Genomic DNA, 72,089 nt, shown 5'->3' on the forward strand with positions numbered 1-72,089 from the left:
ATTATTCTATTTCTTGTAACACCTGTGTCTGTCTGTCTGTCTAAAACATCGTAACTTGGCATCTATGTCCCAAATTCGCGTTAGCAAATTACCAAGTATGATTCTGCTACCAGAATCACTCCAGCATGTTTTGCTGTGAATTTCACACATGCTAATTGCATTGGAATTTTTGTCATGGCAAAGATCAACATACTGGTATGACCAATTGTTATTCCTTATGATAATCTACACAGAACTCCTTTTTTTTTTTTTTTTCTGATGTAGAACTGCTCTATTATAAAAATCCTCATTTTACCAGAATTGACAAGTTCTTAGTCTTCCTGCAGGAAATCTGGAAGGTCTTTCAGGCATCTATCATGAGCTCTTCTCATCTTAATGTTGGTGATCTTCTTGCGTGTTACATGAAATTGAAATCAGAATGTATGATTTATGCTGCCTCATTGAAGTACACCTCAGAAGGAATAGCACAAATGCCACCTTGGAGTTATATTTATTAGATTTGTATCACCATTGTTGTTCTAATACATCATACCAAAAATGTTAAATCAGTAAACTTAACACATAAATAAAATAATCTGCTTTCCTGCCACTCTTTTCAGAGTAAGTGTTATTTTCTGATACGAAAAACTGCAGATAGCCAGTTGCTTTGAGAAGCTCATTAATAGGGACAAAGCTGGTTTATTTATTTATTTATTTATTTATTTGATCTTAGAGAAAGGTTAGAAATATTGTATCAAATGATAAAAAGTTATCCAAATGATTACTGAGCCACTTGAAGCCCTATCTTCTCCTTAATACTGTACAGTAGCTGTCAGTTATCTTTAGAATAAAGCTTCTATTCCAGTTTTCATAGCAAAGCAATATTACAGCAAATGTGTTACTTTTAAGAATTCTACAGATCTGTTCATTTAATCGGTCCTTTCAAAAAAATACAGATTTCTCAATTAGATGTTTAAATATATTTGAAATTAGAACAACAGAAGCCAGCCTGAAGTACAATTTAAAAAATTAAATGTCTGCTTTGAATGCATTTTTTTACTACACAAACCCACAAGATCAAATAATATCACTGTAAGCATATTTTCGGCACACTCATAAAAATAATCACATAATGCATACCCAGATGCTTAATGGTAAACTATGCTTTTGAACACTCTGAACAAGGGCTGTGATTCCAAATAGCAGATACGTTCAGCTCCAGCAGCTGCAGTCATTGCTGCCTGAGATATCTGCCAGAGGTTACCATCCTTCTGCTGCTCCTCAGCTGCCTGGTCTAATGAGCTCTCAGCTGACTCACAGACTAACTCACAGACTAACTCACCAGCTACTACACCAGCTGAGGAGAGAAACTCCATGCAGCTCTCCAACATCTGGCAGGGAAACAGACCGGGCCACTGGTACAAGGAGTAAAAACCTCTGGCAGCCAAGGCTAGTTCTGTCTAGATGGGAAATCAGAGCCCAAAGATAAAGCTCAGTCAGCTGGAATATGCCTACCTCATATTAGTGCAAACCTATGCTCTATGGCTTGCAGTGACTTAAAAGGATAAGCAAACCTTGTAACAGTAAAGTGCAGCAAAGAGGTCTATGTAGAAAATGACATAATTCTTTAAGTCGATGAGTTCCAGATTAATAAAACATGCTGACCAAGCCAGATTGTGACCCTTGTCGTGCAGGGAAAGTCCTTCCTTTCAGGAATTTCGCACTCATACTTTTTTGGGGTTGATTTCTTTCTGGCCATTTCTTGTTTTAATGGCCTTTTTGGGGCCACTGATCAGTGGGTTGGTGTTCTTGGTTTGCGGTTTCAGGGCTCCACTCTGACCACTGCGTCCCGAATTCTGGCTCTTACTGCGCGCAGTTCGCCGCTTCTGTTCTTGCAGTCTCTGTTCCCACCGCTGTAGAAACACAGAAGACAAAGAGGATGAGTTAGGGAAGGACATAATCACAAATAATTACATCCTAATCAAAGCTACCCAGAACCACTGATGCTAGTGCTACCTTTAACAGCCTCATGCTCTATATTGCAAGGCCATTGATGTCAGCATGTAATGGCTATTTGCAGGGAGTGTGTTCTAGGTTAGAGGGACACCAGTTGATGGAAATGACAATTGCCCATCTCATGTGCATGCTGCATGTGAGTGCTCTCTCAGAAATAGAGGGGAGCTGGCATCATGCCATCAAAAAGTCAGGACCAGCACATTGGTGTTTCTTCGTAAGGCTCTTCCTTGCTGTCTTGCTGGATGTGCTACTTGACTTTTCCTCAGAAAAGTCTACAGGAATCAAATCATCCATTCACAATATACATTTAAGCACACAAGGGGAGCTAGGATGTACTTTCTGCTTCTGCTTTTCCCTGGGGTGGAAAGGACTGGGCAGGAACAAGCTTATGCTATGGACAGGCAATAGCAATGATCACAGTGAAACCACAGTGTTGAGAGTTGCAATAGCATGGTTTGAATAATGCACCTGCAGCTTTGTTCAGCAGCATCCCCCAGAAATTTTGAAAAGCACTGATAACAGCTGTCAGATTTTCATATCCAATAATGCAGTAGTTACAAAATAGGTTTTTACAGTTAAGTTTGACTGGTCAACTCTCCAAAACATGGAGGGATCCATAAAACAGCAACAGAGGCTGCAGACTTTTACTTCTAGGAACAGAAATACCTACTTTAAGGAAAGCAAGGTAGGCAGTAGAACCCAGAAAGGATCTCACCTCTCTCCTCTATTATCTTTCCCTTCTGCAATTGCTAAAGGCAGCAGATTTACCCAGTGATCAGAGCAAGAGAAATGTTCTCCAGCTTGCCTATTCAATATCTCTGCACTTACTTTGTTGCAGCTCAGACTCTTGTCCTGGCTACAGAAAAAGACCAGCAATGTTGTGGTTATGTTAACAACTGTCTTCTGTGGTTGACAGACAACTCAAAACATCCATTGTAAGTGGTAACTCTACACAAAATTTGGACGCAAGTCTTCAGAGATGAATGATGGGCATTAAAATGAAGCCACTGTGATACCTAGCTTCATACCGGCTCTGTGTGGTCAGAGTTATTTTATTCATGTTTATAAAACCAAAACTATCAGCAGACATTTAGTTGTATCCCACTCAAGTATGTTTAAATGAGGATTTAGTTTCTGAAACTACTAATATGAGAGGAAATTACATGTGCTTTGAAGGACATTTTTTTTGGCAGTCGTGCATCTATGTGACAACCTGAAAACTAATTCCCAAACATGATTCAAGACACAATTAGAAATGACAAAACAGTGTGAGGAGGTGAGTAAAACACAATGTGCGCCAGCAACAGGCCATTAAGTTGACAGCTAAAGGATTTCAGGAATCCAAGTCATATGTCAATGTTCTTCTAAATCCCACATGGCATCCTCTGCAACTGCCATGTATTTATTTTTTAAAGATTTAAAGCATGTTTTCTTTTCCACACAGGTTTCAGATGAGTAAGGGAAGAGGGTAGAAGAGAAGCATTGAATGCAATTTCCTGAAAGAAGCTGGTCTGTAATCTAAAAGCTTTTTCTTATGGATTCCTACATCTCTTTTCCTCCTATCAACTGCCAATCAACTCACAATTAAAACACACATGTATGTCCTTAAATATACATGTATGTCCTTAATGCTCTGAAAACCTTTCTGAATTCCAAAAATAATTTTCTTCCATGTTTAAAACTGGGAGGAAGAATCAGACCTTCTCTCAATGCATCCTTCCTTTACATTAAAAAGAGGAGTTTACAAGCAGAGAATGATATCAAGTGTTATCCTGAAGCCACAAGAAGCAGGGGCATCTGCTGTGCCTGCCACCCATGTCTCTATACTAAAGACTTTTCCTCCCAGTGTTTCCTGAATCCAGAGAGACAATGCCCAATCCCTTGGGTGGGTCTTAGTAGGGAGTACTTGGTGAAAAGTGTGTGTCTCCAGCCTGTAATCTTTAATGCAGCAAAAAAACATTAATCCAGTGCAGAGGATTTTAACTTCCTTTCTCAACTAATGTGGGCTATGTACTCATCTGCATATCACCTTCACTTTCATATCTTCGCTCCTTGTGGTAGCAGGGAAATGAAAGAAATTCCTAGAGACATTACTGTAAGAAACCAGAGTTCATACAAAGATCCTCCCACAGGGTAAAATTAAAGAGAAAAAAAATTTTAGAGACCCTAAACCACAAGATTAAATATTCAAATTTTCACTTATACTTGGGTAACTATGAGGGCTGAAAATGTTCAAGTGAAAATAATGACACCCAGTGGAGTTACAGATATCTGAAAGTCATCAAAGTTAATCAATACTGAAGTGAAACAAAGGTGTTTAACTTTTTATCAAGAACCTCAGCATTCTTTTCTTTTTGTATTTACCTTAAATCTTCTGTTTAGTTGGTCCTTCCATTTTTCAACAAGACACCCATCAAGAAGCATCAACCTGAAATTAAGAAAAACACACAAATTATAGGTATTTCTAATTTTAATTCCTGAGATGCCATTCCAGATGATTTAATACAGATTGGGGTTGAAGTGCACCCACAGGTACTGGTACTGACAGGTTTTATGGATGGGATGATGGGATACCATATGTTTCTCTGTGTATTTGTGTGAAGAGTAGATTCAACTGATGCATTTTACTTCTGACTTTAAAAAAGAAGCTGTTTCACACGCACCAGCTAATACAGCATAGCTGAAAAACAGGAATATAATTAAATGATCACTTACAATTGTACCCCTTTCTACCTATAAATACATGAGGATGGCAGTATGTGTTTCCTATATCTAACTCCTTAATGAGTGCTTTAAGGTGAATTTGGAAGATGTATGATTAGTGATACTTGCCATACTTGCCTACCAGTGAAATCCGGCTAGCTCCTGCATGAAAACACTGAGTCTAGCTGTTATGAAATAAACAAAACAAAAATGTGACTATTAAATATATATGCCTTAAACAGCTCCTAAAGCAGCTTATTCTAAAGCAGTCTTATGTCACACCTTCCACATTCCAGCCCAGTGACAACTTTTGGGGTTTTTTAGTTGGTTGGTTGGTTGGTTGGTTGAGATACCAGGCCTTAACATGCCCTAATATAAATTCCACTAAAATTCTGGTTGTACTTAGACACCAGTGCTGGCTGGAAACATCAAGACATAGTTATAAATGCACACAACATCACACAGCACTGCTGTGGCTGGTGATGGTTAAATAGTGTAGCAGGACCTGACCTCCAATTGCTATGAACAGCATCAGTGCTCTTAGCAGCTCAAACACAGTACAAAATGCTGCCTCCTGTAGTCATTAGCCTCTGTGCATCCAGTTTGACCAAACATAAAAGGTCTAATGCGAGTGCAAACCTTGGAGAATCAGGACCAATATGCTGTAAATTTCTTTCCAAAGAGAAATTAGACAACTAACATAATAGGATTGATGCCAAGGCCATGCTGCCATGGATGAAACCACAACATGGGGTACATCTGGCACAGCTTTGTTCAGGTCAAATTATCCAGTGAAGCTCTAACCCAAACAACGGGCAATAGGTATTTTGCCATTGACTGCAGAGGAGGTACAGCTTCCACTCATTCTGCCTCTGTCATTTTAAAAAACTGCTGTAACTCAAAACCTTCTGTTTTCCTGCCACTGAGTTCAACAGGAAGCACATATAATAGTTTATGTTTCTTTTTCAAATCCACTTTAGTACACTATATGAAATTAAAAACCTCAATGACCTTTAAAAACCATCACAAGACATTTAGTGAATCACGTGTTTTTTCCATAATAATGGAGATGCTGATTGTGATCTTTGACTTATGAAATCTCCCTTTCCTAACAGCCTCCAGAGGATCCTCTGCAACCCAGAACTCCTCCACCGCCATTCTGGTCATAGTCCTTCTACATGAGTCAGAGCTTGTATCCCTAAAATCACTAACACAAAGACAAGGCTCCACATTAATATTTGTGAAATACTTCCAGACCTAGAGGGGCAAAGAGATGAGTAGTAATATAATACTCTGTCTGCTCACAAGACAAAAACAAGACAAAGCAGTAAGATACCAGATGGCAAATTTTAGAAACACCTATAAAATGCTCCCAAAATATCAACATAAAGCTCATTAAAATTATGGGCATGGCCCACCATGTCCCACATGTGGATGTTCTGTGGTCCTTACAAGTGCGTGTGGCCAATTAACAGTAACATCACAGTATGCAAAACCAGCCTGCACATTTTACAGACAGCCTTGCTTCCCAACTACAACACACAGGCCTACACAAAACCAATAACACCACAACCTGCTCTGCTGGCATCTACTGGTGCGTTTGGGGTGCTAATGTGGATGGGATGTCCCCTTCTGCCTCAAGGAACCAGGGAGAAAAGGGAGCTGTGATTCATCACTCCTTCCCATCCAAGCCAGCATGCTGGATTTCCTTCCATGCCTGGGGCTAGGCTGACTGCCAGATGAAAGGTCTGGTAAAGTTAGTTTTGTTTTGTTTTTAATTTTAATCATACAGCAGGACTGGCAAGCTGCTCTGAGAGTATTTACTTTTCATCTGCCATCCGGGAGCTGGAGCTCCAATGGCTGCAGCTTTGGCTGGTCCCGGTACGGCTGAGGGATCAGAAACATCTCGTTGATGGCACTGGTCCAAAGTATGGACAGGCCAGTGGAGAAGGCCTGGCTCTGACTCCAGCAGTTCTGCTGACAGAGGATGTGTATCATCATCTGCCCACTCCGCTGGTGAGGAAGAACAATGCCTTCCATGTGGTCCTGCCAACACAGACCATCATCTACAGCCACCACTGGGCTTGTTGCACCCAAAGCAACTCATGCCTATGGAAAGTGGTCCTGAAAAAACACTCCCAAGCTGGAGGTGACTGAACTGCTGCATGATGCTTTATCAATATGCTGTCAGCACCTAATGCCACCAGATTTTATGTTCTTTGTGTGAGTCAAATTTTGTAAACACATCATGGCACAGAGATGAGGCTGATGAAATGGAGGAAGTCAGCTGTGAAGGTAATGGAAAAATGTACATGTATGTATGAGTTATCCTAAAACAAGCCCGTGATGAGGAAGAGAGATTTACTGGTACTCCTTCCCATCCATCACAGCCAGCTCTAACACTTTTGTGCAACACATCATGACTCACCTTGAGCGCCACTCATAGCACATGATGAGAACATCCTGCTTTGGTTGAAGAGGTGGGCACTGGCAGGAGGAATTTGTAAGAAGAGGCACTTGGGACAGAGGAATTGGTGTTGAAGACTTGAGTATGTCTTTGACTTCAACCACAGTGGTTATCTCGTTGCAGTTCCCTCTTTCTACGCTTTTTACTTTAGCGTGAATGACTGCAAATAGAAAAACAGAGGAGTGAGAACAATAAACAGTCTTGGAAATTTAAGCATCTCAAAATTAAATAAAATATATTGCATTGGAAGCTGTTGTTTTTGTTGTGAAACTAGAACTACTTCTGCCTGTGTGGGCATGAACAGTGGCTTAGAATAACAGAGGCCTGATCTCAATTTGGTTTTCAGTAGGATTGTTGACAACTGTAAAATTAAACATGTGCTTAAATCTTTGCCAGATCAGGCCAACCGATCTTGCCTGGAATCACACACACAAACAGCTCCTTCAACTCAGACTTGAAGAACCCTTTGCATAAATCTAAGTCTTTCTCCAGACACATCTGACTATTTCCGATTAAGTAATGAATAATTTACCTCACAGACAGTTGCCATGAATTCAGTCTTTTCAATAATAAAATCACTTCCCGTAGATTGTAACCACGAAATATAGTCTTTTCTTGCATATAAGAAACAAGGGAAGGCTAGAAACAATAGTCAAAAAACTAAGAGGCTTAGGATTTCCATTATTTACTTGAGCAATACCTTTTTTCATCTTTTGCCTTTGGATCCTCTACCAATAGTGAGATCCTTATATAAACGAGACACTGAAAAAGGCTCTTCTGACTGTGAATGCACAATCATTTGTATTTTTACCTTTCATTGAGGAAAACTGCATGTCTGCACAGATGCAAGAAGGTGAAGCACTGTAGATTGCTCTGAAATGATCCCTGGGCTAGCTTTGTACCTACAAAACTCTGGCATCACCTACCACTCCAGCACTTCATCTCTTCTCTCTTGTGAGAAATACCAGATTTAATAAATTAAGTTGATTTTTACATAAAGGATTTTGTCTCTAGGAAATGTCAAAATAGAAAGAGTTCTACTGTCCAAAAATTCCTCAGTGAAAGAAGGATGAGATGTGTATAGATCACAGGGTGATCAGTCTGCCCCTGCCAGCCACGGGGTCAAAAGCCTCCACATGAACCTCGTAACATTCGGAATAAACTTCACACAATGAAAACAGGAGACCAGCACTGTTAATGCAGTCTGGGGTTTATGTGCTACCTTTATCACGACACGTATAACAGACAGAAAAAGTGAGGAATTTCAGTTTTGGAGACTCACAATCCATTTTCAAGTCTGTTTGGTACAATTGAAAGTACAATTTGGCTGTATGTCTTATTTTAAAGGTTTTCAGAAAAAAAAAGATTGATTTTCAACTCATTAAATCTTGTCCCTCAATTCATTTTCCATATAAATAGGTCTATTTATCTCACAGGGTGCTGAATAAAAACTTACATCTCAAAAACAAAATCTTGATTTCACAAATTCAATGGAATTAAATTTTGGACCCTGACATACAGGTTCTACTCAAGGAATACTCCTACTGAAACCACTGGAATCAGAATTTACACAGCTAATAACCGTATTTCATTTTGGAACAGACATTTGATATCATTACTTTTCATATGTTTCAGGCAACTACAGAAAATCATTGTTCCACCGAAACGTATTTCTATGTTGTACTGACAGATCAAAGAATTATATAAAAAGAATAAGTAATGTAAAAGCACCAAAATGCTATAATGAACAAAAATTGTACAATTACCTAAACTAGAGGTTCAGCTTGATTATTCCCACCAAACATGCTAACAAAGAAGCAAATAGCTGCAAACTTGCTTTAATTTGATATCAAACAAATAGGAACTGAACTATATTATAACCCTCCTGCAGAAGAACTAGATAAATGACTGGGAAAAAACCTGCCATTGAGAAAATACCCACAAAGTGCAAAATGAAGCAATACTGCATAAAAAATTAATAGTTAATAGGGGCTTTGTATTGACACTAGGTTTAATTTGGCATTTATGTAATCTTAATTAAAGTTCTTCCTGACTCACACCATCAGAAAGCTGAGGCAGGGGGAAGCCAAGGGGAAAGAGGGCTGAATACTTATTTTTGTTGCCAATATGTCACCCAACATATAATAAAACTATCAGCTATCTCCGTGGCTGGACGGTGCAAATTGTCACTGAATTCAGTTAATCTCTGACAATTCTGCACCAGCCAGAACTCAGGCTAATAAGTTAAAGCATATACAAATTTCTAAAAACTTTTTACTTTGCTGCAGCTGGTTCACATTTACGAGTTTTATTTGGGTAGAAAACCCCTGTTTATTCTACCTGCTGGATGAGAACAGGAGCTGGCCAAGTCATCACACTCACATCAGGCATAACTGCTTTTACTATTTACTAGAGTGACCTTTGCAGCAGGAACCACCCCTTCTGTGGAGCAGAAGGGCGCACATTACTGACATTTCACTGCATTTGTCAGAAACATTTGTCAGAAACCATCATCTGTGCCATTACTACTACTGCCTGCACATGGTGCGTGCTACAGCTGGATTTTGGAAGAGGACAGCTAGGTATTCCCTGGCAAACACCCACTTGGAAAGGCTGTGTTGGAGCAGTCTTCCCATGCCACACTTGCTGGATGGTGCCTCGTGTGGGTTCAGCACCCACACAGAGCTGCCTAACTTGCAGGGACACAAGGAGGATGTGGGGCAGGCAAAGTGAAGCATCTCCCCATGCACTTACTGTAGCTGTAGTTCTTGGCCAAGTAGGTTGACAGCGTAGGCTTTGTCTTTTTGCACCTGCACCGCTCTTCAAGGGAAGAGAAGGGAGAAAGGTTGAGAGGTGTCAGAGGGACCCTGTCTCCAGGGAGGTGGAGGCGGGGGATCGTCCTAGGCTCACCCTGGCCACGGCTCCTGCAGTCAGGCTCCAGGGGTCTGTCCGGCACCATAAAGCCCTGTGTGAAGTCCGTCCACTTCACATCTGCAAACAGAGGCGCGTCAGGGAGCGAACACTGTCGGTCGAGGCTCCAGGTCTGGAGCGTGGGGGTCCCGCAGCCCCCCCGTCCCAGCCCGGGGCGTCCCGCGGGGGTGGAGGGAGTCCTCCCTCCCACCTCTCGCTGCCTGCCCCCAGGGTTCTCACCCTCCGGCACGTCGGTGACGATGGCCTCGGGGGAGATGCAGACGCCGCGGTCGTAGACGGGGAGGTCGTCGCAAGCCAGGCTCTCGGGCCAGCTGTGGTTGTAGCGGCGCATGATGGGCTCGCAGCCGTCGCGGGCGCGCTGGCAGACGGAGCGGCACGGCTTGATGGGGTCGTAGAGAAACTCCAGGGTGCAGATGGGGGCGTACATGGCGCAGAGGAAGAAGGACAGGACCGGGCTGCAGCCGGTGGCCACCAGCTCCTCGTACTGTTCGATAGCGAGGACGGCGTTTTCCTGGGTGCTGTGGTGGAGGTGGTTGGGCATGCGGGTGATATTCCAGGGCATGGAGCGGCACATGGGGATGCGCACCGCCTCGCACGGCGCGCCCTGCGCCCGCGGGCTCACCCGCAGCCACAGGGACACCGCCACCAAGGCGCGCAGCATCCTCTTCCTCCTCCTTCTCCTCCTTGTCCGCCGCCGCCCGCCGCCGCCCCGCGGGTCCCGGCGGCCGAAGGGCGCGGAGCGGCGCTGCCTCCCGGAGCCCGGCTGCAGTCAAGTCGCGGGAGCCGCCGCGCCGACAGCCATGGACATCGCGGGACCGCATTTATACCAGTGGCACGAGTGACGTGGGGCCGATCGCGCTCCCTTGGCAGCCCCGCTCCTCCGGGGGGTGGGGGGTGTGCGTGTATGTGTGCGTTTTGCTGTGCAGGCACGGTGACATCACCTCCACCCCGTTTAATCCCCCGGCGACATCACTGCGTCTCTCGGCCGCCGCTCCAGCTCCGTTTCAGTTTTCATCTGTGTCATAAATTCCTTCAGGTGGAAGGGGGGCGAGGGGGAGGGAAGGAAACCCAAACCACACGGTTCTGCCGCGGGGCTCTGCGCTCCGGCGCGGGGAGAGGGAAAGCCACAGTAGGAACCGCGGCTTCTTCCCGTGCGGCTGAGCTTTACACGCCGCGTTTTCTCAAGGGAGAAGAAACTTTTTGCGGGCTTGAGGGAGTTCCGGCGGCTGTTCCCGACGCCTCCAGGGGGTTGCAGAATTCCCTCCATGAGCTCGGCACGGACGGGGAAAGGCTGTGGCCCGGTTTGCTCGGGACAGAGGAAGCGGCGGCGGCCGGGCCGAGACGGGAGCGGGCGGCGGGGCCGCTGTGGGGCTGCTGTGCGGGCAGTCACTCCGCCGCCCCGCTCCCCCAGCCGCTGTCCCACACCAATCGCATCTGCACACGAGCGGAATAAGGGTTTTCAGAGTTTTCCCAACCTGTTTTTTTATTTTCCTTTCCTTGGTATTCAACGGCCACGCGCCCCTGGTTCAGAGGAGTGGCGGGGCCAAAGGGCTCCCTCCACCGCTCACAGCCCACCTGTGTTCCCCCTTGCACGGAAAGACCTCCGGACCCGTTCTTCCCTGTGGGAAATGCCGCTCCCCAGTCTTTGAGGGACCCGCTGAGATAAAAAGATTACCCAATGTCAGGTTATCCCAGTGACCTGAGAGAGCCGCAGCGTGGCTCTGAGGTACCTGCCCCGGCCGGGTACCGTGGTGCCACCGGTGTTCCCCCTGGCAGATGCAGCAGAGCTGCAGGGACGCAGCACCTGTGGGGCACGGGCCTCCCCTTCCTTTAGTGGGTGAGGAAAGCACATCCAGGAAACAACAGCTGATACACCTAAGAGGGCAGTGGGAGATGAAGGAATGCATGTGGTGAAAGAATGCTTGGCGACACCATCTGTCCGTGGGGAGGCACTGAAATGCCCCCCTCGAGGGCAACATTAGAGCCGTTTGTCCCAGCAGGTCACTCCTGTTCGCGTATCCCCTCCCTTCCCAGGCTCACGCAGTGCCCAGCGCTTGGAGCTCGCAGCTGCCCCTCTGGGCAGCCCTGCCGGAGCAGTGGGCACGGCCAGGGCGCCCAGACCCTGTCGGCTCAGGGGAGGGAGGCCTGGGAGGGCGAGGGTCCCCGTCGCCTGTCACCACGCTGCCTCATGCCCCGCCGGCGTCCGGGCGCTGCGGCGGCGGGCGCCTCTCGCCTCTGAGGTGATGCGGGTTTGGAGGCGGGCCGCCCCCGCCCCCCGGCACAGCCTGCCCGCCCGCCCGCCTGCGCGCCGTGCGGGACGGCCGTGCGCCGAGGCAGCGCGGCGCGGAGCGGAGCATGGCGCGGCCGGCGGCCGGGCAGCAGCTGCGCCCGGGGCCGGGGCCGCCGCTGCGGCTGCTCCTGCTGCTGGGCGTCCTCCTGCTGCGCGGCGGAGCGGCGGCGGCGGCGGCGGCGGGGGCCGAGCCGTGCCAGGCGCCGCGGCAGTGGGAAGGGCGCACCGTGTTCTACGAGCACGGCTCGGGCCGCAACACGCGGGCCGCCGTCTCCTACGACGGCCCCAACCAGCGCCTCCGCATCCTGGAGGAGAGGAAGGCGCTCATCCCCTGCAAGAAGTAGGTGGCGGCGAGACCTGCGGCGGGGCCGGGCCGGGCGGGGCGGTGAGGGTCGGCACGGAGCCTGGAGGCGCCTCCCGGGGGGTGTGCGGTGATGCCAAGCCGGGAAGGGGGGTCTCCCTCGGGCCCGCCGTGCCGACGGCTCCTCCCCTGCGTGAGTCGGGGCCGGCGGGGGCGAGGCACCGGCGTGCTGGAACAGCTGGCGCTAGGAAACCTGTCACCAGCATGGCTTGGATCCTTGTAGATATGTGTATGTATTTGTATATATATATCTCCATGTAGATGTATGTGTATATATATGGAGAGATTTATGATCAACGGTGTCATCTTTTTACCTTCAGAAGTACTCTCCTCCTCCCAGCTGTTTCGTTACTCAAATGGAATTTGAAATGAATCCAAAAATTTGTGGTATAATGGGTATCATGAGATATAATGAAGAGGTTACACTCAAACATGTGAGTAACTTTATGGAATAAGGAAGGAGGCTTTAGCTCAGTAATTTGCTAACAAGTTTGACTTACAAGTTCTCTGGGCCTTCTTGGTCCTTCTCAGTGCTTGGTCCTAAGTCAGTGCCAGGGTGTCAGGATGAATCCATTACCTGTGGTACAGTGTACTCATTCCCATTGCACAGCCCTGCAAGACCTTCCTGTTCTTCATTTATACAGGATGTATCTGTTAAGCCCATAACTAATCCCAAAAAAATCCCCGTGTCATTGTCTGTTTCTTGATTTGCTGAAAAACAAACAGAGAAAAAAACTGACTGAAGAAGAGCCTCTTTTTCCTTCCTCAGCCTGCCAAGCTCAGTTTGGGTGGAAGAACTGATGGGCCTAGAGAGGCCTTCCTGAGTGAGACATTTCTGGCTACTGAGTGTCAGTCACTTTCAGACAACATGACAAAACATTCCTGCCAGTGTGAGAGTAGCAGGTCTGTGCATACCTCTGCTCTCCCACCTATGAATTGTTCAAATAATAGTGCATCCGTCCTGGGGATGTGTGAGACAAGGTAATGACCAGCCTACAAATGCTGTGTCATCCAAACTAATGGTCTCTCCTGTTAAAAGATCAATATTCCTTTTTCCTGCTGTTTTTTTTTCCCTGACAGTCAATTTCATACCAACATCGCACAGTAATTGTTTTAATCTTTCCAAAGCATGTGCCCTTCTGTGATTCTTTTCTCTCCAAATCCCCTGACACTTGTAGAACTGTTTTGTGTGTTTCATTTTCAGGCTTAACTGTCCCTCATTGTCAGCTTTTTTCATTACTGTTTTTGCATAGGAGCCATGTGAAGAATGTTTAAAGCAACACAGAGGTGTTTGCTGGTGGTCTGCTGACATACAGCATGGAGTCTGACACTCGCCATGGGGTGCTCATGTTGCCTTATTCTGCAAGTCCTAGGTTAACTTTAATGTTTGACAAGCATAAAACTCTGCTGCAAAGCCTGACACAAGTCTTTTTCTGGCTTCTAAGTTGTACTACGCTCATTTTTTCAAGCTTATGTTTTACTTTATTTGAAAACTTTAAGATTGAATAATTACTCTACATTTTAGACTGTGGGCCAGATTTTGTCTTTTTCCAAGATCTTATCTTTTTACATTTTTGATAAATACCTGCTGTGGCTGCAGTTTTGTCTGGGTTGGTAGCACTAGAAAGAGGCAGAGTGCACATAGGTGTGCTTGTTGATTTCTCCTATATTAGATTTTTGTTGTAGACAAATTTCTGACCTCTGAGGTCTTTAATTTTCCTCCCATCCAAAGTTGGAGAGGGATTGATTTTGTTATATGGGCAGTAGTGTCTGCTCAGGGCATGACCCAAGCTTCCATTTAAGTCTACAGAAGGTCTCCCTTTGGTTTCAGTATGTGTTGGATCAGGTCTAGAATTGTGATCACAACTTCATTTCAGTGTGAACACAGTGACTTGTAAACCAAAGTTTTCAAAAGTTAGAGGCAAAGGGATTTATCCTGTCTTTTGAAAAATAACCTCTCCTCCACCCTGTTTTGACATTGACAAGAAAGGGGTAATTATGCTGAGGCAGTGAGTACAAAATCAACAAGAAAATCAACAAGAAAAATAGTGCTGCCCTGGTCTGTGAGGAAATTTCAGTCTAAATTCTCACATTTTGCTCCTATCAGATGTAACTTATGTGCAGCGATCAGGGTTGGCCAACAACCACATTTTCCTACAGAGCATTTTCTGAAGCTTGCAAATGTGGACCTTAATCAGACACAGCCCTGTTTGAGTTATTGGCTGAGGTTAATCAAGGACACAAAGATTTGCCTGTGTGGAATGGCTTGCAGGCTCATAACCGCAGGAAAACATGAAACTTTCAGGTTTTATTGTAGATCTATGTTTCAAAATCATGTGTTCTGCCATGTGGCATTTTCATACCTACATCAGCCCAGTAAAACATACCTACCTCAACTCCAGACCAGTAGCCATAAGGTAAACACCCAGTTGCTGCTTCATTAACATCACTTCTTTGTCCATCAGTTGTTTTGAGATCACCTGAGATGGAGTGACCACATTGGTAAAGACTGCCCATTCCCCATTGTCCAGCTGCACTGTGTCACCTGCCACCTGGGCACACACCTCGCTTGCCAGACAACCAACAGAGCCAGTTCATTAGGGAAGTCATAGCTGTGGTTTCAGAAAACCAGCTTGTTGGGTGGGTGTTTCTCTAGGTCACATAATTGGCTCCTGCACTCTGGCTCAGAGTGTAAAAACCACCAGCAGTGATCCTAGGCTGAGATTTTTCAAGGAGAACCTATTCCAGTTGGATTCATTTCTGGGCTTTCTTTTTCACTTTTACAGACCCAGCCTTAGCTACACTCTGCTTCTTTTGTTTTCTCCAGCATGCCTTGCCCTGCTGCTTATTGACCCTTCAGGATCAAATTTTTGGGGATAGACAGGGTGGGCAGAGACAATCTTAAAGTTTTGTGTGGTGCTCAGCTGATACTGATAACAGAAGAGAAAAGAAAACAAACATTGAGTATGTTGTGCTGTTTCCTGTTTGGACTAGGTCATTCCTGGTATAATGTGAAAGGGGAGCACTTGAAGCAGCTCCTTAGACCTCTTGAGGCAAAGCTGAGTTCCTGCTGTTAAAAACAGAACATGTTTTTTAGTCCTTTATGGCCTACTATATGAAGTTACTTCCTCTTGTGCTCTCTGGATGTTAAACCTTCCTCACTCTTGTTCAACCCTCTGTTGGCTTTTATCCCAGGACACTTACAAAATAGGTAGCAGTCACCAGCATGGTTTTCAGATGGAGCAGGACCTTCTTTTTGAGGTAACTTCAAATGCTGTAGGTTTGAGTGTGTCATCTCTGCAATCTGGTGCGAAATCCTGGCACAAAGAAGTCCAGACAAAAAAATCCTACTGACTGCACTGTGGCCAGAACTTCATGTCGTCCATCACCTTTCATTTTCTTGGAGAAATAGAGCAAGGGTTGTGCTCTTCAGCACTACTGAAGCCACTCAACAGGTGTTAGTGCTCAGTTATGAAGAAAGAAAAGCATGAAGTGAGGAGCAGAGCAGAAATAGTACAGGTGGTGTTTGAGAGCTGGAGTGTTACTTGCCATATGCTGTGTTCACAGAGTTTCACACTTATCATCCATACTGTTTTCCACAGAGTGATTTTCAGGGAAGGCCCAATAACATACTGTCTTATGAGAAATATGATGGTGGGAAGAAAAAAATTTCCACGTGGTCAAGAAAGTGAGTAGGAGGAAGAAAATGCTTTTTGTTTTTTCTTCTATGCATGTATTTTAACATTAACCTCCTTGGCCTGTTGTACAGTACTCAGCACATTGAGATGCCTGTATATTTGCAACTGTCAGGGTTAGTGTCTCAAAAACTGTAGCTGCACAGCAAAAAAACAATCAGGAGATGTCCTGTGATTCAGTGTTAATTTAAAAACCGAACTGCATGTTGTTAATTTCTTTAGTTCCATTATATTTGCAAAATATAGACACAGTTAACTGGATAAACTCCTCACCTGGCCACACAAACTGCTGGGGTGACAGAGGAGTGACAAAGCTATGTTTAGAGAAATAAGTCTCTTATTCTGGCAGGCTCTTTGCCTGTGTGTGTCAATCCCTGTCCTTGACTGAGGAAAGGCAGCATAAGGTCAGGTGCAAATATAACAACATTCATCTGGAGAAGAGGTGATGACTTTTCAAAATAAACAGAGTGTGGGCACACGTGTCTGACTTATCTCAACTACTTTTTAGTTGTTTTAGGATGTGTGATTGTAAAGGAAAAAACAGCGGTGTCTGACCTATTAAAATCGTATAATCCATCCGTTCTGTGGTCATTGTGGTGACTCAATAGGCTAAGTATTGAGCTACACTGAGCAACTGCAAATTTGTTTCCCAGACTTGGTTTTGGGAGTGGTTTCTGCAGTTTAATGTTTTGGGGAATAAAAGACTGTCACGGGTAAAATTTTCAGAATTGGCCAAGTTGCCCAGGAACCCAAATTCCATTTTTTAAAGATTATGTAGAATGTGCAGACTTGTGAGACCCTTAATTGCAGTGAAACAGAAATGAATTTTCAGCAGTTTCTCTAAAAGTAATCTGAGTTCTTGGGACCTAAAATTCTTCATAATCTGCTGTATATATAACTCACTTCTGAGAACAAGAACTGAAGGAAGGTACTTAGACCTCCTGCATTTATTTCCTCCTGTAGGTGTCAAATGTTCTTTCAAGTGTCTCCTGCTGCTAGTGATTGTGAGTTTGGAAAGGTGGCTTTGGAAAGCTGCTGTGCTGGATGCACACTGACTGTCACATGCCAGGCAATACCCTGAAGCAAGCCTCAGTTGTTCTAATGAGAATTTTGTGGTGAGGTATGGAGGGCTGGCTGTAAAAACCTTAACTCTTGCTTTTCCATCAAAGCGCAATAAACAAGTCAGTTTACTGAGTCCCTCAGTGATGCTCCCTGCCAAGGCAGCTGGTTCCTTGGAGAGGAGCACTGTACAAGGAGGGAACTGTGATCTGTGATGGCTGCATGGGCGAACGTCTCGTCTCACTCCAGCTGCTCATTCTGTTTGTTTCTGCCCCCAGGCAGCAGCAATCATTCCCTTTTCCAAGTTCTTGGTCTTGTTGGAAGTCAGCCAGGCTATACAGCTCAGGAAGGCACTGGAGTGAATTGCTGTTGTTGTTACAGGTGGGTTGGTTGGGGAGCTGAAAACACTGCTCCGGGGAGGCAGTTGAAATTCTTCAGCTGTTGAACTGCATCAGTAACAAACAAGTGGACTCTGTTAGAGGAAGTTGGGAACTGTTAGCTTAGCAAAGCTTTTTCTGTCTTGTGTGCTATGCTTCCTTGGACAACAACATCTTTGTTAGTTAAAAAAAAAACAAAAACATAAAACCACCTGAGTATGAATAAAGCAAATCCATTGCGTTGAGATGGCTGTTCTGTTTAGTGTAGTGTTCTTGAAACCATTGTTTATGCTAAGTGCTCTGGAGCCATTTCATACAATACCAAAACACAGCATATATCCAAACTGAACAGAATAAACTGGCTTTTAAATTCAAAATAGCAGATCCACAAACCTTTTAAAGCTAGAGAAAAAATGTAGATGAAATGTCCAGTAACCTCAAATTGATAATTTGCTAGAGCACTGGTTGGTGTACTTAAAAACCAGCCAGACACTCACTGGGGTCATTACTACCACATGAGTTCTAGATATCGTTTCCTGGATGTTGTTAAAAAACAGAGGTTCTCATTAAAAAGTTTTGTTTTTCTGAAAGATGTTAAATGGTAGTCACTAACACCATGTTGTACTTGGTACTAGTGGATTGGCTTAAGCATTTTATCCATCTGTACCCTTTACATTTAGGGAATTACTTCTTTCTTCCCTCTTATCATCTCTTGCTTGTCTGTTTGAACTTTTTGAAGTAATGTGTTTTTGCACTGAAACTTATGGCTCATTTTGTACTGTTGGACATTATGGCGAAAACTTAAGGCAAGACCAGGACTGCACAGAAAATACAATATGCCCATATATCTATAACTTGTACCAATGTTTTCAGAAGATAAATTACTGTAAATTTGATTTATTTTATTTTTTTGTTTGTTTGTTTTTTGTTTGTTTTTTGTTTGGTTGGTTTTGGGTTTTTTTCTTTTTTGGTAGAGATTTAAAGTGGACATGAAAAGAAAGAGATTCAGTGTTCTGTGGTCACAGACAGCTGATGGTGACATGACTGTACAGCTAAACAGACACAATGAAAGACATCTTTATATTCATGACCCTAATTTGGACTCCATTCAGCTTGAGGTCTGACGCAATTCAGATGTCACAACTGACAACATCACACCTATTCTCACAGGACCAAAGGCCATTCATCTGAAGAAGTATCTCCTCTGAAGGTTAAACTAGAATTTTCTAATATAGGGCTTCTGTGAGGTTAAAAATAATTTTCTTTTCCAGATACAGATCTGATTTGTATTGCATATCAACAGGCTTATCCATTTATTATCTTCATGGGACAGGTTTTCAACTGGATGACATTTTCCCAGACAAGTGAAGTCAGTGAAATGGTACCTTATTAAGCCTTTTTTGGTATGCCAAGTCATTGGTTGATTCAAAATTGAAAGGTATGGTTCAGGTATCCTTCTGTCCTCTCTATTTTGCTTTAAACTGACTGGTGGCTAACCTTGGCATGGCATAATAAGTAATACTGAGCTATTCAGACTTGAGGTCATCCAGCTGTGAATCTGTGTAGCTGCAGCAGCAACAATCCAACTCCTGAACATCGTCTTTATCAGCTTCATCCCTGTCTTCAGATGACTTTCATTTTGACCTTACCCGTAGATTTGCAAGGAATCACATGCTTAGCAACTTGAGGAGTTCTCTCTCATGAGGTATTTTTACCTGTTGCTCTTCTTTACTCAAAGGGGAAATTATTTTCTCCTCCAGAGTGTTTTCAAGGCATGGTACAGTGTCTGATGTGCTGGGGAGGGGATGATGTCTGGGTAAAACAGGGCCACTTTGTGCAATATTTTGGCTCTTCTAGAATAAGGAGCATTATGCCCGGCGTGGCATTGCATAACGTGAAGGTACCAGTGGCCAGTGAAACTTCTCCTCACCACTGCCAAGCAGCCCTGCTTCTTTCAGTTGTTTTTGTTCACTGCCTCGCTTTCATGGCCCCAGGGGAGATATATGTATGTTGACTTGAGATCTGAGATTCCACAGGGAAATTTTGTGTTGTCCTGAGGCTCCAGAGGATGCTTCCTTGCCTGTATCATGGTCACTCTCTCATACCTGACTGTCATGGGCCAGGGACAGGATTTTCTGCCAACCCATTTGTGAAAGGGTTGAAGGTTCAACATGAGAGACACTCTTTGTTTTAAGTAGTGTATTAATTTCTGGAGCTGGTACCTCTTATACATTCATACTCAGGAGTAAATTGGGGGTTTCCAACAGCAGCCTAAATGTCCTTGTCCAAAATCAATTTATGGTTTTCTTACTACAGGTGGTAGTAAGAAAGAAGGAATGATTTGTTTTCATGTGAACTCACACTTTTTTTTTTCATCTTTCATTAATAAAGATCCCTGGCTAACATTTATTTGAGAATCAGTTCAGCCATTGTTTTGAGTATTATGTGCAGACATTTGGATTTGTGTCCCACTCAATTATTAAAAGATGCTTCCCATGTATTACAAAAAGTCAGAAAGGTGCAGTAACTTCTGCAGTTCTTGTTTTTGCTGTGAGAATTTTACTAGCAACGTTCCTACAGTCAATAGGGTTGTTCCCATAACTTAGCAATGACCATATTTATGCTTTTACAGATTTGTGTTTATGTGTTTTCATGATTTTAAAAATTTCTGGCATCAGAACGTGAATTTGGCAGGCATTTTCTTCTTGTACAGTGCTCACACTGTAGTTACTACAATTTTTCAGTCTTTGGCTACTAAGAGTTCATATGTCTGGGGAGCTACTTTGCTATTCATTCCATGAAAGCTTATTTTATCCCTTTCATTCCTTATGAAATTTACCCTTCCATTCTGGCATCATCCAGACTATGTTTTGTGGGCTAAATCCAGCCCAGAGGGAACTTCATCCAGCCTTCTGCCTTCCCCCACTGAATAGCTCCTTGTTGGTTTAATGATTGTCTGAAATTTGGATCCCTCTGAATTGCTGCCCTTCTGGAACAGAAGAGACTGGATGCATAGGTTGGAAATCACCTCAATCAACCCTGTGGCTGTGGGTCAGTGCACTGCCATACTGAAGGAGTGATTGAAAAATTCATGGTAACGTGTGCAGATGCCACACTGCCTGTGTATAGCTTATTTCTTTGGCATACGAGGGTCAGCAATCTTGGGATTATTCATTTCTTGTCTGAAAAAAAAAATAACCTGTAAGATTCCAGCAGTGAAGAAGATGTAGATTATCAAATATCATTGAGAGATACCAAATCATGTTGATTCTGGAGCTCTGTCTGCATTTTTTTAAATTTCTGTTTTATTTTGTAACTAAAAAATGAATATGTTTCAAAGCTTAATAGAAATACATGTAGGACTGTATAACTGTCTGATTCAACCCAACTGTCCCCAAAAAGTGATCTAAGAGTGATAACAGCACATCACATTTATGGAGTTCTAAAAGAGTAGTAAAAATCTCGATTGCTGCCTTCTTTTAGATACCAGAAGACTGAAACTTTCTTTGCTCTAGCTTCTCCCAAAATCATAAACAAAAGCAATCTCTTCATTGCTGCTCAAATTATTTTTTAATATGAAACATCTAAGAAGTGGCTTGTCCTCAAGTTCATTAAACTCATTTGCCCTTCTCAAATGGAAGGAGATATTGTCTACATACTAGTTATCTTATTTTCTATATGTATTATTTTTCCTGAGGATGGTTCATAACGGAATGTGATGATATGATAGATAGCAAACAAGGCAGAAGACCAGTATTACCACATGTATTGCAACATCTCTTCTTAAGGTTGCTTACTTCTTCACTTAATTTAAAATATAACATTGTAATAATACCCTGCATATTTACCTTTAGGTCAGTTGAATATTTCACAAGTAAATCATTCCAAAAACGGCTTCACTGACCCTTAATGATTGACTTCTAGTTGCAGTAATGTGCTCTTCAGAATCTGTTCCTTTATAGCTGTTGCCAAATATTATTTCATACTTCAGAGTGTATGTTCAAAACATACGGTCAGCTGTCTTAGCAGGAAAAGTTTTGTGATGTCTGTAACTAATTTTTCAAGTTGTCTGTTTGGAACAAACCATTTTCTAATGTACATTTTCTTAAAGCTTTAATGGAGTAACATGAAGTGATGAGAGAGTTGGCGAGTGAGATTGCAAAGCCACTCTCTATCATTTACCAACAGTCGTGGATTACTGGTGAGATTCCGGATGACTGGAAGCTGGCCAATGTGATACCTATTCACAAAAAGGGCGCAAAGGATGACCCTGGCAATTATAGACCAGTCAGTCTGACATCTATACCTGGCAAAATAATGGAACAGTTCATATTACGTGCCATCATGCAAGACTTGCAGGATGGCCAGGGTATCAGACCTAGCCAGCACGGATTTAGGAGGGGTAGATCATGTCTGACTAACCTGATCACTTTTTATGATCAGGTAACCCGGCTAGTGGATGCAGGGAAGGCTGTAGATGTTGTTTTTCTGGATTTCAGAAAGGCCTTCGACACTGTTTCCCATAGCATACTCCTACACAAGCTAGCTGGCCGTGGTCTGGATAGGAATACCCTTTGCTGGGTTCAAAACTGGCTGGATGGCCGGGCCCAAAGAGTGCTGGTGAATGGTGTCACATCTAGCTGGCGACCAGTCACAAGTGGTGTCCCTCAGGGTTCTGTGTTGGGACCAGTTTTGTTCAATATTTTTATTGACGATATGGATGAGGGCTTAGAGTCTTTTATTAGTAGTTTCGCTGATGATACCAAATTGGGTATGAGTGTAGATCAACTAGAGGGGTGTAGGGCTCTCCAGAGAGACTTGGAACGGCTGGACAAATGGACAGAATCAAGTGGGATGAACTTCAATAAGTCCAAGTGCCGAGTATTGCACTTCGGCCATAATAATCCCCTGTACCGATACAAGCTGGGGATGGAGTGGCTGGATAGTGCCCAGGTGGAAAGGGACCTGGGGGTGCTGGTTGACAGTCGATTGAATATGAGCCAGCAATGTGCCCAGGTAGCCAAGAGGGCCAATGCCATCCTGGCCAGTATCAGAAATGGTATGGCCAGCAGGAGCAGAGAGGTCATTCTTCCCCTGTACTCGGCACTGGTGAGGCCTCACTTGGAGTACTGTATCCAGTTCTGGGCCCCTCACTTTAAGAGGGACGTTGAGTTACTTGAGCGTGTCCAGAGGAGAGCAACGAAACTAATAAGGGGCTTGGAACACAAGCCATATGAAGAGCGACTGAGGGAGCTGGGGTTGTTCAGCCTGGAGAAAAGGAGACTCAGGGGTGACCTCATCACTCTCTACAACTTCCTGAAGGGTGGCTGTAGTGAGCTGGGGGTCGGCCTCTTTCTCCGGGCGACAACGGATAGAACAAGAGGACACAGTCTCAAGTTGCGTCAAGCTAGATGTAAGTTAGAAGTAAGAAGGAAATACTTCACAGAAAGAGTGGTCAGAAACTGGAATCATTTACCCAGTGAGGTGGTAGAGGCATCATCCCTTGAAGAATTTAAAAAAAGACTGGATGTGGCACTTGCTGCCATGATCTAGCTGAACAGTTAGAACATCGGCTGGACTAGATGATCTTATAGGTCTCTTCCAGTCTTGAAAATTCTGTGATTCTGTGATTCTGTGAAATACCTCCAAATAATGTAATCCTTACCAGCAAGAAAGTGAACAAAAACTTCTGTCTTCATTCTGCTCTGTTCTTATTTGGAGGTTGGGACCAACTGCAATAAAAAATTTTAAAAAAAGATAGCAAGGAAGATAAACCACTAATAAGACTTTGCACTGAGGTTTTGGTCTCTGATGTTACCCGTCCCTTACTCTGTCAGTTCTGGTGCTTTCATACTTAGCAAGCCTTAATTTGCTGTCCTTCTGCCAGTTCTTTGTGGGAATTCACGGCTGCTACTTCATCTGAAAATGAGACGGCTCAGTAGATACTGGGGCTTCTGAAAATGTGTCTTGCTTGCCATTTATTTTGGTGAAACCGTACACAGGAAAGCTGGTATGAGACCTGTATAGCTGCTAAACAGCTGGAAATTTCTTAAGTAGTCTGTCTGCATGGAGACCTACTGTTTGTATGGATACCTGTCTTTTCAGAAATTAATGTTTCTCAGGGGGAATGGCCAGATTTTCCCCAGAATTTTCCAAGGGCAGTTTTGTGCATGGCAGTGCTAAAGGTTTTTAAACATTCATAGAGACCAGAGTCCACCCAGTGAACACAATGAAGAAAGATTTCATTTTTCATTCTTTCAGTATCTCCTAATACTATTTGCAACTGTGGTTTTATCATATTTAGATACTTTTCTTGCCAGGAAACTTAGGATTCTGCCATACTTTTAGGCAGCCAGCACTGGAAAGTTTACTCATGCTGTGCAGTTATGGTAATTCTCAGAGGATGCTAACTTGCAGAGCAGAATTCTGTACAGATTGAGGAATTCTTAGTAGAATTAGTTTCCAAATTAATGTATCACTATTTTATTAGATCCATATTTGTTAACTTACATCTTCTGTACAAGAAATTAATTTCTTCTTCTTATCTGTGAGAGTACCTGGGGACTTTGAGTAATCTGGTCTAGTGGAAGATGTCCTTGCCCATGGCAGGGGGCTGGAACTAGATGATCTTTAAGGTCTCCTCCACCCCAAGGCATTCTGTTATTCTGTGATTATCTGGACACTTCCTTGTATCATTTTAAGTACCTGTGCCCAAAACCACACAGGATTTACAAAGCCAGACTGGTTTGTTATCCTGTTTCTTCCAGAGAATAGAGGAATGCACAAACTCAGATAACATTTTGATAAAGTGTGAGGTATTTCCTGTGCTTTTTTATAGATGAAAAAAAATAATTAGGGAGAGTGAGAGGAGATAAGGGTATGAGATCAGAGACACCCTATTGCATTAAGTTTATCCCTTTGCTATTGAAGAGGGAAAATGTGACAGACCGCCTAATTGCTTCAACACAGCAGAAGATAAAAAGTTCCTAATTTTTTTAACTTCTGCTCTGCCTATCCCTAAACCAAATGTAAGCATGAAGATATTGAGTCTCAATACATTTATGTGTATTCTTTGTTTATTGACATACACATTTTTTGTTAGTTTCACTGAGTGTTAAGAGTAGGTCACTTCACAAGGTATATACCTCATAGCCAGGTTATTGTAAGTTCCTAAATTCCTAAAGTAAGTCATCTAGTCCTCTGAAGAAGAAAACAATTGGTCACTAGAGATGTTCAGAGTACCCAGTCTGTCACTTAAGTTGTGCTAGCATAGTCAAGCCAAGTCAAAGTGACATACAGTCAGATGATATTCCAGGCACTGCCTCAAAAATGTAGGTACCACAGCTGCTTAGCTGGAGCCAGGTAGAGGGATCCATGGTGGGTCAAGTGGGACCCATGTCTTGTTGTGTTTTGGAAGTCTTAACACGTCTGAAACACAGTTTGGTTCTTTGGATTTCCTTCCTCTGAAAGAATGGAAAAAAATCAGCCTTACAAGCTTGATTCATGCCCCCAAATATGTGAATGCACTTCCAGGCTGCAAAACTCCATAGATTATTTTTGTAGATAGTTTTTGAGTTTTTTTTTTAATGTCCCTTAAAATATGAAAAGCAAAAGAACATCTCATCATTACAATATGTATATGATATTTACCAGGATCTTAGTACAGTGTATGAACAAGCATTAAGCATAAGGCATGAAGTCAGCTCAAATCATTAGCCCAAGCTGTCTGTAGTGAAGTAGCACATGTAGAAATCAAGTTTTAATCATAGCAGCCTCCAGGTACAATGCCATTGAGATACACCTGCAGTGCAGAGCACTGGGGCAGGCAGTAACAACATGAGCTTGGCTGGTGCAGAAGATTTTTCCATTCTCTCTCCCCCTGGTTGCTTCAGTAGCACCTCCCTCCCTCAGAAACCACTTTCCTATTCCCTGGATGAGTCCAACTACATGGTTAATGCAATGCAGGAAATGTGGGAGATCAAGTACTCCACACAATACAGCAGACCAGAAAACAAAGGGATAAATGAAAATGCTCCCAAGTTTTCTCATAAGCAAATTAATTTTTCTGAGTCTCCATACTCTCAGAGTTGTAGAATTTTTGTCCACTTAGCTGTAGCAAGAGAGTACATAAAAAGCCTTCCCAAAGGAGAGTTTTTATGACAAAAAGATGTTTCATATAATTTAGGTATTTCCAATTAAGGATATAAAGATATTCATTACTTTGCCTAAAAACAAGGCCCAGAACACTATAAGGGAGAAGAAAAATAAATATCACAAAGCACAGAATATGAAAAAGTTGTGTAAAACTTGTGGAAATATATTTTTGTGTAGGTGAGATTGCATAAAATGTTATGTTTACTTTTCAGCATCTCCTTTTGTTGCCCATTTGAGATAAGTTGATAGCCATGCTGGGTTTTAAACTTTTTTCAACTTATTTTTTCTTGTAAATGGAACACCTGGTGTAGCATCTGTAAAAATCAGTGAAACTTTTCTGGCTGATTTCACAAGACTTTGGGTCAGGTTCATGTATAATTTTGGAGAAGGAGTTATTGAGCCATATTTTTCTCTAATTACATAGCTGATGGATGGAAATTTCAAACAGCAGCAGTTACATGAGGATCTGCTCCTATGATGTGGAAAGAGCAATTGTCTCTTGACAGTTGGAAACATGAGGGATGAGGGAGAAAATCTGATGGGCAGAAAGTGATTTCTGCTCATATGCTTCTCTGGAGAGAGAATTCAGGAGTTTCTTATGCAGTCTTTGAATACAAAAAAAAGTGTCTAGTAATATTGGTCACCTCCATTTTGCAATGTTTACTCTGACAGACTGAATTTTAGAAAATAATAAATGCTATCCCTCTGAAAATTTTCCCTTTTTAGGTATCTTCATGTTGAATGCCCAAAATAGGAAGCTTTGGTCAGTTTTGAAAATTCTGCCCATTAAGTATATAAAATAATGCAATTAGAACAGCAAAAAACTGTAATATGCAAATATGATAGTGTGTAATTTTGAAATAATTTTAAAGTCATTTTCTCTTTTTAAAACGAGTTATGTTAATGTCTGTTATGATTATAGGAATGGTAAAGGAAAAGACTTTTAGCATGCACAAAAGTTCTAAATTCATATGATTAGGCAAAGATCAAAGAAAACTGTGGCTCCCTGTGTTGTGTGCATGTAGGACACTGGGCTCCATGTCAGGAAAACACCCCAAAATTAGGTAAACATACCAGCCTGCTAAAGACTTCAGTTTGTATTTGTGTCAGATTCTAAATGGTAAAGCTATTTTTGTCATGTTTTAAGCAGCATGGGTAGTCTAAACATGTTCAATAGGTCTAGTGACCTTTTCCCGAGTAATGGAAAACTTTCAGCTGTGCCAATGTAGTATATTTATACCAATATTATTTACAGGTCTTGCCCTCCTTGCTGCTGCTTCTTAGAACTGTCCTTGAATGAAAAATAAATGTGTCAGGGGTTTAATAAAATTGAAATAGCTATAAACATTCTTAAAAATAGAAATGTGTGCTTAACCATGATTCCTTTAGCTGATTGCAGTGTCTTCAGCAACTGTTGTTTCTGTGATGGACTAACAGATAACCTGGGAAATAGTTCTGTATCAAACACACTGATGTGGTCCTAATAACTTGAAGAGAAAGGTTTTGAAATGAATTTTCATCTTCTAATTACTTAGGTATTTTCAGCTCAGCTGATTTTTAAGGACATGCCAGTTTCTTGTGCTGCATCATGGCTATTGCTTACGGAGGTTTCCTACGAGCAGTAGGCTTGTGGTGACTGCTGAAAGCCACTCCCCACCCCCCCGAAGGTGGAAAAGTTGTTGCCATAACAAAAAGCACAATAACTCAATAGAGGACCAAAGAAAAACAGTTCTGTGAAGAGCAAGTTTAACAGATAGTTCAATCTTCTAATTATTCCCGTGAATGCTGGATGTGTTTCATTTGACACCTATCTCACCAGTCCTGATTTTAGGCACTATTTGTCTTTAATTCATTCAGGCACTGAAAACAGTGTGATGGTGTAATTAGAGATAATTGTGCAGGAAGACAGAGCTGAAGGTCACCAATGTGCAGGAGTGGCACCATCTCTGAAATCCCTGTGTGAAATAAGATGGAGCCCTCTGCTGAGACTCCTCAGAGAGTGCCACTATTGCATTTGAGAGGTCTCAGGAAGTCTTCCCCAAAGGTTGTTCACCATCTTTATGAAGGTAACAGTGTCAAGAATTCAGGTCTTATAATATCAGGATTTATTGATTGAGCTGGTCTGTTACAAAAAAAAAGACCAGCAGCCATCAGTATTCTCCAATCACTTACATGTAAGGCTGGGAAGGTCCCCAAGTTACCATATGACCTGTTCCTCCATCCTGGAGAAAAGCTTTACATCGGTTGTCCCTGATCCCTGATATTTTTACCAGCTCTTATAAAAGCTGGAGTATAAGAAGACAGACATTTTCAGAGTATTTCCTAAGTAAGCCCTTCTTGCTTCAGGTGACATGGAAAAAAGTTGGTATTAATTTTTACCTTTGATATACTGACCATCTTATCATCATACCTCAGTCTTGCTGTTGCAGACCAGACATGCTCAATTTCTTCATAGGTCCTGTTTCTTAAACATCCCACTGCCCTTGCTGTTCTCTGAACTATGTCCTATCTGTTTATCTGTTCCTTTAAGTGAGGCATCCAAAACCAGGAGCAACATCAGAATTCTGGTCTCATGAGGACTAAGCAGAGCAGAATAAATGACCTCCTAATGGACCCAGAACTGTAAACTTCCCTTTCTAAATCATCACTGCACCACTTCGCAGTGGGTATCTATGGAAGGATGGCAATATGCCATTTCCTTTACAACGATATAGCAATTAACATCTTCCCTAACTATATGTTTTCTTTCACACAGGCATTCCCTTCTTTTTCTTCTATTTTGCACACTTTCAGTCAGTTCCACCTGGAATTTTAACACACTGACACACTGTACTTGAATCCAGTCATTAATTTGTGCACTCACCTAACAGTATGACTTTTGATTGATAGCTGCTGAAGGAAGAAGAAAAAGATCTGCGCAAAGACTTCTGGTTGAAATGAAGTTATTTTTACCTTGGAGGTGGGGAGGATGAGTGTAGTTCCGTGCTATGATTTCATGTTGCGTGTATTTCCAGTGAAATGAATCTCCATCTTTCACAAAGTTTATTTAACAATAAGCCATACTCAGATCTTTGGATGGAGGTTGGAAAGTTGAAAAGTACTTAGCTTTCAAACTGTTGCATCTGATTATCTGGCCTGACTTCCAGACTCCCTTGAAAACAGTCACAGTCTTTTTATTTTTTTATATTGGATAGATATCAGAAAGACCTGAATCATCCCTCTTAAGGAAAGCATTGCAGATGGAAGGTGGAAATCATTATGTCTTGGGATAGCAATCTGGTACAAGTACATATCCTCACAAATTTTCCAGAGAATATTCCATTATGAAATAAAAGTTTGATCTATCAGAATAAGGACCTCATCCCCATCTGTTCCAAAGGGCAATCTGTTCCTCAGACTGCTTCATGATTACTTTTACTGCAGGAATGCATACTGAAAAGCAACTAACTGGCCAAGTGTATGCCTGATGGGATTTACAATCTCGATGAAGATCATTATAGGGCTCCTGAAATGCATGTAATCCCTGTTCATGGTATATGAAGATCCTTCTCTGTTTTTAAACAGAAGTTGACATGTAAGAAGCTGCAGTACCCAGTTCTAGTTGAAAAAATATTTTTTCTCTTTTATTATTATTTTATTCTTAAATATGTATGTGAAAAAGGGAGAGTATTTTAATTTAGTTAAGGAACTTCATTCTTCTATGCCTTTCTGATATGAAAATAGATACTTTCATAGGGGGCAGAGTTAACATCCAGTTTAATATTCTGTCTCACACCCTGGTTAAGAGAAAGATGTGAAAACCAAATAAATCTGACAAGTAGAATCATTAAGTTATTTGTGTTGTAAATTACTTTTAGGATCATTGAGTCCAAGAGTTAAATTAACAACAAAGCCACCACTAAATCAAGCACCACATCCTCAGGTCTTTTAAATACCCCCTGGGATGGTGACTCAGCCACCCTGCTGAGTTTGTTATGATGCTGGAAGAAATTTTTCCAAATACCCAATCTAAACCTCCTCTGGCACAACTTCAAGCCAATTTATCTTGTCTTCTCACTTGTTCCTTGCGAGAAGACACTGGCACCTACCTGGCTGCAACCCCGTTTCTGGAAGTTGTAAAGAGCAATAAGGTCCCTCCTGAGCCTCCTTTTCTCCAGATGCCTAAGCTGCCCCCCCATAAGCTTTGTGCTCTAGACCTTTCAGCAGCTCCATTTCCCTTCTCTGGACACCCTCCAGCCCCTCAATGTCCTTGTAGCGAGGGACCCAGAACTGAACACTGTTTTAAGTGCAGCCTCACCCGGGCTGGGTGCAGCGGGGCTGTCCCTGCCTTGATCACCCTTGCTGATCCAAACCAGGATGCCACTGGCCTTCTTGGGCACACTCCTGGCTCATGTTCAGTTTGCTGACAACCAGCACACCCTTGGCCGATTTCCAGCCGCTCCTCCCCCAGCCTGAAGTGCTCCCTATGGTTGTTGTGACCCAAGTGCAGGAGCCAGCTCTTGCCCTTGTTGCCCTTATACCATTAGCTTCAGCCCATTGATGCAGCCTGTCCAGATCCCTCTGTAGAGCAATTGTACCCTCCAACAGATCAACAGCACTCCTGCCCAGCTTGATGTCATTTACAGATTTATTGAGGGTGCACTTGATCTAGTTCATGGATAAAGATACTAAACAGGACTAGCCTCAGTTATGAGCCCTTGGGAACACCACTCATCACTGGTCACCAGCTGGATTTAACTCCGTTCACCACCACCCTTAGATCCACGCTTTTCAGACAGTGTTGAACCCAGCGAACAGTGCACCCATACAAACTACAGGTAGCCAGTTCCTTCAGGGTAATGCTGTGGATAATGGTGTCAAACACTTTACTAAAACCCAGGAATGCATCAATATCCTTTCCCTCATCCCCTGAACGGATCACCTTATCCTAGGAGGTTGGGTTGGCCGAGGAAGATCTGCCTTTCATAAACCCCTGAGGGCTGGACCCAATTTTGCTCATATTGCATAATGCACCTCAAGGTGATCGGCTCCATGACCTTTCATGGCACTGACATCAGGCTGACAGGCCTGTAGTTCCCTCTATCCTCCTCCTTGCCCTTCTTGCAGATGAAATCACATTTGCTAACTTCCAGTCAACTGTGACCTCCTGAGTGAGCCAGGACTGCTGGGAAATGATGGAAAGTGTCTCGGTGAGCAATTGTGTGCACTCCCTCAATACTCTTGGGTGGATCCCATCCAGTACACCCTGTTGGCCTGCCCTGGCCTCTACTGCTCCCTGTGGGGCATTTATACATGCTAGGGGCGCTTGGCCGCCATTGCTCCTGGCCTTGCCCATGTTCCGCCAGCCCTTGTGGCATAAGCTGCGGGCTCCTGGCTGGCCTACAAATGTAAAATTAAAAACAGGAAGACAGGTACGTCTTTTATGTTTGAGTATGTTTTTTTCCTTTTTTGAGATACTCTCAGTCATTGTAACCATGCTTTTTCTGGCTCTTTACATGCTAAATTTCTGTTTCCTATTTCTCACGTCTTTACAACCTCACAGAGAGCCTTAAAATAATTGCACTCTCAAAAGAGCGTTTCCAAGTCTCCGTTTTGAGCATCAGCTCTTCCAATTATTTACTTCCCTTCTTCATATAGCACAAAGAGGGTGAGAAATGTAATAAATAAATTCTAATGTACCTCTGTCATTTCCCTCTTTATTATTTCATCTTTCCTAAGGTTGTTTGTATATACTGAGAGGTGAGTCCTGGCCTTCCTCAGTCTTTTTGGTCTCTTCTAAGCCCTGCTGTGATTTTCCAGTAACCTTTATTAACTTACTCATGGAAGAGTCATTGTACTAGACTTTTTTACAAACCCATAACAGGAAAATAATCTCTGACCTCAAGTATATTTTGATATTGTGTGGTTCTGCTATTATATACCATATTCCCTAGGAGGAGATTCCATTGATTCACTGGAAAGCATTATGGTATGCTGGCCACATCTTCCATTCCTTTCCTTTTGAGCTGCATTGTTGCCTACTGAGGGCTCCAGTTACGAATATACTGTTACTTATGGAAACAGACAGATGCTGTCTATTAAGGGCAATGCATCTTGTAGCCTCTTGCTTTATTGTTTTTCTGAATTTCAACTTCAATTGTAGTGCATTGTTCTCAGGGCTTTGACTTTGTGGATTATTTAGAAGTGTCAAATAGCCAAAAAGGGACAGCAAAGAAAACAGGCTTCTTGCTGAAGAGCTGATTTTCCCTTAGTGTTTGCCAAAATAACTAATCTAATTTATGGGAAAACAAAATAATAAGAAATTGCATAATTTTTTATTGAGTTTCATAATTAAAGTCACAAAAGTATCTCATTCTTTAGCTGGTGTAGCTTTGACTTTGCAGCTCTTGATTCCTGTATTTAAGGTTCTCTTTCTACACAAACTGCATTATTAACAGGACTTAAATTGGCTAATTCTCTGTGCTTCAGAAACTAGTAGTGTGGTCAAAGTTCCTCATATACCTTGTTAATTAGATACCTGGTACAGGGAGCTTGATCTCCTTGAAAGTTTTTTTGAAAATGAGCCTTTACAATCTGTGAGTGATTTAAGTCAGACTAAAAGATGCTGCTTTTACACAATATCACATTACATTTACTGTCACATGTATTGGCACAGTCCTGTATTTGTACAATATACCATAGTCCTGCACCACTGCCAAACATGTGAGATCAAATATGGTAAATGACTGTTGTTCTTGAGGTCTGATATACCAGAAGAAAAACACAAGTCTGAAATTACCGAAAACTTAATGGGAAAGAGGAAAGGAGTTCCCAGAAATATACTAAAAAACGAATGCTTGTCCCTTTTGAAATGAGCTTGCCAGATCCTTCCAAAAGCAGATGAGTGTTCTTGACCTGATGGGTGTTTATCAACTGTCTGCATGTCTGCTTGGCAGCGTTGTTCCCTTGAACGATTCTTGATCTGAGGACCTGAGAAGATGGGGTTATGTAGTCACACTTCTAGTAAAGGTTCCCATTCTCCCACTCTATTTTCAGAAAAAAATTTGTAATAAAGAGTGGTAACATTGTGAGGTACTTTATCAAGAGGATACAAGATGCCTCAAGAATTAAATATATGGATGTACCTATCTGTGCACACTAGACCAGACAGTTTGGGATATCTGTAGGGCAATTTCTTCTAGTCAGATGTGGGGTTAGCTCCTTTTGAAATGTTTAACAGTGTCTTTTTACAAAGAGAACTGGCAAAGAATTAAGTAGTACCACAAAGGCAGACACATGCTTCAAGTGTTCATTTAATCACCAAAGTAAAGTTAACTTGCAAATAATTGTAGTGACCTCTGTTTGACATATCAAATAGCAAATACTGTTTCTTGCTGAGTAATACAGAATCTCAGATACAAATAATGCATAAAATTTTGCTTCCATTTTTCAGTAGCTTTATACTACTAGGTAATATAAGTCCTGGATTACATGAATGAGAGTTTTAAGGTTACAATAGCTACAGCTGGGAAATCTGAATCAACAGGTTAAAGCCCTAGGTTCATGAAACCCCAGTACACCTTTTCAGTAAGGTTTGTTTTACCATTTTTTCAGCGTTTTTTTGGGGCAGGATTAGTGGTTTGGTTCTTTGTTAACACAATGCCTCACACAACTGGTTTGTGATCACAGATTTGTGTCTCTCCAATACTACAGCAGTCAAAGGAGAATAATAAACAGCATTTTAAGGCTCTGGTACTGTAGGTTGATTGTCCAAAGCCACAGAGCCAAATTATGCAGAGGCAGATTTAGCACAGAAAGAGTTTTTATTACCCAGTCTCAATCTCAGACCATTATTTTGCTTCTCTCTAGCAAATGACCTTGTCTGATATTATTGAATACATCACATGGGTCTGGCCAGGCCACTAACAGCACCTCTGCTCCTCTGAGTCACTACAAAGGCAGTTGGACAGCAAGCAGCTGCTTTCTTCTTGGTTTGGCTCTCACAGGGAAGCCCTTGGAAGTGCAGAAGTAAACCTTGGGAGTCAGGCAGATGTGTTAGGTGATGGGCAGGCTAGCAGGCTTCAGGGCTGGGAAGGACCCAGCATAGGATGCAGACTGAGCACCTGAAAAAGATCTGGTAGCATGATCTTAACATTAATGACTTTTTTTTCTGAGAAATGTTGAAAAATAGTTCACTGTTATGAATTACATTATTAACATGCAAAAAATCACCTATTCAGAAGACAAGTTTATTAGTTCAGGCCTTTGTGAGGGTCCAGGACCCTTTATGTTACCTGGGCTATGTCCTGAGAGGGACCTCTGCCTATGTCCCCAGATTTCATGAGGAGTCTTAGAGCTGGGACAATATTTGGATGACAGCAGTACATCTTTAACACCTTGTGATTGTGTGATTCTGTGGGTTTCTGGCTTTGTATTTAACTCACTTGGTCTCTTATTCAGAAAAATGCTTTCCTTAGCTTGGGAGAAGAAAGTACTGAACCCAGCTTGTATCCCACCTATCTGACATGATTGCTTCCAGCAAAATCAATGGAATTATTTGTGCAGGATATAGTCCAGAGTTAAGAAATTCTTCAAAGCATGGGAGCAAAAACATGTGTGTCTTTATATGCTGGAATTCATCCATTTTCAGACAGAGACAAAGGGAGTATTAAGGATCATGAGAGAGTCCCATAGTGTACAATGGGGTGAGGCATAGGGCAGGGTAGGGTGGAATAGGATAGGAAAGGAAGAGAAACAATCTCAGTCAGGCAAGTAGGATAATTGTCCAAGTGACTTCTTCAAATCTGTTTCAAGGTGCCTGTTTGAGGCCTAGTTGGGGCACTTCCTTTTAGGTTGGGACTTTTTTGAAATTACAATTTAATTCAATTATTATAAAAATAATATTAGAAGTGAGTGCAGGCTGCAAATACATTACATTTTTCTGAAAAAACAAACTAATTAAAAATAATTTCCTCTCCTGTTTCTTTGCCAAGACCTATTTTCAGGACTCTGTGCTTCCCCTCAAGAAGCCAATAAAATATCAGGCACCTAAAACAAATAGAGGCAGTACACTCAGGACTTGGCTGGTTAAAAACAAGAAGAGAAAATATTTCTTATTTTAATTTTTTTTTATTATCATTTTTATATTCGTGTACATTTTGCTATTAATTTTGGCTGGTAAGTACTTCTCTTTATAAAACAACAACTTAACCATTCACTTTTCATGTGCTGTTAAACTCAGATCCTGTGTAATCTTAGGTTTCTGTGCTGGCTATTTCCAGGACACAGAGCAATTCTCTATGAAGCTGGGATGTGAGGCACATCTGGGTTGATCAAGGACAGTTAAATCTTGCCCCTGCTTACCCAGGGCTGTCATGCACAGTCAGCAGAACGATGTTTTCTGCCGATCTCCTCTCGTGTGCCTGCCCCCACAGAGGCAGAGTTCTTCCCAGCAGCACATCAAGGTGTAGGACTGGTGTCTCCTACACATATGATCAATCCACCTCTCCCAGAACCAAAAATCTCAGTGGTGGAGCCTCTTACTCTCCAGAATGGCTGTCAGAGAGATTATTAGTGCTGAGTTTGATTTGTTTGGATTTTCCTCATTTTTGTTTACTTCGGTGTTTCATAATGGCCCTTTTGCTGTCTGCGGGATTGTTAAATATGCAAGTAAAATTTCTGTGTGAATTAAGGTTTAAGTGAGGATTTAAAATAAAAATGTAACAGTTTTATTTTTATTCCTATTAGTTTTTAATGCTTTTCTAATACATTGGGGTTTTGTGTTCTTTTACAAAATCACTGTTTTATCACTCAGATGCCTCAAACATGGTGATAGATTCCTCTGTAAGGCATCTCCCATCCCACTTTTATGGGAGCTGCTGGGCAGCCAGCTGAAGAGTAGTTGGGTCAGTAGGCTCTCTTTGAAAACACATAAATAAATGTATTTTAGTGTTCTTGTATGTTCTCTGGACCAAATGTGATCTAAAAGTTTTGTGTGTCCATATGTGATCTCAGGTTGGGTTTATGTAAGAAACGAGTTTAAAAAGATATTGAATTCTTCATTAGCACATCATGACTGTGCAAACCTTGCCTTTGACTAAGAAAATGACAGGCAAGTTTAGGTTGGTGAAAGTCATGGCAAAAGCAGGAATATTATAAGATATGGGCAGGAGAATGATTTACCATGGGGAAGGTCATATGTAGCGTTGCAGTTTGTCAGTTTCTTTACACGAGTCTTGTCAGTGTGGGGGAGGTTCCCAGTTTCAGGACAAGCTACCTTCCATGTTTTGCAGGGTTTTGGGTGAGAGCTGGGCCCCAATTTACATCATGTCAGCTTCCTTGTCCCATTTTATATTCTCCTTCACTGTTCAATTTGGCTAAGGCCATTTAGCCTTACTGTGTTTACATGCATGCAGAATAAATGATGCTCTCAAGAAGTGGTGGGAATGTTGCTCAGATGCTTTTAACCATGCTGAGACACTTCTTATTATGCAACCTTTAAATGCCACAGTGTCAGTGGTGGGTGAAGTTATTGCTGTCTGGTACAATTGTGCATTGCAAAAATTAAAATTGTAAATTGTTTTGGTTTCGACCCTATTTTATGTAAACTTTGCATCCTCCCCAAAGAATGTGAAGACTGCAAAGAGAAACATGCAGGAGTTGGGAAATAGAGAAGGATCTGGTCTTGCTTTTGTGCATCTCTTCAATTGCATTAATTATGCAGTGTTTTCTACCAGCTTCCCATCTTTCTGATGGCACAGGATGAGCAGTGTTAGGGACTAGAATCAGATTTTTGAAGCAGAAGATACCTGTGTCCAAAGACACCTAATCCTTCTTTTTTTGCAGGAAATGGAGGCAGCATCATGAATGAAAAAAGGAAATACAGATGGGGAAAGATGAAGCTGTTCCCTTCCTTTTCTCTAGAGTCACTGCATAACAGTAACCTGTAGCCAAGTATTTGCGCTGAGATATTCAAGGGAAGTCTCTGATAATGAATGCAGAGTTTTGGAGGGTTTAGAAAGTGACCCCGTTAAGTCCTTTGCAAAAGATGCAGAGCGCGCATGATGATGATTTCAGATATGCTTTGAACAACTTCTCATCTGATTGGTAGTGTAAAGTACCCTGGAGAAGTTAAATTTCTGCTATTTCCAGCTAAGTGTTCAAGATCAGCTGATACTTCTGATAATTTTGATATTCTGTTTCTGTCTGGCTTTGTGCACAGTTAAAAGGTAAGGACCATACCACCTCCTTTTTGAGGGTATGGAAGCAATGTCACAGTACTGGTGGTAGACAAGACCACTGTAAAAAGAAACTAGATGAAAGTGTGTCACAGACATCTTTTCATTAAAATCCTTTCGTTAGGATTTTTTCCTGCTGAAGCTGAGAAGTTTCAACAACAAATGTAAACAATGGTTATCTGTTGCTGTGGAATGCAACAGGTGCACCTGTGATTGGCCCATGTTGGATGTGTATAATTAGTGGCCAATCAAGGACCGAGCTCTCTCTGGGACAGAGTCGGAGAGAGCTCCTTTGTTATTCATTCTTTTCTGTTAGCTTAGCTAACCTTCTGAGAACTTTTCCTTTTATTTCCTTTTAGTATAGTCATAATGTAATATATATATGTATCATAAAATAATAAATCAAGCCTTCTGACCATGGAATCAACATTCTCATCTCTCTCTTCACCTCAAAACCCTTGTGACCACCATCACAAAAGTGTCCATATAAATGTTTATCATCTCTCCTCAGAGCTTGGCTTGGTCACTTCATACTCATTAGAAGATTGGTATTAAATCCTTATTAACTATCCATGCTGGTGACTTCACCTTCTCGCCTCTCAAGCTCATTGAGCTCCACACCTCTCCTTATCTCTGCCTTGCTGTTTTGCTCTCTGCTTTTTCTTTTCACTCCGTCGTGGGAGAAACTGTGCCTTATGGAGGGTGACCCTCTCAGTTCTGCACTTGGGACCATGTACTTCCCCCTTCACTCCCATGCCCCACTTAAGCTGTCTGTGCCATGGAGAAACATCTGTGAGGATGGCAGATACTACATCTAACCAGTACACAGGAAGGCTCTACCGTATTCGTGCAGAAGTGAATCTATACCACCTATGCAAACAGATTTTTTTAAAAGGCTTATAACTTAGCCAAATCTGGGCAACTTTTAATAAAAACTTTTCCACTGCCAAAGTTTTAAGTCCTTTCTCCAAAACATGGAGGCACTGGAGCTTTTTAATGAAACAGTTATTTAAAAAAAAAAACCAAAACAAAACTAGGAATAATAACATGTTTTTCTCTCAGTTGTTCTCAGAAAAGTTGTTCTGTTGTTCTCAGAAATGGCTGAACCAGTTCAGCCTGATTTATTTATTTTGGAAAGAATCAGCTGAGACAAACTTTTAGCATGGGAAATTTCAGCCCAACTGGTTAGCATTTCTCAAAGTTTGGCAAGGTTAAATGCAAGTGGAAATGTTCTTACGCTGACAAGTCAAAGGCAAGCTTACATATCAGCAATGTTCCTTGCTTGGGATAGAAAAAGACTATATGTATTTATTAATTGCTTTTTCTTAATGTTTCAGGTTCTTTGAGTATATATTGCTCTACAAAGATGCAGTGATGTTTCAGATTGAACAAGTTACAAAGCTTTGCTCAAAGATTGCTCTGACAGAGCCCTGGGATCCATATGATATTCCTGCCAATTCAACTTACGAAGATCAGTACTACATTGGGGGACCTGGAGATGAAGTTATGGTACAGGAATGGTCTGACAGAAAACCAGCCAGGAAATGTATGTGCATGCTTTTGTTTTATTTAATAATAATCAATGTCTCTGCTGCACAGGGAAAAATAAAATTATTCATGCTTCATCCCAGGTTTCCATATTTCCATAGAGTTCTCTGGAAGAAGTAATGAAAGTGCCCTGTGCACAGAATATCATTTTAATAGCAATAGTTTTTTAGGAAAATTTCATATTTCAGCAGGATTAAATATATTCAGAGGACTTGATTGTGTTGTATTTGGTATCATACAGAGTTTGGCATGGAACAGCATCATTTTGTGTCTGAATCTGGCAGCCTGTATGCAAAATTTACCTAGAGAAGAATTGGTACTCTAATTAGGGGCACACTCAAGCTAGAGTCTATAACAGAAACAGAGCAGGTGTCAGTGTTTGTCCTACACATGGTTCTGCAGCCATTGAAATCCTTAATATATGATTAAATTTTGTTGTCCTCTGTACTGGTCAGAAATATCTTCTCACAAGGCTTAGTCCTGCACTTGGCAGCTGAGCACTTGCATCATAAAAGAAAGGAGGCTGAATTTTCCAAGGTACAGTATGCTAGATTTTGAACGCACAGAAATTTATTAGCACTTTGGCTTCAATTTCGTCTATGGTTTATTGATGACCTAGACAACTATAAAAATAATTTTAAAACCTCCATGAAATTTATGAGAGTATTCAGCTAGTACAATACTTATGGTTATGGACATCTAATATATAGGCTGGTTACGAACTTGAACATTTAGCTGGAGGAAAATATTTCTTTCTTGAATAAAAGTAGAACAAATGAAGTGGAGAATGAAGGATAAGATCATTAGACCTCTGTAACTAGGTTGATATATCCTCTGGTATTCTGCAAGAGGCAAATTATCACTCACTCCAATAACTTTTTTTTTCCCCATATCTGATATTTTGAATTTTTGTGGAATTTTATATCCAGATACATTGAATTAATGTGTGGTTTTTATCCTGTATTATTTTGTTTCTCCTGTGCTTTTCTGTATGATCATTCATAAACATAATGTCTGAAAGTTACTTATCTACCTTTCAGCTAGTATTGGTTTGAATTGTAAAAATTATATTTCTTTTGCAATTAAAAAAGTTTTAGGGGAGATACAGGCTACTTTGGTAGCATCATATTTAACCATGATTTTTTATTCTAAATTCTGAGAGAAGGCTTGTTTAGTAAAAGGTTGCCTCCATTTCTGTGTACTCAAAACCATATTAATTAAGGTCAGAATGTTTTTGGTATATTAGCATCCTCAAAAGAGGTATATTCAAATATTGCTTAGCTTGGCATCCTTTCTTTGAATACAGTATAAGTGTGTTTCATGTCACCATTTATTTATTTCTGGTAATGTGGTTGTGCTACAGCCTATGACACAAAACTGAAAGCACTGAAAATAAGTGTGTGTGATTGCTACTATGTGGGAGAAAATAAGTGTTCTTGGGACTAGAAAAATTTGTTACAGACATTCCTCAGAGGAACTGATTTATGATCAGTAGGTAATTTTAACATTGTGAGTTTCTGCTATCAAGAGATCTAAGATGTGTAAAACAATGGGATGGACTATGATTGAAGGGGTAATGAATGATCACAGAAATAAAATAATAAAAAGGGAGATAAATAATAAAAGAGAGATAAAAGCAAAAGGCATTCAAAGGACACCACTTGAGTGGTATTACTGCCACTGCCTAAACAGCATAGTGGAAAAGGTAGAGGTGATGACGGAGAACAGAAGGGAAATAGAGCAAGGGAACACCTCTGAGGTTAGCGCACTGTGGAATTAAACTGAAGTTAAAAAAGGTACACAGATTTGCTGCATCACATTCTGGAAGAGATCAGCATTGAGTGTAGTCTCGAGATAATGAACCGCTAGAAGTGTTTGAAAATAATAGGAATTTTTAAAAAAATTAAATTATAATGGGAATCTGAATACACAATGTTAAACAGAAGCAATGAGTTAAAAGAGACGGACATCATCATGACCCATTCATCTTGTCTGGTCACCTAAAGCAGTCACATTTCTGGTTGTTTGCAGTGGAATCCTGGGTCGGCGTTTACACCGTCAAGGACTGTTACCCAGTACAGGAAACCTACACCAAGAACTACAGCGTGACAACCTCCACTCGCTTCTTCGACATCCACCCGGGCATTGCAGACCCCTCCGTGTTCACCCCACCCAGCACCTGCCAGACAGCCCAGCTGACGAGGATGAGAGAGGAATGCTGATTATGGACACTGGCTGCCCTGGGCAAACACGTGTTAGCCAAGAGGATGGTTATTGGTAGTCAGTTGTTGACATCTAAGCTGATTTTTCAAACCTAACTGCTCTCTGTGGAATTTGTAAGTTTTCGCTTGAGAGAGAACATAAGCATATAACTGAGTAAAATGTATAAAACAAAAGATACCTTTCGATCACATTAATCTTCTCAGTGATGCACTTGCAGTATTATGTAGTTACCATTAAGATAATATTTCTAGATACTATGTATTTAATGTTGATTTTCCTTTTGCAAAGATTTCATTATTTTTTCAAGAAGACAAAGCATAGGCAGACAGCAGAAATGGTACTGTCTAGAAGAAAAAGCTAAATTTTGCTGTCATTCTTCTTGTTACTTCTAGAGACTTGAAGGGAAAGATCACCTGTGTAAAACCTCATCCCTAAGTGAAAAATATAATTTTAAATTATACGCATCAAAATTGTGTAAATTTGTTCTTTTGGTTTTATTTTGCTTTGTGTTCTGTTTTGGTTGTTTTTTTGGGGTTTTTTTTCTGCTCTTCAGGAAGCTGGTAGTCAATTTTTGAACTAAGTTTTGTTCTTTCTGAAAAGAAACTGGAGTACCTTTATTCATTTGCTGACATGCAAAAAATACTTTTCTGTTTCTTGGGAGAATGGTGTGAATGGAAGGGAAGGAGGGAGAGGTATACCTTCAAAAAGAAGTAAGCCAATGTTTTTTGTGCATCTCCCTTTTGGAGAAGGCTTTCCAGTAGGGTGTGGTGAGACAATTTTCAGTCAAATTTTACTTCAGCACTCACTTTTCAAGGCAACACCAGTTTTAACCTATGGAAAGGGATTAAACGGTTCTGCACTCTAAACGGCTTTAATGTTTTGTAACTACTTTCAACAGTCTTCACTCAGGGTGTGGAAACACCTTCATAATTCCAGGGAGGTTTGAAAAGAGAAAAGCTGTTCTTTGTGCATAGTTAGTGAAGGCTGAATTAGCGTTCACACAGCGCCTGGTAGTTGGGATGGAGAGAAAGACAGAGCCTGTGACCTGTGTGGAGAGATGGGAGGGAGGAATGGGAGGCACAGATTTCAGATGTCCTCTTGCGGTGTGGCAGCGAGACACTACAATCTGAGCAGATCCATTGATGCCTGTTTTATTTGCTGTTTCATCAGCATCTCAATCTTATTTTTTCCACATAACCAAAAAAGTGCAGGGTGTGCACAGATTTTGCATTAGAAAATTCAAACCAATCCCTTATGCACCTTTGATACTCTCACACACACATATTGGGTAGTTTGCTCCAGAAGTCATCTGGCTGTAAACTGATGTAAACACTGGGGAGTTTGGTGTCTCCAGAGGAGAGATGTTGGGCAGGCTTTTAGTGCTTTATATACTCATAGCTTTTTGTACGTAAGCAAGTGGGACAGTGGTTGTTTTTCTTTCACAGTTGTGGTCAAAATGGCATTTTACTTTGCCCCATGCCTAATGAAAGCACATATATATACTGGTTAAAATTTAGCTAGTTCATTAAAACTTTCTCTTGGAACAAGCCATTTCACTGAAACACGCTAGTGGAGAGAAGGATTGGGTTTCCTTGAATTTAGAGTGCATTCATTCTGCACTCGCCTTCTGTATTTTTTGTGTGACACTCTAAATGCTAACTGCATATTGTTCTCATTAGGACAATGATTAGCATGCATTTCTTAATATGTGTCCTGTTAGAATCTGGAAAATATAATAAATCTGGCTAGCAAGCATGAAGCTGTGGTACTGAATCGTTTGGGATGGCTTTGTTGCGGTCGAGCAGATAGCTGGGTAATCAGGGTGTCTGTATTATGTTTTGCTGACAGTGATACAGTTTCTAGCAATAGCATTAAGTGTTCCTTTAAATATGAATTTGCAAATTTGCAAAAGTCTGGTACACAAAAGTGCTTTAAAATTTTTGCCCTGACTTGCAGGGCAATTTTATATGGCTAAATATGTTCCTCTAAAACAATGCTGTTGTCTTCATATTTATGCTCTACAAATCTAACACAGAGAGTTGTCAAAGAGATATCAAGCAGCAAAATTTAGGATTGCGTATTTTGAATTAGCCACAAAACCAAATATGAAGCACAACATGTGTATGCCTCGTTTGTTATCTTTGTTATGATGTGCTTTGGTTGCTTGTCATGTACCACAAGAGACATCTTGTCTTCAAACAACTATGCTAGTGACTCAATGAGAAGGAGCATAGAAGGAATATAAGGTAGCTGTATAGTATGCTGCCACAATTGAATAAAAATGGGGGGTTCATATATCTGATAGTCTGGGAAACTTGTTTATCACAGTAATTTGGTGAAAAATTAATAATAAAACGGTATGTACATGAGTTCTATTGTATTCTCTGGGCTTACAGCAACAGAACCTGGTAGCTGGATAGTGTGTGAGGCAAAGCTGATTTTGTGAGATTTCCAGTGTTTCCTGGTTTCAGCTGGGCCAGAAATAGTGCAAACATAGATGTGCCTGCCATATTTTTGTGTTTCTGCTTGGAGTCTTCTCTGAAAGCAGGATGTGTAGAAGAACAACATTGTTTAATTTAAAGTTAACCAAACATTCCTGAACCTCAAAGAAAGGTTTAGTTTGAGTTTGGGGAGGAGATCTGAGCATTTGGTTCAGTTCCTATTTTAACAGTTTGCTTAACTCTAGTATTAGGGACAGATTTTGCTGCCTCAAGCCATGCTGCACGCCATGGAAGTGCTGCCATTTACCAGGGAATGCCAACTTTCATGAAGAACATAGGAAGAAATACAATGATCCATTGTCAAAGTCAATTTTAGTCAAGAAATCTCTAAACAGTATGACATTCTTATTTTGGGACATTAACAAAATCAATGTATTTCTCACCTTGAAGTTAGTTACGTTTTAGTACTTACAGTTACTCCTTGCAAACTCATACCTCTTTGCCCACCACCCTTTACTTCCTAACATCAGTGAAGTCCACTTCCAAACAGTGTTTGCAACCTTCACTTGCATTTATTTCAGTAGGAATTGAGCATCTACATACCTGATGGATCTGAGCTGGACTTGACCTATTTATTTTGCCAGCAGTTCTATCTTAGGGGCAAGAGCAGTGCCAGCCATATGTGAGCAGCATACACTGAACTACATCAGGGTGTCCAACAGAGAGACCAGAGTTGGCTCATGTGCAATTGCTGCTGTCACAAAATACCAGTAGATGAGAGGTCTTTGTATCACATCCTGCATCTTCTGCATCCTTGGCCACAAACTGATGCTGGAGGCAAACTGCAGGATATTCCCACATGACAGAAAGGCACATCACAGGATCATCAGTAGCTTAGTCCCTAACTATAATGAATAAAGCTTTCAAAAGAGCATCCAATGCAAATAGACAGAGGTCCCTGACTATAAAGATCTGGGGATCACAGTCTTTCCAGGAGTCTGCATGTATGGTATGGACTCAGACACTTACAGATTTAGTTATCACATCTGCACTTAGGCATAGGAACAAATGGAGCAAGCTTGGAAAACTTTTTAAACAATCCTGAGCACTTACTGCTTTATAAGGAGAGAGGGAAAAAACTTATGATCCAATTAGTAGGCCTGGAAAACTGTTAGAAATGTAGGACAAAATGCTGCTCTGAAGATGGTAGTGGAAATTTCCAAACACTGCTTTGATTCACCATGCTCCAGGGTAAAGACCCGTGTGGTTTGGTATGGCTATTTCAGCACAGAGCCTGAAACTGCATCCTGAATGATGATGCACATAGCTGCAGTATGATACTTTGTTTGAAACAAAGACAAATAGCTCCCATTGCAAGTGTGAATGCATGACTGATGACCTGCATGTCTATCTACAAGAATGTGTGTGCCTTTAAAAGAGAGCTGCCTGCTATCTTTGAAGACTGAAGAATAATCTTCTCACCACTACATCCATAGGAATCTACTTCAGACTCCTTTCTTTCCCACTCTGCAAGGTGAGAACAGTAATTCTGCTTTCCACCCGCTCTTGCCTTTCTGATTGTGATAGCTCTGGGCCGACATCACTGCCTCCACCACTGGGGCCCTCAGAGGCCTGGAGGCAGTGGGGCAGTAGCACCAATGTCATGGAGGGTTCCCAGCCCCTGCCTTACAACGTGGAATAAAATTACGTGTGTGTGTTACCTGTCTGGGCTCACCTTTGTGCCCTGCGCGCTCACTCCGTGCACGGGGGTGTTGCTCACGCCCTCAGCACCCGGCTGTCACCATTAATTGGGCTCAGCTCAGCCTTCCATGACGCCAGGCTAAGGGGCTCATGAGCAAAAGGGAAGGAGAGGAAATGAAAGGAAAACCTGCTGGGCTCACCCTGCTCCCCGCCAAGGTTTTTCCCACGCTTGCCCAGAGCTGATAAACAGCTTTGACGTTCCTGAAACAGCAGCAGCTGAGTTGCCAGCTCTACATCACGGCGCATATCATGCTGAAGGAGAGGGTTGGGTTTCACCCTCTGCACTAAAATTATCCTTCAGGCCAGGCCAGTGACTCAGTTTTGTTTTCCATGGAGATTGCGTGCCCGCTCCCATCACCTCTGCCACTGCCATCCTGGCCTGTCTGGCAGGGTTTGCCTCCTGCCCCAGTCCAGCAGTCTGTGACAGCCCCGGTGTGGCCAGAGAGTGCCCTTCAGCCTGTCCCACTGTCCCATCTTCCGATCTATCAGGGACCTCACTGTCCCCACACACAGGCCAGGTCTTCTCCGCTTTCCTACAGGACTTTTGAAGTTGTGGGAGAAGTCCTTCCTATCTTTCCATTGCTGTGCCATTTTGAAATTATTTATGTGGTTTCTCCTTCTTCTCCTTTTTTTTGTATGTGAGCTGCATTTGTTAATTTGATGGGATGATTTTTCATAAGAATGTTGGGTTTGGGTTTTTTTTACCACAGACTTGGTGCCATGTAGCAGCTCTTGTTTATTGCTGCAATACCTCATAATCAGTGACTTGTATAAAGAAGGACATTCTTGATATTGGCAGCAGTTTGCACTGGCAAGAGCACAGGAGGTGGAAATGCTGAGAGTAATGACAAAGTGACACCAGGGATACCCTTACTGGTGGCCCAAATGATTACCAGCTATGATGACTGTTAAAACTCTGGGCTCTGCAGAGTCTGTAGACACTTAACCCTAGGAAATAGACCACATCTCTCCAAAGGAGATGGGCAACTATGCTGGGCAGCCCACATTGCTTTTGCTTTATTAAAGTGAGATGCTGTACTAAATCCTGTATGCATGACCATAATTCATTCTTGAGAAGTTGCTTCATAGAGAGACAGAAAACAAGATGTCTTCTCCTAGCATTCTACAGAAATGATGTAAAAGTTATTTTCAGAAAATGTTGACTTTTGAAATTTTATTTAGAAAGCTCCAAAGATTTGTCGTGGAACAAACACTGTATCTATAAAGCAATATATAGTTTTAATATAAATTTTGTAGCCTTAGAACTTTTGCTTAAAGTAAATAAATAAATAAGCTTGTCAGAAGAACTAAACTCTGAATAAACCCTCTCAGCTGGCATTCAGCTTTGAAAGAAGCTGCTTCTGTTGTAGACTTGAAGAGGAGCTCTTGCCTAAAGCTGACTACTTTTGCAATCATACAAATTCAGCTAATTAAAGACATTGTCTCTTCCTGCAGACCCAGTCCTGTCAAAAGAATCGGGTTTCTTTTCTTGTGTGTTGGCTCAGTACTCTGCAGATTTCCAAAGAAATATGATGTTTTACTCCAGCACAGGACCTGTTCTGGATCTTTTGTCAAAAGCACTTGCTTGAACACAGAGGAGGCTATGAGCAACAGACAATGTCTCTTACCATGGGAGAAAGCTTACCCAAACTGAAGACGTTTTTCCCTATTTCCAGCCTGCTGGGACATCCTAGATGGGGAATCTCATTCAGGAATCTCTAAAGTTCATGCTTCATGTAGGTGAGCAGGTAGAAAAACAGCAACAATAGAGCAAGGTGAAAAAAAGAAATTATGAAAATAAAGTATACCAAGAGAGTGGTAGCCCAAAAAAAGCAGTCAGCCACACTCCAAAGAAAAGTGGAGGAGAGAGAGAAGAAAGGAAGATGGAGAACCATGTTTGCCTGCCCCTTCTCAGCCTGTTTTATGAATTTACAGAAAGGATATTAATTATGGGGGACCAAATCCATATTCAAAGGTTACTAAACATCAGCATTTCTTTTTGGGCAATACAAATCCCTGGCAGACCTCACCAATCTGACAGAGCACTCATGGGGTTTGCTCACACAGATGCTGCTCACTCAGGGGCTGATGGCCCTGTAGGGACCAGGGCATGCCTTTTGGGTGCCCTGCAAAAGGAAGGAGGCCTTGGATGGATTTGACCTTTCACACTTGCTTCAGGGAAGTATGAAACATTTACACCTCCTACTGAAGTGAATAGATTAGGCATGAAATAATCTCTAGCTGGTGGAAATAAACAGTCGGCGCTTATGATTCTGTTCTTTCAATTCCAAGAAAAGTTTTCTTAACAGAGTTGCTGAATTTGGACATTGAAAGTGCCCAACTCCCATTTAATTTCCACCTTGTGCTAGCTCACGCTGCCAAGATGATATTGCCCTTATTTGTTCCAACAGTCTCACTCTTACAGATGTGGATGAAAATGTCTGATAGTCCCCGTGGGAAACATTAGGAGTAATAATCAGAGGGTGAAGTCCAGGATGAAGTGATGTAAGACAAGTTCCCATACACCTGCTGCCTCTCCCATCACTGAGCTGCCTGAGCTGGACTCGTGAAACACGCAATGGCAAAAGCTAAGCCACAAGAAGCAAAGCATTATTGTGCTTCAAAGACTGGGGGTCAATGTTGCCCATATTAGAGCAGCTCTAGCATGATGTCAGATGTGTTGCTCACTAACAAAATCTGTTCCTCCAGAAGATCTTTTAAAACAGCAGAATAAAATATTGGGTATTGCCTCAATGGTGAAACATGTCCCTGTGAGCCAAAAGCACCAGGCAAGGGCAGCCAAGCACAATACAGCATTTGAACTTTCTCCTTTATTTCTAGAGCAGCTCCCTGAAACATGGCTGGCAAAGGGCTGTAGAGGAGGGAGACATAAGTGGTGTGTGTTTGGTCAGGTGCCTTGAGAACTGCACTGAACTTTGGGCACCTGAACCCGAGGGTGTGAGCAGGATCACAGCACTCCAGTGCTGTAAACAGCACTTGCTTTGTACTGAAAACCCTCACACTAAATGCCCTGCTATTTAACAGCAGCCCATAGGAAAATGTTTGGGATGAGATCTAAACCTCACATCAGGCCATCAATGGCCATAGTTAAAAAATAAAGTAAAAGAAAAAAGCCAAGTCTCACTTGCACTTCTGAAAAAAATTCCACCTATGGCAGCCAAAAGATGTGAATATTTTTGTATTTTGATGTGGAACTCAGTGCCAATTATATAGGAAGTTGTTACTTCCAGTCTGAATTATTGCTAGATACAGCACAGGATGGCAATGCAAATGGTACAGCCAGAGCTTATTGGGTCAGGATGTGCTAGTTCAGCATCCATTTGAGTGTGGCCACTTTCACAACACCCTGAGACAGCTCCAGGCTAAGGGATAACAGGTTTTAGACATCTTCTGGGAGTTGTTGACCAACCTGTGAGTTAACAATACAGATCTTGGACACATACCTACCTGCCTAGAGAACAGCCTGTACTGGTGCTGAGATCAGGAAGGAATTTTCCTGTGGGACAGATTGGCACACTTTTCCATGCCTTTTTGGCCTTCCTCTGCAGCATCAAGCATGACCATTGGTCAGGGCTTCTAGAGTTCCTCTTGGCCACATTGCTGCCTGCTGCTCATGCTCCATGAAGGTGACCCTCATGCCCCACATCTGGGGAAAACAAATTTTCCAGGCTCTGAGGGTGGCCCCCAGGGGTTGCTTCTTGTCCTGTGTGTAATTGAGCAAAGCCCCTTGCCAGGGCTCCTCTGGGCCTTTCCAATTCTGTTCTTTCCTGCTGCACTTGTGCTTCCAAGGAACCACACATGCCCTGGACTCTCTTTAGCCCACTGTAAACCTGGAGTGGGAGTGAGCTCTGCTCTTCCCTTGGCTCCATTTCTCCAGGGGCTCTTGCTTGTGCAGAACAGCCTTTGCTTGGAAGGGTTCCAGGCTTGCAGCCCCATGGGGAGCTGCCACTTTTCAGCATTCCATGTGGGGAACACAAGCACCAGGCAGGCACAGGAGTGCTTTTCATGCATCACTACTCAACAACCACAGCAGAGAAAGTTTTGAAAGGCAAACAGTGTGGTTTGTGTCTTATCAAGGTGTGTCATAATTTGGAAAATACCAAGCATTTTGGAAAATATCAAGGTGTCCTATCAAGGTGTTTCATCATTTGGGAAATACCAATACCACACTTTTCTGTGCGACTGTCACCAATCCTTATTCTCCCTTTTCAGGAAACAGGAACTGCTTGGCCTAAATTCATAAACTCAAATTATTTCAACTTTTACTCCCAAAGTAATACATGACATTGTTATTGTTCTTCCTCCTCAAAGGCAAAAAATCAAAATAATTTTAAAACAGAGTAAAAAATAAAAATAAAATAGGAATGTTTGGAGGTTGGATTTTTTAAATGCCAAAATAAAAAATACAAATTCATACATAAAAAACACATTACCAAACAGAGAAAATCACATTCTTAAAACTTCTGGTTTTTTGTTTTTTTTTCCTAGAAAGAGTCTTCTTTGTGCATCAGTCAGTTATCAACTTTCCTGTTTCTGGTAAAGGTTAGCAATTTCAGATAATTTTCAGCATTTTTTTCAATATCAGCTACATATTTTCAAGACTTGTATTATCTGTGGTTTGACCCAGTGTCTGGGTCTCTGATTTGAAGGAAACTGGGTTCACCTGGCACCACTTCTTTTGGTTCCAGGCAGTTCCATTGTTTGGGTTATTTTATATGGCAGGGTTCAGGAAGGATGTGTGGTCAAACAAAATATGTCCTGTGACGGAATGGTGTGTATAGACCGTCTTGTTCACTCTCTCCAGAGAGAGCTTGGGTGAAGGGCACTCACCAGGAAGATAAACAGCCCATAATTCAGAATATTCCAAGAAACTCTGTGGGCAAATTTGCCTGGAGAGGTGGAGATCATAGCAACTGTGTTGGATACAAACTGTGCCATTAACTCCTTGCCACGAGAGACAAGTGAGTGAGACAGAAATCTGTTCTCTCCACACAGTCCCACCATCAAATGGCTCTCCACAAGATGTAGTGGATTTACAAAATTCTGTCTTCAGTTTTGCCAGACTTCAAGTGATATTTTTTCAAGCTAAACTGAGGATTGCATTAACCTGCTTCTGGCTACACCTGCACATTGTGATAATGCTTGTGAACATCTGCCCTGAAAGAGAGTCAGAAACTTAACTTAAAATTCTTTATATCCTTTCTGTTGGAAGCAGCTTTTTAGCCATTCCCACACATGACCTTCACATCCTTGTTAAATTTTGGGACTCACAGTAGTCAAGATGACTCTGCACCAGTGCTAAATACAGCAGGGCAATCATCCCTTTTGACCAGCTGGTTGTGGTGTATTTGGTGCATCCCAAGATGGGTTTGCCACTGCTGACTTGTATTGAGCCTGCTGTCAGCCTGCAGGCCAAGATCCTTTCCTGTGGGGCTGCTCTCCAGCCATGACACTCCCAGTTCATACTTGTGGAAAGTATTTCTTCATGCCATCATTTGTTCTTGTTGTTTCCTGCCACTGATGATTGCTCAGTGCTCCAATCTATCCAGATCCCTGTGCAAGGCCTCTTGTCCCTTAAGAGAGTCAACAGCACATTCCAGTTTAGCACCATCAGCAAACTTCCAACTCCAGTCTCCAGATCACTGGTAAATATATTGAACAGAACTGTCCCTAGAATTGAGCCCTGAGGAACAATGCTGGTGACTGACCTACAGCCTTCTGTGAAGGACACTGCATCATCTAATCTTTTAGAAAGCTGAAAGCCTAAACTTTCTGTGAGTTTATGCAAGTATGTAGTCAAGATCAGTGGGAGATAAACTCAGAGAGTCCACTTCTTAGTTTGCTGACAGACAATGAAAGATTAGTCTCACCCTTTGCACAGTGTCAGATAACAGAAATAAAGCATTCAGCTTCAGATCAGACTTTCAGCCACATTATTCTGGCAAGTATGACAGGAAAGCAGACATCCCAGTGCACAGTTCAAGATTGATATTGCAATGTTCTGTAGCACGGATATCAACAGCTCTGTAATCTGCAGCTGGGCATGAGGGAGCATCATGACAGAGTCTAACAAATATCTTTGGTTCCAGTCTGGTATGACAATGATTTGGACTCCATATTTGTTCATTGTTCATTGCATTTTTTTAATCCTTCTCGTGAAATTTTTTAATGAAAGACTGGAAAACTCGATAAAGGAAAATTAGTGTCTGTAATTGATTCAGCTCTCGGAAGAGCAGAGGCCAGTTCACTCTATTGCTCCTAGTATTTTATCTGCAGTAGCTGCAGGGCTCAGCTGCCACTCAGTGAAGTTTAAGCTTATACTTTTCTGCCAAAAGTCTTTCCTCCTCTATCCACCCTATGGCTGGCCTCTGCTCCAAGCTCTCTCACGCCACTTTGTTTTTCCAATTACTTCATCATGATGCTTCCATTTTTTGAACTTACTGATATATTATAAATATTTCCTCTTTGGTACTAAGATGCTTGATCTCTTTTCAGATGTAAATTGAGAACACTTCAGCCCTCACTCTTAATGGCATATTATATTCAGTTTTATGTCATGTATTTATGTATAATAGAAGGATAACATATAAAATTGCCAAGTCATAAAAACACTGGTTACTGTTGCTGTGGTTATTTATTCTTCATTTTACACGCAATGGTTATAACACCATCTTTGGAACTTTCCATCACTTCTATAATCATCATATTAAGCTTTTTCAGTCTTATTAATCTTCCCCTGTTCCTATACCTCAAACCCTTTGTTTCAGTCTAACATTAAAAAAGGTTGATGTCTACTCATGAAACTCATTGATATTTTGATGTTCCTTTGTGGCAAACCCTGACAAGTTTATCTGAAAGTGTGATGCTCTTTACCACTGCATAAACCGTTAAAATCCATTTATTACAAAAAGCTTTTCATTTGAACTCCTGCTATCCTGGTAGGGGCCTTCCTAAGTTAAACATGGCCTCTCCAAGAAAGAAGCTTTTCCAGATGGTGTGAACTCATTTTTGTTCTGCATTTAGCTTTAGTGTTATTTCCACAGGATCTAAAGATGGGCTGAAGTTAAAAAGCAAGTGGAAGGCTAAATCTCCAGGGAGATGGAAAAGAGTGCTTTCATGAGATCTATAAATCTTCTCAACATATTCTAAAATTACAGATAGCTGTCTTGGCCAGATTTGATGCTAGCAGTCAAGAAACTAAGCACTAATTTTATATTTTTAAACTGTCTTAGAATAGGTTTACGTTTGAATTGGAATCTGGGTGGCTCATTGCAATCAGGAGGCTCAAAAGACCTTCCTCCAGATCTTTGTGCAGTGCAAAACTGTGTCAGCCTACAGCGTCCAGTGGAGCTACTCTGGCTGGCATCAAGCAAGTCAGTGACTCTTGCATGCTACTTTCTGTATGTGAAATCCAGGAAAGCAACCCTCCTGGAGCTGGGCAGCTCCAAGGGCCGTATCAGAGAACTCCATGGCTCAGCCTGGCTCAGTCTTGTTTCCATTTCCACTGACCTCAGCAGCAGAGTGATGGTGAACTACCTGTGAAACAAAATATGAATCCGTCAGCTTTGCTGCTCTGTCCGTGCAAGTCCCCCAGGAGACAGGTGACATGATATGAGGGAAGTGACCTCACGGTTCTGAGTGTGACACTGGCTCCTCTCTGGCATGATGAAGGCAGGATATTTTCACGTCAGCGACTCACGAGCACACCCCTGAATTGACTGTCATTTCCCTGTCACCCTGCGAGGCGCAGCGGACACCAGCCAGCGTGGTCTGCGCTTGCATAAACACACACCGTCAAAGGCCTGGAAGTCACACGCTGGCACGGCGCACAGGCAGCGCTCCTGCTCTTGTAATTAATGAACTCCTGGCAGGAGGCTGCTGGGATCTCAGCAGCCCCCAAAGAGCACAGGCCAGACTGCTCAGGGGTGGCACTGGCTGAGATTAAAGACTTGGCCCCAGCGAAAAAGAAAGCGGAAGCAAACAGCAGCCTTCTGCCAGTAAGTGCATTTCGTAAGGCCAAGGCTCAGTGTTGGTGCTCAGTGCAAATTGGATTTTCTTCACTCCTGCTCTGCTCAGTGTTTGTCAGCATTGCTCACGGGCTCTGTGATGTTGCCTGGGTGTCCTGTTTGGTGCACAGGGCCCGTGGGTCAAACCTCAGTGCACCTCGAGCACCACAAAAGGTCATCCGGACATGGTGAACAGAAAAGCTTTGGCCTCCCAAGCTGTAATGCATGTACAGGCATGTGTGAAACTCCAAAAGGTCCCTGTTGCTTGAGGTTTCCATACAGTGTAGATGGTGGCATCCTCTGCTAATAATCTGGATAAGCCAGTTCCATTTGGATGAAATACCTTGAGAGGACTCAAATTTAGGCCACACAGAGTTTTCCAAGGATTCCAAGAGGAGATGTGAACACAGCTGGGCAAAACTGAAATAATCTACTTGAAATTCTGGATTTTAATGCTGTGCTAACTCTAGGACATTATGACACCAAGTTCCTCATCTATTCAAGGCAAATGAACTCAAAACAAGACCCAAACCGTCACTGGATGATTGCAAATGGGCATTTTCAAAGTCATGCCCAAAGGTTAACCCAAGGCCATCAAGGTAACTCCTTATCAAGCTTTACCTTCCGAGGCAGTGACTGTCCATTTTTTTGCCATTGTGGCACCCAACATCCAACATCTCAGTCTGAAATGCTCAGCACCAGACTGCATGAGTGAGCAGGAAAATGTCCCACTGCGATGCCTGGCCTTTGTGAAAGCTGCTGGAACACAGACAAGGTACAGTGGATTTTGTGGAATGTTTTGTTCAAATGAGAATTTCTCTGGCATAAGCTCAATGAGTCTTGCTCCTAACCCTTACTTCTTCAGAGCCAGCACAGCTTTGGCCTGCTTTATGCCCCAATTTCTAAGTTCTGTTTGATACTCATTACCCTTAATAATCTTCAATTTTCCAGCACTGGAGATTCCTTACTACTCATTTTAAAGTCACAGTAAACATTAAGAAACCAATTCACCTTGCTGTTTATGCTTGGGTGGATTTATAGTGTTAGAAGTTATGGTTAACCTCTTATTTTCTGACCTTCTTTTCTTATATTTTGAATTTAGGAAGAAACTTTGGACAGGCGTGAATCTTATTTTGATGTGAAAAATGGACATATGAAAGAGGGCAAAGTGGCACTAGGTAATGAGCATATATAACCAAGCAGAAATGTTTTTTATTTAATTTTGAAAGTAACCCACAGATTGAAAAATAACCTATAGCCCAATAACATTTTTTTCTGTCTTTTGGAGATAACATACGCAAACAAACAGGCATTTAGGTCAAAGACTTAGTGACTCATTTCATATCTCTCTAATGGAAATAAACAAAATACTTCGGTTTATCAGGAATTTTTAAGCTCAGTATCTGTAAAACAAAAAAAAAAACCCCAAAGTCATAGATTCAGGTTTGTAAAGTTTTGTTGTTGTTGTTGCAAGTATTATAGCCTTATACTGCAAATTTTAACAAAAGTTGCTATGAATTTTCCTGTAGATAGAAATATCATGAAGTGATTAATTTCCTGGATTTTTTAATCCTCCTTTATCACATAACTGATTTCTTGGAGTATTATTATTGTTATCAACTGATCTGAAATTCAGACCTGTAAGTCTGTAGCCATGCTTTTCATTTACTTAAATATGGATCAATTACTCCCACAGCAGATGATAAAATGGGACATATATTGCTTTGATGAGAAAACAAATATTTTCTCTTCTTCCAAAATCTGAGGAAGCAAATAACATGTTCTGCTAATCTCTGCAGTGTATTGTCTTTAAGTGAGAGGAGAAAAATGGCTCTGTTTGTTCAAACCACTTTATGAAATTGAACCTTGTCAATGTACAGGAAACAATCTTTTTAAAAAATTGGTGAATGAAAGCAACTCAGCTTTCATAATTCAGTTTCTTAAATTCACATTTAAGCACTTTAAAGATATTATTAAGGACTGGTTTATTCAACTGGTTCAACACCTGGAAAAAAATCCAAAATAGTAAATATTTCAATTGCCTGTAAATTCTCTTCAAACATAACTTCTGACATTCACTTTCAAAAATTAAAGTCAAGACTTTGATAACATTAATTAAAGGAAATAAATTGCTTTCTACAGATAATCTGGGGAGATCCAGATTCAATGATATATATGCTTTCTGTATGTGAAAGTCACTGTAGAGTATGTTTTGGACCCTCATTTTTGTTATTCTTCAGAAATGTATACAGATAATACAGAGAAAAAAAATCTCTAAGTTGTAATTGCAGATATAAACAATTAAAAAATCATGTTAAAGGATACACTTACTAAACTTCTTAATAGATTCAGAGAAATTTTTAGGCTGGAAAAACCTTTTCGATTATTGCATCCAGCCATTAGCATACCACCATCAGTGGTTTTGTCTACTATAATATACCTTGAAAATGAAATTTTCAATTTTCAATTTTTATTGTGTCCTTTTTTTCATACTACAGTACCATATATTTTAACTTATAAGATGCTGAAAAGAGCTGCAAAGCTAAAAAATGGAGAAAGGTCAAATTAGAGGTGCCTTAAAAAGAAGAAACTCAGCTTGGAGTTCATGTTCTGTACACTGAGTATTGCCTCACTAAAGTGAAGACTGTAGGATAAATCAAAGAAAGGGGAAGCTGAAACTAAGGAAATGAGCAACAAATAAAGAAAGAAGAAAATGTAGGGGCTCCTGAAAGCAACAGCTTATGCACTGCAGATTTCAATTCGTATCTCCTTGAAATGTTCCAAAACCACGTTATCTCCCAGTGTTGTTAGAGAGCTAGCAAGCGATGTTTTGACTCCCAAATATGAGTTATGTCTCTGTCACACTGAAACTTATTGCTAGTCTAAGGTGATGGAAGGTTTATCTGCCTAAATAATGATCCCCACTTGTTCTACTGCAGCTAGGTTATGTGCTGAAACCTAATGAAAGCATTGGAAAGGTGCCCATTGATTTTCAAGAGATTTGGATCTGGTCCTGAAGTGCTAAAGAGAAAAAAGCTATTCTTCCTCTCCTTTCCCAATTCTAAAATAAATTGTGAATGTGATTGCATGGTCATGCTGGAACACAGATATTGTGATAACAGAATAACAGATAGCAGGCATCTTTATGCCTCAGTGCCTTTGGTGTGTGTATCGTACCCTAACAAACACAGACACACAGAGCACAGTTCTTGCTCACTTAAATGATTTCATTATTCCTATGTCTCTCATAGCTGACTCATCGTCCTCCTGCATTAGGGTAAGGATAGACTTAGATCAGATATTTGGAAGAAATTATTTTCTGTGAGGGTGGTGGGACACTGGAACCTGTTGCCAGAGAACCTGTGGACACTGGAAGTGTTGAAGGCCAGGTTGGATGGGACTTTGAGCAACCTGGTCTAATGGAAGGTGTCCCCACCCAAGGTAGGGGGGTTGGAATGAGATGATCTTTTATGTCCCCTCCTACCTAAAACCATTCTATGATTCTGTGATTGCTTGGCATCAGCATCCTACTGCATCTCTCCCTGACAGTTTGATGTCCTGAGGGTGGCCTGTGGGGTGAAGAGAGTCTGTGGCAGCCCTGTTTAGCAACATCCCACTGACAACATGGCAGAAATAGTCTTTACCACAGATGGATCTGTGTTGCTGTTTGCAATTTGTCTGAAACAAATGACTTCATAGAGGTAAAACTCTTGAACCTCTTTTCCATCCCCTGGTCAGTGCAGGTCACAGACTGGGTTACACGCACACTGCACAGAGACAAAGGAAAATTTTGTCTGGGTGCTCAGAACCTTTTTTAATCTCACCCACACTATAATAACTTGTCCCTGTCGGACAGCAGTGCAGGGGCTGGACAGGCTCCCTGCATTGTGCTCCCAATGTCTCCTGGCTCGGGAAGTGACAACATCTTGAACTAATTTTTTTAAATGGGGGTTGATTTTAAGCAACATATTTTCCAAACTGTTTTTTTAAGTGTAAGTCTAATTATTTTTTTTCCTTCTTTTTTCCCTTTTTTTTTTTTTAAACCACTTGGCAGAGAAAGGAATTCCATGCAGGACCTTGAATGAGGGGCACTCAGGGCAGCCAAAGACATCAGCAACTTCTGCCAGCCGCCTCTGGAAGGCAGGAGCATCGCTAAGGGCTGGATGTAGGCTCCTCCATCAGCGAGCCCTCAGCCGCAGACAGGATCGGTAACCACAACCCAATCTGCTGCTCTTTCCACAGCAGACAGTTGTCCTTTTCCACATGGCCAGGTACAACACTTCTGGGACAAATCTGGGGGTATTCATCACCAGCGGTGAGGGTGTGGGAGACAAGTTTCATCCAAATAAAGGACCACCATGTGTTGGGGCTTCAGTAGAAATGTCTCATGTTTACTGTCCTGCACATTCAGGGAGAGATTTTCACTGTATTTTCTCCTTCTGGATGTTCAGAGTCATTTGAAGTGAAGTGAAATAATGGGTAACCAAAGTTTCGTCTCCCCCCACTGTCTTCTCACCTTTGAGCCTCCGCTTGTGGAGCTTCCTTGGCACATCATGAATCTGCACAACAGGGAAGAGGAGTTGGCCAGCCCCAGCTGCTTCAGGCTTGTTGGCTTACCTTGTCTGGAAAATCCAAGAAGCACCAAATATCATCCACTGAGACTGGTTCGCCAGCCCCAAGCATCCAAATGTCAAGAAAAATGCTCCCAAATATAATTAGAGTGGGTTAAAGCCCTAAAATTAGTGTGTTAGACTGTCAGTAGATGTACAGTTGTTTCTTTGCAACTCATGGTCAGACACTCCTGCATGCCCAAGAGGACAAGTTTCCCAAAGGGACTTTCCTTTCCTTAGGCTTGCCTAGGGAAGTGGGGTGGTGAAGGTGCTTCAAGACACCCCATGGTCACACCAGTGGGAGGAGACGAGGTCCCATGCCATGCTCAGGGCTATCACCTACTGCAGAACTTGGGAGGGTGAACCCAGATTCTTCTCAAAGGTTCAAGTTTTTCTCACTTTGTGAAATTTTCCACCTCCCTCACAGACAAGGTTCTCTGGCTTTAGGCTGCTTTCCATGAGGCTGGATGGGAAAGCTTCACAGCAGCAGGACATTTATTGCTGCCTTTTGTATTTTGCCCAGACAGCATTCCTCTGACCATGTGCCCACTGTCAATGAGTGTAGATTTTTCTTCGGTGCTTTGGGTGCTTTTATCTTCCTGAAAAGCCAGCTTCTAAGAGGATGACTGGCAGGTAGCTAAAACTGAAGCTAATATTTAATCCAGGACTCAGTGCCAAGGGCTGATCTGTACACAGAGAGGTCTGAATCCTGCCCTGCAGCAGAAGAGCCTTTGCCACGTGGCTCCCTCGAGTAAAGTGAGCGGCTGGGCGTAGGTCCTGACACCCAGCCTAATCTCTCTGGCTGTCTTCCTGAAGCAAGGGGGAGCTTTTAATCTAGATTTGGTGTTTTATCCAAGGATAGGAAACTCATATGAGGTATAGCCCAGGGAGCATCTTGACTATGGCCAGCTTTTTGGTTCCAGTAAAGTTACAGCCCCACTTTTCCACATAAGTCTTGCGTCTGTCTCATGTCTTGACCTCTTACAAGGGGCAAAACTAGGCAGTAATTAGTTTTAGCACCTCCACCTCTCCAACAGAAAATAATTGTTTTAAGCAACATAAATTTAGTTTCAGGCTGTAAATTACGTATTTTTCATTGTATAGGTTGCTTTACACTGATAGTTTTTGTCCAGGTCTGCACAAAAGCATTAGTCTGTAGGGGTCTGGGCTTTTTAGGAGTGAGTAAATTAGGAAACTGGGGAGGGGAAGTTTACCATAAACATCCTTTCATTGCAGCTGAGGTACCAAGCTCAGGTTTCCTACAGTGAAATGTTAACTACCATAACAAAACAATAAACCTTAGATTGAGCTAAGAATTGTATTCAATATTTAGAGATCATGCATAACAATCAAATGGTATTATACCAAAATTTTGCTCTGAGGGACCCTTGGTTTAAACTTCAGAACAAAGTTGATGAAGCCAAACCATCAATTTTGTATTAAGAAAGAGGGGAGAAGTTTTTCAGAGGGGCCAAGAAGCAGCTAGCTCAGCAGCAGGTGGCAGGGAGGGCTCAGGCCTTGCTGCACGAGTGTTTCTTGTGAAAGAAGCAGATCAGGAGTGTGTTTCAGTGCCTTAGCTAGTCAGTTCACAGCAGAGGTTTTCAAAAATCATTGAACTTCATTACAGCATCTATTACAAAGGCTGCCACTAAATTTGATCAAAATCCTCAGAAATCTATAGGGAAACTGTCACTGTTAAAGGAGCAGACAGGAGCACAGTTTTAAACTTTCAGTTTTGCTATTAAAGGACTCAGATGCCTGGCATGGGGTCTGGTAGCCTCCAGTCCTGCAAAAATATTTAACAATTTAATGCACTTTTCAACACTATGAAGTTCTAGTGATCAGAAAATGTGGAAGTTTTGGCAGGACTTGATGCAAATTCTTCACCAAGTTCTGACCCTGCCACCCAAAGTACACTCAACCCTGCTCCACACTGATGTGAAATGCTATGGAAAGGCAAAGTGCTGACCGAGAGGTGAGGGTTGCAGTGCCTGGGCTGTGGATGGAGAGGACATTCCCCAGGAGCAATGAACCCCACTCCTGCCTGTCTTTCCTGCTCCCAGCAGCAGCATCTGGCTTTATGCTTTGGGATTTTGCCTAAGTAAAACTGATCTGTGTTGATGCAAAAAGAAAAGAATTGGAAATCTGGCTCATAGTCACGTGACACCAGTACGTACAAGACTGGTGAGCACCAAAATTCTTAATTTCATGTAGCCTTTTGACTTCAAAGCACATTGCAGATGGCTGAATGAGATGGAGCTAAAACTATTATGCTCCATGGTAAGATATAAGACTATACTTCAATGACTTGGAAATGTTTGGATCAGGCTTAGCAGTGCAAATATGCCAAGCAAAGGGGTGAAACTCAGCACACAGATACCTAGAGGTATCAGTAAGACAAAGTTAACCCTGGCCACATCACAGGTATCTCCTACAGGTATGTTAATTGTGGGAGTGAGGGGGCTGCAGGAGGGTTGGGGCAGACCCAAGGAAGGGCTTTGCCCTTGCAAAGGATGACCCAATGGCCCTGTAAGATCTCCAGCCTGAAAGGGTGGGCTGTGCATACAGCAGCAGAGGTGGCTGGCCATGCTTGTCTGCTGATTTTGTGAACTTTGCTTGCCAGAGCCTTGAAATGGAATATTTACCACTGCCTCTCAGACACAGCACTCAGAAGCTTTTATCCAATTCTTAGTTTCCCATTTTGTTTGCATATCCTGCATGGGAGCAGAAGGTGATTATAAAGGCAAAAGTGTTTACATAATGTTTCTCTTCCAAGGCCCAAAGTGGATTCACTTGAAAGATTCCAGTTAACTTCAGCAGGCTTTGGATCAGTGTCTCAAGGAAAAGATGCAAACTTTGATTTGCAATCTCCTGTACCATCCAGTTGATTTAGTTTGGAAAGCTAACTTGTAATTTAGCACTTAAAACATTTTAACCACTGTTTCTGAGGAATTTTAAACCTAAGCAGTATAAAAAATCATTACTCATGGACACTTAAATACAGTCAAGTTTTTAGTTTGCATTTAAGCCATGATTTTACCAAACATTTTCTTTCTTTCTAGGAGGGACTTTAAATTCAGAAAACTGATAAAACTGATAATTTATGTTTCCAGATCTAGTAGAGGACTAGAAAACTTCCACTGATATTCATAAAGCCTAGCCTTGTGTTAGATTTGAAGACTGTGGCAGCCTTGTTTATACTATAGTTTGGTAGAGGATTGCCTGTCTTTTCAAAATATTTTCAGCCTTAAAATGTTAATCACTGGAGTTAAAAATAGATTTATGTCTTCCTATTTAACTGCAATGACTTTTTTTTCTCTGTGAGACAACATGCAAAGTAAAAGTAACAACAAACCTACTTTTGGAAAAAAAATTTCAGAGAAAAAAAGGTAGTACATTTTTGAGGATTTAAAAAAATGGCACTCATTTGAACTTATTATAGTATCATTGTTACAGACACAGTGAATGTTTTCTAACAAGAACTATTCTCTTAAATGAAAATGAAATCCACAAAATAATAATGAACTGGAAGAGGATAACCTTCCAGAATAGCCAACAGTTTTCAGCTGCTCAGTACTAAATGTTGTTAGTTAGCTGCTGACTTAAGGATTTGAATTAAATCCTTTCAGAAGACAACCGGTTTTTCATTGTATGTTGGAAAATGTGCATTCTTGAGAGAACTTTACAGACTGTTTTCTATAACTGGAGTATCTTAACAAGATTTCTACTCTAAACCATTCTTCTGAAGCCATTTCTCTTCTTTCACCTTATCTCTCTGAAGTGTGAGAATGTTTTTTCAGTCTTTGCACACCTCCCTGGGTGTCTTACATGAAAGCCATTTTCCCAGGGGATAGCTGAGGCTAGAAGTGACTGCTGGTGCCCCCCAAGTCAAGCTTTGCTCAGTTCAGGGCTAACTCCAAAAGGAATGCAAGGTGCCCTGGGCCATGTCCAGCTGTGTCTTGAGCTTCTCCAAAGAAAGCATCTCCAAGGATGAAGTTTTCTCTCTCTCAGGGCTGCACCACTCACCCAGTGGATTTTTTCCCCCCTTACATCCAGCTAGCATCTACCTTGCTGCAAATCTCAGCTGTTGCTTTCTGACTTTTCCCTGAGCGCTGTGGAGATCCTGGCTGAAATGTGATCTATAACCAGACTTCAGGGAGTGAAGGACAGCCACCATGCTTCTTTGCCTGTGTGTGTGCCAGCTCAGACAGTATATCACCACTTTGGTGGGTCAGTGATGCCAGTTGCCCTCAGTCTCAGACACTCAAGGAGACTCCTGGTTCTGGTGTGCTCCTACAGCTCAAAATCCTGGGAAGCACCTTCCTCCTCCTGACTTCAAGGGTATTTGGATATCAAAATGTTAGTCTCTGCCACTCCTGCTGTCTCACCTGCAGATGTTTACAAAGTCTGGGCTATTGACTCCTACACCTTAGTCCCTTTCTAAGTGTCCCTCAAATATGTTCAAAGAAGTAGTAGAAAGAATGGAGAATATGGCAAATTAATTACCAAATAACCTGAAGGTTTGAAGACTTTTTTGTGTTTTCATCAGAATTTTACAATATTTGTCATTTCCCTTTGAAACAAAGCTGTCTAATTTTCAAGCGAATTTGGGAATGAAATGTTGACCTATTACAGAAGGGAACCTTATTTTGTCACATAAAAGAATGAAGAGGCATCTGCAATAGATGAAGTCCCCAGACATAGTGTGGTAAACCAGTAGACAGACTTTGTGAAATGAGGAGTAATTTATGGTCTCTTATTGGAGGATCTTTATGAATAATTCTATCCTGGAAACAACTTAAACAGCACCAGCTACATTTTTAGAAACATTGGTAAAAAGTCAGGTCTTTTAAATTCAAATGACATTTTCAAAATATCACAAAACACAAATGCAGTCATCAGAGTTGATCACCTCCAGAAAACATAGGAAATAATTTCAATTTACTTCACTTGTTTTCACCGTCATTTGGACTGAGCAACATCCTCTGGAACTGAAATTTCAACTTTCTGCAGCAAATACTCCACTTCTGGATGCAGCAAGGCAGAAAAGTTTGTGGTTTAGGCTTTTGCTTCTAAAGTGACAGACACAGAAACACAACACCAAGGTTGGTATACAGGTGTGAGCTGCTTCACTTCTCAATGTCTCTACAGATTTTCCTCAATCACCTGAGAGTGCTGGCTAAGTCAAAGCTGTAAAAGCTGCAATTAGTTTTTTATTAAAATACTCAAAATTGATGGATAACTTTAAAAAGAAAAAAAAGTGGTATAAATCTTGGAAGTATAGAGAACAGAAGCATGGAAAAGTCAGGCAAATTTTAATTTTAAACCTAAAGTTTTAAGCCTAAACTTAAAGTTTTAAGTTTAGGTTTGGCTAATTTTAAACCTAAACCTAAAGTTTTAAACCTTAGTTTTGGCTTTTCCAAACATAACCTCAGTGGCTGATGTGAATTCCCATTCTGAATTCATAACTAATAATTATAATGGAAATGTTTTCCTCTACCTGAAGTAAAGCATTCACCTACCTCTGAACTAAATAAAGCACCTGGATATATAATTAGGTAAATCAAGAATTCTCTTCAGATTTAATTTACATTTCCTCCAACAACCTAAGAAGTTTCCATGTGCAAGTTGCCATACTGTACAATACAAGGCAATAACCTCTAGCCCTAACTTTTCTGGCCAGGGTAGATCAGTCATCCTCAGGCAGGCAAGAAACCAAGAGCAACTTTAGTCTCATGTCTGTTAATTCTTGTCCCTGTGTACAAAACAGACACATTTTCTAACACACATTTCTAACATTGGTTGCAGACAGCAATAAAAAGAATTGCAAAGAAGCCTTTTGGTGTTTATCATCCCAGATTCAGAAAGCCTGTACCAGATGGGAAGAATGATACAGGTCCTTGCAGGAAGTGTCTCCAGTGTCAGCACCACCACTAATACACCTTTAAAATAAAAGTTAGGTGCTGAGCATCCCTGACAAATATGCACTTTCCAATGACCCTGTGAAGGGCTGCTTTTCTTTCTCCTCTGATGGTCTGTAACCTGGCCACAAAGGGCTGGCGATGACATGCGTGTCCCCATGGCTGGGGATGCCTCCAAGCACGGCACCTGTCAGCAGGATTATAAGGAGATTTATGGACTGATAAAATACTGAATTAGAAGTTCTTTTAATGGCCCACTTGGATGGAAAAATAGCTGCAGGTCAGCTGACAGCAAAAGTTAGGTGTAGCTGAATGTCTTTTCCTAAAATCCATTTCCTTCTGCACTGAAGACAGAGCATTTACTGCAATATTATTGTTGCCCCAGAAGGTGCCCTAGATTAGACTGCATTTGAAGGAATAATTGGACAAGAACTAAAAAAACTTATTATTTACCAAAAGGCCTCCAACCCAAACCACGACAGAGACAAAGCCACTACATTTCACAAGACCAGTCTGAAAGGAAATTCTTGTGCATCATTTAAAAGGCCATTTATTTTTATAATATAAGACCCTCTAATGGAATAAGTGTTTTACCTTCATCATTCTTATATAATTTTTGGCATATTAAAATATTGCCTTCCTTTATGAAGGCTTATGGTCATTCTTAAGAATTACAAGAGGGAAAATCCAACAGGACAGTCTAAGGGGATGGCTAATTATAGGGTATCTTTGTTTGTAGTACTGAAAAGACTCTGCTAAGAAAGTTAAAGAATAAGAACTTTAAATATTGACCTTGCCATCAGCTTCTAAATGTATTTTTTTTGGCAGGAGTATTTTTAAATTCCTCTCAAATAACCTTTTGATAATATTTAAACTTTATTTTTACATACTCTTTGAAAACAAACCAATTTGTTGAATCTTTTTGTTCTGCAAATTTAGCAATCATATGAGATCTGCTTTAACAAAACCAATATTTTAACACTGAGACATCCAAAATTTCCTGCAATTTAATTATCACATAGTAAAACCTGAGAGAACAGCAATTACAACACTGACAAAGCTACCTTAAAGGTTAAAATAACTTTTCCCAAAGTTCTAGCTTAGTGTGCTCCAATCTTTTTCTCTCAAAGCTCTAGAAGAGTAGAGAAATGGGAGGGTGGGCTTGAAGAAGTACAAGAATCCCAGACTGCAGTACAGGAACAATTTTTTTTTTTTTTTTAATTGACCTCAATTTTTCTTGTAAGACCATGCTTTGGTAAAGATTTAACCTTTTAAAGTAAGAATTCCAGGAGATTATAAAGAGAATTTAAGTCAAGAGTGTTAAATCTGCAAGTGGTGAGCAGACAAAATGGAATTCATTCTTATACCTATTTTTTAAATAACAATGCATGCGTCATTTTTAGAAATTTTTTTGAGTTGGTGACTGAAAGAGAGCATGACTGTGGGAACTGATGTACCTTTCCCTCATTTTTTAAGACATGATGGAAGTTCAAGGGCAATGTAAACTCAGGCAGGGCAGGATGTGCTCAATGTCAGCCTTCAAGATTGTAAATTTTGAAGTCAATTAAAAACAAAAAAGAAAAAGAAAAATTCTTTACATAAGCTTTTCAAAAACATGGGGGGTTTGTGCTGATTTTTTAAAAATAAATAATCTGTTCTCGAGACACGGTTTTTGTTCAGTCAATAATGACTCAAAGAAACAGCAGCTAAAGCATTTCAGTATAGCCTGGAGTCAGATGCAACAGTTACTCTGTACATTCAGGAAAGCCAGAAAGCCAAACGCCAGTGGATTTTTTCCCTGTCTCCACAAGAAAACTGTATCCTCTATCAGTGAACAGGAACGCAGTTCTGACCATGACTATAAAATGAAGAGCCACAGGAAGAGCCAGAGACCAAGATAAATAATTACAGCCCTGCTGCAGGCTTCACAAACAAAGCCCAATGGGACAAAACTGTACAGAACTTTCAGCAGATGAGTGTTTTGGTTCCCAGCAGATGCATGTGATGTACCATGGAAAGATGCTGCCTTCTGTACCCTGAATCCTGTGCTGTCTCCCACTTAGGAAAAGCATCAGGTGTGGAGGAGGTGCATCACAGAAAATCAGTCCAAAGTAAACAGCTGAGAAACAAAACCATTCCTCTGCACTAGAAACTTGTGATCACCAACAGCAATGGTTTTATGTGATTGACATGGATGTTAACTAACCCCTCAACCGTTGCTTTTGCAGGTGATATCACTGCCAGATATTGCTTACTCAGACCAACTGGCATGGAAAAACTTCTCACAAGATTTTGCAAAGTGAAAATTTTAGGAGATAATCTTTCCTTTGAAGAGTTTTGGTGAGTTCTTTAAGCATCTGCCAAATGTCTCCTAAACAGCTTACTCTATATTTTCCACAGCTGGTCTTACTTTAAGTGTCAACTTCTTACAATCAATACCTACCCAGCAAGCACTACAGACATGAGGATTTATTTGAAAACTTTCCTATTTGGAGTACTCATTAACACTGTCCATCAGTTCACATTAAAATTAGTACTTTGAAGAGAAATCTGGAAGATGAATCCATACTTGCTTTCTCATAAAAACCATGTCCTCTGTTCCAGATCTGTTGCTGACTTTCTGTTCCTGTTGGTAAATCGTGCTTCTACATATATCGAATTATTTGGTAATATTCTCTAACATCTCTCTTCCAAGAAGAAGATCATGTGGCATATGTAAGAAATAATTTTGATTGTAGGTGGTGGCTGGAGAAAAATGGCTCTGAGATATTATTTTGATTTTTTGTTTTTTGCAGAGCAGCCACTAGTACATTCTCTGCAGTATAGATAAGACTGGTAAGATAGGTAAGAACTTGGTCTCACCCACCCAAAAAAGCCCAAAATCAACAAGCAACTAGGTGTAGGTATACAGCTGAAGGAAGTCATGAGAACTACTGTAAAATATTATAATTCTGCATAAATGTAGCCAGCACAACAATCCAATGTGCTTCCAAATACTCCCATTACCATTTGTTCATGACATTTTTTTGAAAATGGCTCTAGAAAATAGATGCCTGTCCATTAGCCAAAAATTTAAATGTGGTAACAGTTGTCTAAGGAGTTGTAGGCCAAGTCCAGACAGAAAGCTGAAGCAGCTCAGAGATTGAGCAATCTTGGAACCAAACAAGACAAAGATATATAAGATAGGGTTATAACATGGCATCATACATGGAAGACCTCCCTTATTTTCTACTTTGTCAAATCCCCAAATTACATAATATAATTTTAGAAGCAGAACAGTTTTTTGAACTTAAGCATAGAGCATATGAATACTCAAGGAGAATAAAGGAGCCTCCAAGCATGACACACAAAACCTTCCCATGGCATGACTGCTGGTTATGCCAGCTGTCCTTTTTTAGGCTATGTTGACCGCTCCAGATGTTCATCTTCAACATTGTGCCCCAAAGTCCCTATGGGAACATGTGTTATCTTGACTACAGAGAGATGATAAACAATATTGAGGTCCTGGACATAGACAGTAAAGTATAGACCAGTACAGCTGCAGTGCAGAGATCACGGGATGTAGTAATAGATCCCTTCTCTTGGTGGAGGCTGGTGGTATTTGATAGTGGGTAGGAAAAACTGACACAGGCAATGCTGGGAGCCAGTTTCCAGCCTTGGGTAAGATCCTACTGCAACAGTCTCAAAACAGGGCAGGCAAAGCACATCCCAAAGAGCCTCCGCTGACTCATAGGTGTTAGTGGTGTCAAACTTAACTGGGATCAAGGAACAGTTGCAGACATGTGGTGAATCATTCTTCCAGTTTTATTCTAGGCAAAAACTCCCCACTCCCCCAGCCATATTATTAAAGCATAAAACGTTTTCAAAAACTGCTTCAAACCGACTTTAAGACAACAAAATATTTCCTCCCTGCACCCTTTTCTTCCCAGTTGGTCAGACAAGTTTGTCTCTTTCTGTCGTTCTGTTCATTGTGTCTGTTTCCATCCATTACAGGGAAGGGCTTCACTTTCCTATTCCTATTGAAAAACGTGGCATATCCTAGCAAAGCATTAAAACTCTCCCTCAGAGAATTTTATTTATTTTTAAAATTCCATTTGCATTGGTTAGGAGAAAGGGATTATTTTAACTGAAATTGCGACGAAGGATTTATTGTTTGATAGTGTTGCCGCTATCCAAACAATTACTAGCATGTTATCTGCAGATCAGTTTATGTACTAATATAAAAATATGGGTTTATAGTTCTTTTATTATCTAGAACAGGAGTTTTAAAAAGTCTGGAGATTTTACCAATAAAACTAAGAAACATTATTTAGGCAGCTAAACTCCTTTTGAGCTCAGCATGACTTTAGGAAAATAAATGCAATTTGGGACCTCAGAGACCTGGCTGACTCAGTCTCTTTTTTGGCTTCCCAAATCTACAGTGGCAGATTACATGAATGATTGCTGTTTTAGCATCCCATTTGTAAACCAGACAATACTCCCTGCAAATATTTCTTTGTTATTATTCCAAAATAAAAGAAAAGAAAGAGAAAATAACCCTTTCATACATAAGGAGCCCCCCAAAGGAACTGCATCGCAAGTTCAAAAAGTTACATGAAATACAAGTGTGCCAGATGTGCCTGGAAGACCATGCACTTCTGATCATCACTTTTCCAGTTTTTGTTGGTCTGAAACTCAGACTAATGACTGTCAGATTTCAAGCTGATGAAACAATTTTCATCATGCCTTGATGTTTGGAGAATAAAGTCAGCAGAAATCGTCGTGTAATACATGAAAATGTTCTCAAGTTGCAAGCATTGAGTGAGGGCAGTCAAGGGATTATTACTGTTAGCAGCAACGTAAACTGGCATAAATGCCCAAGCAAAATTACTCACATCACCTCAAACTTCTTCTTACAGAACCCTGTGAAATAAGGTTTCTTTCCATTAGCAGTTTTAACTTGGTGCTGACATGACAGTGAGCATTATTTTATGGTTTCACTGTTCTGAAAGATCTGAGGGAAAAAGAGGCCACCATGCTAAGGTTTAGGAGACAGAGTGCATTATGGAGCTGAAAGACAGATTTATCAGCCTCATTCTGTTAATCATCAAAGAGATGGAAAATTTCAACACTCGAATATAGAAGGTGCTATTCATTAAAGAAACTGTTGTTCAGAATACAAAAAAACTTGCTTGATTTTGCTAGTGCAAGAAGTGAATGGGTTTTTTCCATCATCAATGAACTTCTTTAAACTGAAAATTAAATACTGCCTCAAACAGACTTCTGAATTTCTTCCCACATGGGCTTAGTGAACATCCAGATGTTACCATCTCGATGGCTGATATTTGACCTCTTTCTCTTAATGGTTTCACACTTGATATTTCCCGTCTTGTGTACCATCTGGTTGCAATGAAAGCATTCCAGGGATTTGCACATCTCAGTCTAGAAATCTTATGTAAAAACCTGCTTATGCAGCTCTGTAAATCTGTTAGATCTTTAATATCTTGACCATTCAGCAGTACCTTCCCCTGCAGGATGTAATTTGATGATTTTGCTGACACTGAAGCTAATACCACTCAGGAAATCTCTTTCATCTCTGTTGTAGCAGCCTGCTCTGGTATGATGGATGAGGAAGACCACAAGGCTATGTAATTCTGTGATTAACCAAAATCCTTCCATGTTGCTGTAACTTTGTGCAACTTTTGTTGTTTTGTTGTTTTATTGCTCCTTGTAAAACGTTGATGAGTAAATAGTCATAATAAATTTTCAATAAAGGAGCAATTCCAGTCCTCAGAAAAGCATCTCATGTGTAAAACCATCAAAATAGAATAAAAGAATAGTGGGTATATGTAGCATCAGAGTATTTTTAACCAAAAATTATGGATGTGTTATTTTTCACAGCAACTCCTCACAGATTTTTGACACTGTTTTTTTTTGTCCCAAGCCATTATCAAAAGCTGTTTGATAGAAAGAACTTGCCCTGTTACATCATTGCACACATCTGCTCTTTATGGGACACTGTTTCACTACATGTCACATACAATTTTTCACATAAACATGGGCCAAAAGGTGTGTTTCAGGGACTTAAGAAAATGCCCCCCTCTTGGTCCTTTCAGAATATGAGAGAGCCCTGTCTAACAAAATCTTTGGGACCAGTAGCTCACAAAGAGTTGCTGTGAGCAGCTCTAGTTTTGATTACCTGGCTCAGTGGAGCACAGGATCTTGATCCTGAACCTTTTTTCCCTGTAACCCCCAAAGTCTTGCAATTCTTATGCAAAAATGGAATGGTATCTGAAAGGAACTCCAGCATACTGAATATACCTAACGTGGTGGTAATGCTCGATGGCAGCCTCTGAAGTTACTCTGAAATATACTAAAGAGGTATATTTCTGTGCAGTTCAGTGCCCTTTTTTGCATATGTACCTTAATTTGCATGTACTCTGCAATGCACACCAATCCAAATTAAACTCGTATCTCTTTTTCACTGCTTCTCTCTATCTTAAGGTGAAATACTGCAAGCTAAGGCTTGTGAGATTAATGCTGTCCTGGTGGTGTTGCAATGGTGAGAAGAGAGTGACTAAACCAGACAATAAAATGCTTTATTGCCAAGTATTAAAGCATGATTTCTGTCAATTGCTCTCAAGTGGCATCATACAGCCCCATCTCCCCAGAGTATAACTGCCCAGAATTTCCAGGCAGCCATGAAAAAGAGCTGTGAAGCTGTAGTTTCTTTGAAGTGGCATGAGCTCATTTTTGAAATAGCTTTGAGCTGTCACCCATATTTCCAGCTGTTGTTTTACCAGGTCAGTGATTTCCACCTCAGTGGGCTCTTTAACTCATCTCTGCTGTCCCATGACTGGGTGAGCTCTAGCTGCATCATTCCTGATCAGCATTTAACCAAACTGCTCCTAGCAGTCTCCAAAATATTTTTCCTCTGGTCATTTACCTCATTCTTTGCTTCCCATGCTCCTAGGAGTGTCCTAACTGATGTTCAACCCATAGACATTTTTCTTACCCTATGAGTATGAAAATTTATTGTTCTCATCATGTTATCAGCAGCTTTTCTTGGTTTGGAAACCTGTGATTAGCCATTCCTTCTTCAGGAAAAACACAACTAAATCCAATCTTTCTTCCAAGACTTTATTTTCCAGGCTCGTGCTCTTTGTCATTACTCTTCTCTGTACTCAAGTAACTACTTATGTCCTTCTTAATGTGCAAGCCCCCCAGCTAGACACAGTTTCAGCTGTGGTTGTGCTGTAGCACAATGCTTGGGCTTTTCCATCCATGTGTCTTATTGGCCATCCTCCATGGAGCCCAGTTTTTGTTGTTTTCCTTGTAGCTTTACAATTCTGTTGACTCATGTTCAGCTCGTAGGCCATTTCCTACTGGTGTGCTGCCTGGTTTCCACTCAGTGTCTGCACCCCCCACATTTGTCCCCACTGAAAATTGTTTTGTTTCATTTTGTTTCCATTATGCCCTTCCAATATGGCAAGATTTCTTTGAGGTCTAGCCTTGCACTTCTCCCCAGCTGGGTGTTGTTTGCACATTTAGTACAATACCTTATTCCATCTTTAGGTCACTACTGGAAATACTGCATCGTATCAGACTCAGATTAAATCCCTGTGAAACTCTGCTCACTGCATCCCTTTGAGTCCACAGATTATGTGTTTTTCTAGAAGCTTTTCCCCGCCCCAGAATCCTGTTTGTCTTGACCGTGCTTCTCCAGCTTATTTATGAGTGTTATATCTAAGATGTATGATACCTACTGCTTTTGCTTCTCCCACAAAATCTACAACAATGGGAAATTAAATTTCAGAGGAAGGCAATTAATTGCTGTGGTTAACAGCAGCCAGTTAGACCTTCTGAAGAAGGGCCTGGTATTTCACTGGTATTTCTTATATATACCTTTAACTGGTATTTCATATTGGAAATTAATTGAATTTCCAGAAATGCACCCTGACAATAAGTAACATATCACCAGTTTTCAGCCCAGCAGCTGCAGACCCCCCTCAGGAGAAGGCCCACCAGACACGAAAGACGTTTGGTTGGACACTCACACAGAAATGTGGGGAGGTCGTTGGCACCCTTCTTAAATTGGGCCGGGGCTGGCAGTATAAGAGACAAGGGTAAGTGCTCTGGCAGTCACATTTTTAACATTTGTGGATTTTATATGTGTGTATGAGCCAAACTGAAACCCCATGACATGTCTTAGACACTGGTATCAGGTCACGAAATCCCAAACCCCAAAATCCAAGACTTATTTACCCAATAGTAGATAAGTGTAACACATCTGCTTTTGAAAGGTTTTGTTGCTGAGATTTTTTTGTAAAA

The 72,089-nt window shown here is 41.4% G+C and overlaps 2 protein-coding genes across 2 annotated transcripts; one reads left to right on the plus strand and one right to left on the minus strand.

The window, feature by feature from the left end:
* Positions 1-677: 677 nt before the first annotated feature.
* On the minus strand, positions 678-10,791 carry SFRP4 (secreted frizzled related protein 4). Its single transcript, XM_059475603.1, has 6 exons — positions 10,316-10,791; positions 10,076-10,156; positions 9,920-9,985; positions 7,127-7,325; positions 4,360-4,423; positions 678-1,892 (listed from the first exon to the last, which is right to left on the minus strand). The coding sequence occupies exons 1-6, from the start codon at positions 10,755-10,757 to the stop codon at positions 1,704-1,706; spliced, it is 1,041 nt and encodes a 346-aa protein (XP_059331586.1). The 5' UTR covers positions 10,758-10,791; the 3' UTR covers positions 678-1,703.
* Positions 10,792-12,451: 1,660 nt separating this feature from the next.
* Positions 12,452-42,778, plus strand: EPDR1 (ependymin related 1). The gene is made up of 3 exons (XM_059476683.1): positions 12,452-12,726; positions 38,586-38,794; positions 40,828-42,778. Exons 1-3 carry the CDS (start codon positions 12,452-12,454, stop codon positions 41,016-41,018), a joined length of 675 nt encoding a protein of 224 aa, XP_059332666.1. The 3' UTR covers positions 41,019-42,778.
* The last annotated feature ends 29,311 nt before the right edge of the window (positions 42,779-72,089 follow it).

Source organism: Ammospiza nelsoni, chromosome 1, assembly GCF_027579445.1.
Source record: "Ammospiza nelsoni isolate bAmmNel1 chromosome 1, bAmmNel1.pri, whole genome shotgun sequence".
Classification (NCBI taxonomy): domain Eukaryota; kingdom Metazoa; phylum Chordata; class Aves; order Passeriformes; family Passerellidae; genus Ammospiza; species Ammospiza nelsoni.

Excerpts from the sequence above, each read along its gene's own strand:
- SFRP4 (XM_059475603.1), bottom strand. The coding sequence starts at position 10,757 with ATGCTGCGCGCCTTGGTGGCGGTGTCCCTGTGGCTGCGGGTGAGCCCG. Across the intron at positions 10,157-10,315 it reads CGTCACCGACGTGCCGGAGG|ATGTGAAGTGGACGGACTTC; the intron begins GTGAGAACCCTG and ends CTCTGTTTGCAG. Across the intron at positions 7,326-9,919 it reads GGCCAAGAACTACAGCTACA|TCATTCACGCTAAAGTAAAA; the intron begins GTAAGTGCATGG and ends TTCTATTTGCAG.
- EPDR1 (XM_059476683.1), top strand. The coding sequence starts at position 12,452 with ATGGCGCGGCCGGCGGCCGGGCAGCAGCTGCGCCCGGGGCCGGGGCCG. Across the intron at positions 12,727-38,585 it reads GCGCTCATCCCCTGCAAGAA|GTTCTTTGAGTATATATTGC; the intron begins GTAGGTGGCGGC and ends TTAATGTTTCAG. Across the intron at positions 38,795-40,827 it reads CAGAAAACCAGCCAGGAAAT|TGGAATCCTGGGTCGGCGTT; the intron begins GTATGTGCATGC and ends GGTTGTTTGCAG.